The sequence below is a fragment of the Puma concolor genome, chromosome C1, assembly GCF_028749965.1.
Source record: "Puma concolor isolate L17-30 chromosome C1, mPumCon1.1.hap2, whole genome shotgun sequence".
In the NCBI taxonomy this organism is placed as follows: domain Eukaryota; kingdom Metazoa; phylum Chordata; class Mammalia; order Carnivora; family Felidae; genus Puma; species Puma concolor.
In genome coordinates this window covers 177,605,604-177,677,692 of record NC_141674.1, presented here as the reverse complement: position 1 = coordinate 177,677,692, position 72,089 = coordinate 177,605,604, and the positions used below count along the sequence as shown (strand labels likewise).

The window sequence follows — 72,089 nt, the reverse complement described above, 5'->3', positions numbered from 1 at the left end:
TGTATTAATAGATACAGAAAAAGCATGTGACAAAATCTAACACTAATTAATGATATAAACTCAGTAAATTAGGACTAGGGAAACCTTCCTCAACTTGATAAAGAATACTAAAAAAAAAAAACAAAAACCCAAAAACCCAAAACTAACAACAACAACAACAACAACAACAACAACAACAACAAAACCCAACAGCTAACATCATGCTTAATGGTGAGAAACTTGAAACTTTCCCACTAAGATCAGGTGCAAGGCAAGGATGAGGATGTTCCCTTAAACCATTCCTTTTCAACACTGTACTAGAAGTTCTAGCAAATGCAACATGACAAGAAAAGGAAATATGTACAGATGGGAAAGGGAGAAATAAAACTGCCTTTGTTCACAGATGACATAACTGTCTATGTAGAAGATCTGAAAGAATCAACAAAAAACTCTTGGAACTAATAATCAATTATAGCAAGGTTGCAGTGTCCAAGGTTAATATACAAAAGTCAACTCTTTTCCTATATACCAGCAGAGGACAAGTTGAATTTGAAATGTAACTTCAAATTTATATAATACCATTTATATTAGTATTCAAAAAATGAAGTAATTAGATATAAATGTAACAAAGTATGCACAAGATTTATATGAAGAAAACTACAAGCTATGAAGTGCATTCTTCTCAATTTGATCTGTTATTCAATGCAGTCCCAGTCAAAATCCCAGCTAGTTATTTTGTGATTATCAACGTCCTTAATCTAACGTGTATATGGAGAGGCAATGATCCAGAATAGCCCACACAATATACAAGGAAAACAAAATTGGAGGATTGGCACTACCCAACTTCAAGACTTACTATAAAGCTACATTAAGGGGCGCCTGGGTGGCTCAGTCGGTTGAGCGGCCGACTTCGGCTCAGGTCACAATCTCACAGTCCGTGAGTTCGAGCCCCGCGTCAGGCTCTGTGCTGACAGCTCGGAGCCTGGAGCCTGTTTCGGATTCTGTGTCTCCCTCTCTCTGACCCTCCCCCGTTCATGCTCTGTCTTTCTGTCTCAAAAACAAATAAACGTTAAAAAAAAAAAAGAAGCTACATTAGGACTGTGTGATATTGGTTAAAGAACAGACATATAGACCAGTAGAACAGAATAGAGAGCCAAAAAATAGATGTTAGCTGATTCTTGACAAAGGAGATAGTCTTTTTGACAAATGGTGCTGGAACAATTGGATTTCCACATACAAAAAAGATGAATCTAGACAGACCTTATACCCTTCACAAAATTAACTCAAAACAGATCACAGTCTTAAATGCGAAATGCCAAACTATAAAACTCCTAGAAGATCACATAGGTGAAAACCTAGATGACCTTGGGTATAGTAATGACTACTTAGATATAACACCAAAGGCACAATCCATAAAAAAAAAATTTGACAAATTAGACTTTATTAAAATTAAAAACTCATGCTCTGGGAAAGACGATGCCAAGAGAATGAGAAAGCCATAGTCTGGGAGCAAAATATTTGCAAAAGACATATCTTATAAATGACTGTTATCCAAAATATAAAATAACTCTTAAAAGTCAACCATAAGAAAACAACCTGATTAAAAAATGAGCCAAAAACCTAAACAGACACCTCATCAAAGAAGATATTCAGATGAAAGATAAGCATATGAAAAGATGTTTCACATAATAAGTCATCAGGGAAATTCAAACTAAAACTATGAGAGACCACTGCATTCTTGTTAGAGTGGCTAAAATCTGGAATACTGATAGCACAAAATGTTGGTGAGGATGTGGAATGATAGAACTCTCATTCATTACTACTGGGAATGCAAAATAGTACAGATACTTTGGGAAGTCAGTTTGGTAGTTTCTTACAAAACTAAACATACTTTTACCATATGATCAAGCAATTGAACTCCTTGGTATTTATCCAAAGGAGCTGAAAACTTATGTCTACCCAAAACCTGCACACAGATGTTTATAACAACTTTATTCATAATTGCCAAACGTGGAAGCAACCAAGATATCTTAAGTAGGTGAATAGATAAATAAACTGTGGTATTCCCAGACAATGGCATAGTATTCAGCACTAAAAATAAATGAACTATCAAGCCATAATAAGGCATGGGGATCTTACATACATATTACTAAGTAAAAGGAGACAATCTGAAAAGGCTACATACTGTATGATTCCAACTGTATGACATTCTGGAAAAGAAAAAACTATGGAGACAGTAAAAAGATCAATGGTTGTTGGGTGCTGTGGGGGTGAGGATGGGAGAGATTAAAAAATGTCATCTTAGATTGTCACGTACTCAATTAGCCTACCTGCTGCTGCCATTTCCCAGTATTCAGTTTATGCCATATGGCAACAAGTGGGGCTTCAGTGCATCCTTACACAATTTCTTCAACTAGACTGGTTTAAGAATCTTTAACATCCTCATATCCTAAGAAGTTGAATGAAAGATACAGCAACTATTACAATAATTGACATGACATCGGCAGTATTGGGTGCTTACATAAACTTATACAGAACTTGTTTAGTGAAAAGGATTCTGGCTTTGTAATAAAAATATGAATTAGAATTTAAGTGTATCATTTATTCATCATATGACTTTGAATAAGTTACTTAACTTCTTTTGGCCTATACTAACCATCCTTCTGCCTACTGTATAGTTACAGATACCAGTGAGGTATTCAATGGGCATCGTATTTGGTAAACTGCAGAGGGGTCTGGATAGGTAAATCTCTATTAATAGTACATGTCCTCAGAACAGATGTGTGCACTGACAGAGTGAGGCAGCAATTTGTATGTGGTTGTTCTGGGGCAGGACATCTGGTTAGAATCTTCTCTATTTCACATGAAGCTTGCCTATATGTGATGATGACGGGCCTGCTCTAAAACTATAAACTGCAGTTTCAGATCCCACTGGCCTATAGCAAATAGACCATATGCACCGTTGCAACTTAGGGACAGGGACTGCATCTTACCTTTTCACAGAGTATAAACCCAAAAACTTGTTAAGTGAAATGAATTTTGGGGCACCAGAAATTTCCAGGCACTTTTGGTATAATTAAAACATTGTGGGTCTTTTCAGGTAAATAAAACTTCCCTGGATTTTGTTTTGCTCCAGTAGAAATCCCTAGCTTATTTGCACTCTTCACATACCATAAGAATTAGATCTGTATGTATTTGTCTGGTTAATCGCTCTTATCTGAAATGATAATAAAATTTCTTTTATATCCCTGAGAGAGCCAAATGGTTACACAACAGACCAGGTCCCTAAGTTAGGCCACAGTGTGCAGATAAACCGATGGCAGTGCTATCTATCTCCATATGAAGATAAGGTATGAAGCCCAGACGTTGGCAACACCTCTAGGTCATAAAATCTAAGATACATGGGGCCATATGGCCCTTAGAGATATTTTATTCACTCAGACTGATTACATTTCTAAGAAGAGTATTTCAGGAAGGCAGGAGACAGCTGCATTCTACACTTTTCATCACCACTCACCTATTGAGCATCCAGATATTTGTGTAAGACATTTGACTTTGCTCTCTTTTTGATACCCTTGGAGGGGGTGAGGCTAGTATACTTATTATTCACTGGAAGGTAATTGACATGAACTCTGTCTCTGATCCAGAATACCTGATGTGCATATTCAGCATGAAATAATAAAGATAAATATTTAAAACCCAGTGGTTTTGGGGGCGCCTGGGTGGCGCAGTCGGTTAAGCGTCCGACTTCAGCCAGGTCACGATCTCGCGGTCCGTGAGTTCGAGCCCCGCGTCAGGCTCTGGGCTGATGGCTCAGAGCCTGGAGCCTGTTTCCGATTCTGTGTCTCCCTCTCTCTGCCCCTCCCCCGTTCATGCTCTGTCTCTCTCTGTCCCAAAAATAAATAAACATTGGGAAAAAAAAATTAAAAAAAAAAAAAACCCAGTGGTTTTGGCATAATTATAAAATAATACTGAATTTCTAGTGCAGGGGAATGATGGACAAGATGTGGCCTGAACTGTATATGTCTCATCCAGCCCCACACCTAGTTTAGGAAAAAACTTTGAGTATGGGGCAGAGCCTGCAGTGAGGGAGAATTGAAAGGGTAGGAGATTACAGCACAGCTGGGACCTGGGGAGGGCCAGAGATCTCCACTCCCACAAGGCACGTGGTAACAAGTTAAAGAGGACACAGGAGTGAGGGGTCACAAAACTTGAAGATGAGGTTTCTTTGGTAACTTATCTGCTGCTCTTCTAGGAGCTACACCCCTGGGTAGGGGTAGAGGAGTTCCAGAGGCCAGAGGGAAATTTGGGTGTGTGTCCCCTCAGGTCTAGGGAGGCTCCGCCCCCCAGCAGCAATAGGTCCTCCAGAGAAGAACTATCTTAGGAAGAGCCAGGAGGATGCCCAGGATTTGCACACCATCTAAGGCTATGACAAGTTTGAGAAGAGGTAAGAAGACCAAAGGGCCTCCATAGGGTGGAGATGGGGCAGAGGTAGCGACCATTTGACCACAGCACAGCTAGCTAGGAGAGGCAGAGGCCCCAGCGCCGACCCAGCCTGGTCAGAGGGAGGACCCTCCAGAGGCGTGCTGTGTTAGCTGGCTGTGGGAACTGCAGTGGATAAGGGTGCTGGTCCATTTGGCTCTAGGAGCCTCAAATGTATCTCAAACCTCCATTCTGTGACTTACTAGCACTGTGACCCCAAGCAACTCACCTAACCTTTCTGGGCCTCAGTCCTACCTGCAAAAGAGAGATAACAAGACTACATTTGAATGTGTAACTGAATCCTAAGGTGAGGATTAGATGGCACATGGTGAGCCCTAAATAAATGGTAGGTATTATTCTCATTGTTTAGTCATTATTGTACCTGTGGGGCCCTTAAGAAAATTGGAATTATTTCTGCAATGAGTTGTTTCATGTCTGACTGTCCCTCCACCCCCTTTCCCCAAACATGGACACACATCTAGATGTAAAAACCCAGAGAGCAGGACCAGGGCCAGTGTCATTGTGGCATGGGCAGAGATAGTTGTCAAATCTTGCTTCTTTCTTAAGTTTATAAGGAATTCTGCACACCATAGAAGGCTTCCCTAGTCTATTAACATATTCAACAATGTATTATTGCTATCAAAATATTGCCATCTTTAAAAAAAGTATCCCTGCTTTATTCAAGTGGAAATTGTCCTTAAAGAGAGGGTAAGATTGGCTCAGGGTCACACAGCTGGTGAGTCACGGACTTCAGCCAAAGGCCTCTGTTTCCAGAGTCTATTCTCCCAAACATTATATTACATGGCTATACAAATAGATTTAAAGTGACATTTTTTTCTCATTACAGTAATTCAATTGAGAACAGATATAATGCTTCATGTATGAATCATACATGAATCATACCAATTTTGATTAGTCAAAATCCATCATGACTAAACACCTTTTAAAATTATTTTTACTATCTTAATTGCAAAAGATATTATATAGTACTCTTGCAGTCAAGGACTATCAGAGCTGGAAGTCACCTCAGAGATGACAGTCTCCTTCCACTTTACTGATGAGGAAATGGATGCCATGGAAGTTTAAGTGAGTTTTTCAAGCAATTCAGTAGAGCCACTATGACTGAGTCAGGGGTTGAGCTATACTTTCTTTGCGCTCCAAGAGCATCCTGGCAGTAGATTCCATAACATCCTGAATTGGAAATATGGACCCCTAGTAACTGGCATACAGATTGCTCATGCTAGAGTTCTTCCAAAAGATGTAGAGATATTCAAGGTGACTTAATTTCCCATTAAAAGAGGCCTTTGAAAGTGTTAGGAGACAAAGGCAAAATATGGAATAGCAATTATTCTTGGTTCAAGATACTCCCTATTATTGGACATACCAATTAAAGTTATATTTTCTGGGTAGTTTGATCTCTATAGCCAGTCATACATCTCTCTGCTCTTTTATTTAAGGGACCTGAACATATTGGTATATTTTGTAGTGTTCAATGTAATGTTCAACGTTTTCTTTAGGTTGTCTTATAAAGTCACTAGGATATTTTCTACCAAGATTATGAATTGGGGGGATGAGAGGAGTGTTACACATTGGATACCCTGGAGGGTAGAGTGAAATAGATTTAGGTATATTAAGTTAGCAGGAATTCCTGCTTTGGAGAATTCCAAAAATCTCCCTCCTTATAGGGGAGACAGTGTAGAAAGGCAGAACAGATTATGTCACATAGTGGGAACCATTTGAGCAGGAGTGCTTACTGCCTTGAATGCAGGAGGCAAGGAAATGGTAAAGATCTTAGCATTCAACTTGGAGGACAAAAACTGGTTCAAAGGCAATAGAATAGAAAGGCGAGATAAACACAAAGGAGGATAAAGGAGCAGAGAGTAAGAGGATAAGCAAGGAGGGGTGTTATCAAAGTTGAAGCTAGATAAATTGCTTGAGAGGAGGTTGTAGCTGGGAAAGTTGAGGGTAGTTAATAGTTTTGGAGGAAAGAAGGAAGTCATCAAGAGGCATATCAGGTGAGGAATCTGGGCAGTTCTGATGACAAACTGTCATCAGATAGCTAAACAGGTTGCAAAGCACTTAGTCCTGCAGCAATAGAGATAGCAGAAGTAGAATTTTTATAAAATTTTTTGAAATTAAAAAAAATTTTATTTGGAAAACCTTCAGCCTATAGAAAATTTGCAAGAGAGCATTAAATATCCATGTACCCTTTACTTAGATTTACCAGTGGTTAACATTTTGCTACATTTGCTACTATCATCTCTATGCATCCTTATTTATTTATTATTTTTAATTTTTTAATGTTTATTTATTTATTTTGCGAGGGGAGGGGCAGAGAGAGAGGGAGACAGAATCCCAAGCAGGACCCGCATTGTCAGCATGGAGCCCGATGCAGGGCTCGAACCCACGAACTGTGAGATCATGACCTGAGCCGAAATCAAGAGTCGGGCAGTTAACTGACTGAGCCATCTATGCATCTTTATTTAACAAAACATTTATATTACCTGTGAATTTTTAATGGTTTATATCACACTTCACACCTAAATATTTCATCATATATTTTCCGAGAATAAGGGTACAACTACATTCACTTATCACCTTCAAGAAGTTTAACATTGATATAATCCTATATCTAAAATTTGTATATATGCAAATTTCCCCAGGTGTCTCCAAAATGTCCTTGATGGCTTTTTCCTCTCCTCCAATCCAGTATCCAACCAAGGATAACACATTGCAATCAGTTGTTATGTCTATTGTCTTCTTTAGTCTATAATAGTTCCCTAACTTTATTTTCATTCAAAAATGCCATTTTTTTACTCCACATCAGTTGGATTGCAAAATGTCCCTCAATTTGCACTTGTCTGTTTTCTCATGGTTGAATTTAGATTAAATATTTTTTTGCAGCAGTACCATATAAATGGTACTATGGACAATAAACTATATGGTAAGTCACAATGCACCAAAGTCCTATAAGCCTACTGCTGATTCTACTTTTCATCTTGAATATGTGTTTTGGGAAGAGCAAAAGGGATATGCTAAAAGCAGATCTAGACCTCCATGACATAAATTGGATTCATGTCAAAATTCGTCCTCACTCTGTGCTACATATAGGTCAGGAATCGGAGGAGTGGTTTCTATTACTGATATTCAAATCTTTTCCATTTTAGAGCTTATACTTTGTATTTTCCTTTGTCTTAAAGGAACCAATTTATAAAACAGATACAATATGTTTGTATTGTATCAAACAATATGTTTCTATTATATCAGATAAACATCAAGAATTAGCCTCAGGATAGATCTGAGTCTTGCTGTGATTCATCTTTAAGTGAAAGTGAAATCCTTCCACTTTCAAGGCAATACATTTTAGCTAGAGTGGCTAAATCTGCCAACTAGTTTGCTTAACGTTTATGTAAAAACTTATATTTTTGTGAAGAGCTTTATCATACATGATTGTATTTAATGCTCATAATGATCCTATGAGGCTGGGAAATGAGTGGAGCCTCAGGAGATTCGGATGGTCCTAATTTCCAGTGAGACTCCCATCTTTGCTTGTTGAGACCGGTTTGCAGCAACACACACACTACCTTCCCCTCTGCCTGCCTGAGAAAGGTTTTTGTTTCACAATTGGTTACTGGAAAGATCAGATTACCAGAGAAATAAGGTTAACCGAGATCTTTCAATCCACAATTTTTGTAGAAAAAGGCCAGTTCTAAAACAAAAATCTCACTTTAATTTGTTGTTTTAATTGCATGCTACTTGATAAGTGAAGATATTCATTTGCTCATTCAGTTTTCAAACTTTCATTTGGAGCTCACTTTGCTAGATCTAGGTTGACAAGTCGGATATGATACCTGTTAGGATACATGAATATTTGCATGTCCTTTATTCAGGTCTGTATCCGAAAAGATTTAATATCACTTACAGAAATACATGTGGCGTAACACAAAACAAAATAAGAAGAGAAAAAGTAAGTAAACACAGTTGGGGGTGAAAGGAAAAGAATGCCAACAAGATTCATAGGTAATACCATGTAAGCTGTGGGATTTTGTTTTAAAGGTTGAAGGAACTTCATGTAAGCATGTTCCTATCAAGGGGAAAGGAGAAAGTGAAAATTAGAAGAGTAAGGGGTAATGATCGCTGAAGTAAAGTCCCAAGCAGACTGGAAAGAATGGGATAAAACCAAGAGGGTGGGAGTGAGAATTAGTCCCTCATCAACTCAAAGGATGTGCTGGTATACAAGGATGAAGCAGCAATGGTTTTTGTCAGTGTGGAACACAAAGTAAGCCAACCCCTTCTCTTGGTACCGAGGAATGTGGGGAGTGGAGAGCAGCCTCAAATATCCAGTGCAGCCCTATATTCTAAGATTGAAAAACCCAATCTGTATTCAAGTTTCTTGAATTTCTAGCTACCCCATTGACAGACTAAAATTCATGGACTGTGTTGCCTATGTTGCAGAATATATAACTCCTCATTGATTTCTGGGAGTACTTGGAGCCTGGGAAATAGATTTGATTAGATAGGACAAAAACTGTAAGCCTACCTTTTCATCATCTTTACCTTATGGTCTCCTTCATTCAACAAATATAGGTGCTGCTTGTGTGTCATACAGTCTGCTTCCTCATTCCATTTTTTGCTTTTGTTCAGTTTCTGTGGAAATTACTAATGAGGATCTCTAATTCTGTTTATCCAAAGGATACAGGAGTGCTGATTCATAGGGGTACATGTATCCCAATGTTTATAGCAGCACTTTCAACAATAGCCAAATTATGGAAAGAGCCCAAATGTCCATCAATGGATGATGAATGGATAAAGAAATTGTGGTTTATACACACAATGGAATACTACTTGGCAATGAGAAAGAATGAAATCCTGCCATTTGCAACAAAGTGGTTGGAACTGGAGGGTATTATTCTAAGTGAAATAAGTCAGTCAGAGAAAGACGGATATGTTTTCATTCATATGTGGAACTTGAGAAACTTAACAGAAGACCATGGAGGAAGAGAAGGGGAAAAAAATAGTTTCAAACAGAGAGGGAGGCAAACCCTTGAGACTCTTTAATACAGAGTACAAACTGAGGGTTGATTGAGGGGGGGCGCAGGGAAGAGGGGAAAATGGGTGATGGGCATTGAGGAGGGCACTTGTTGGGATGAGCACTGGGTATTGTATGTAAGCAATGAATCATGGGAATCTACTCCCAAAGCTAGGAGCACACTGTATACACTGTATATTAGCTAATTTGACAATAAATTATATTTAAAAATATAAAAATTATATATATATATATATATATTTAAAAAAAGGAGTTCTAATTCTAATCTGTTCTCTTGGATAAGGTCTGTAGAGATTCAGGTCGAGTGCATCTCAAGCCTAAGTAGGTACAGGATCTTCTTTCTTATTCAGAAATGAAATAATCTTTTAAGCTGCTTGTTTGCTCTTGTCTCTAGCACCAAAGGAGGCTGTAATTAAATCAGCAAAGCCACACACACACACACACACACACACACACACACATATATATATATATATATATATATATTTTTTTTTTTTTTTTTGAGTAGGACTAAAAGAATTCTGGATATGTTTGAGAGCATAATTTGAGGGGGGGGGAAGCCTTAGAGGACCATCTAATGAAACACAGCCCTCTTAGTTTACAGGTAAAAAATTAGGTCCTCAAATAAACTTAATACAAGCACATACCTAGAAAGAGGCAGGGCTGGAACTAGTAGTCTTCTGACTCCTAGACCAATGATCTTTCTGGCATGAGATACTGCTCACCAGATAAAGATTGGCTAGTGGACTCATATTTCAGAACTGCAAACAGGCATTTCTGAGGAAACAAGAAGTTTAAATTTACCTTCCTATGTGAGCTAGAATATAATATCAATATTTACATTTAAAGTGACTGTTTTCAGAGCACTTATATTCGTCCTTCCGTTAAAGTAGGCAACCACTGTGTAGCAAGGATTATCAAAACTCCACACAACAATGGGAGGAACTGGTGCACTTTCATGTCTGATTATTTCATTTTGTGAACTAAGTGCTCTGATCTCTCAAGGAGTTTCCAAGGCAGAGGTATGTTATGCCTGAAGATGCAAAACTAAGATAGCTATAGCTCTATATATTTATATACAGATACCACAAACTTTGTAAGATCAGATTCTTGGCATTTGGGGGGCATGCGGTGGGAATGGGTGCTGTAATATACCACTCTGGCTCTTAGTTTTGTGGTCACAGAGTATCAGAGCTGGAAGAGATAATTTTATTTAATTATGCAATTTAGATGAAGGAACTGTGATTCAGAGAATATGTGGTTTGCTCGTGGTTTTAGAAAAGCAAAAGCAATTTTAACAGTTCAGCCATTGATTGCATCTCTCTGGTCTATTCTACTCTACTCACATTATCCCCTCTGTGGTATACTACTATCAACTTCTAGTTACTTTCACTTCACTTTTATTTCTCCTTAATCTCAATGATAAGCAATCTACCTGGGATCCTAAGTCCTTTCTGGGTCTTATCTTTTACTCTTTCATTTAGGATTGTGTGATGTTACAGTATCTTGACTTTGGTGTTGTTAAGACAATTTTGCCATTTTCATGGCTGCCAAGAAATGCAGCTAACAGAAGAAAGCACAATTTTCAGAAGTTATAGTTCAGATAAAGCAGCCTCATAGAAAAATCAGTGCCTTAGTTAATTTTAACCAAATGGTTATGCTTAACATAATAGGTTTCTTTCTGTTAAAGACTCCATTATAGTCATAGTACAAAGAACTGGAATTATTTAAGACACATTAGTACAACATTATAACGTATTTTATAGTTTCTTTACTGGTTGCTAGTCTATGAGAAGGAAAACAACAACAAAGAGGAACATCGTTCCAGCACAATAACAATGAGCTTATTCTAGGGGGCTCAGTTGGTCAAGTATCCGACCTAGGCTCGGGTCATGGTCTCATGGTTTGTGTGCTGAAGCCCCGTGTCAGGCTCTGTGCTGACAGCTCAGAGCCTGGAGCCTGCTTCAGATTCTGTCTCTATCTCTCTCTGCCTCTCCCATGCTCACGCTCCATCTCTGTCTCTCTCTCAAAAGTAAGCAAACATTTAAAAAAATAAAAAAAAAAAATTAAAAAAAAAAAAGAAAAGGGGCGCCTGGGTGGCACAGTCGGTTAAGCGCCCGACTTCAGCCAGGTCACGATCTCGCGGTCCGTGAGTTCGAGCCCCGCATCAGGCTCTGGGCTGATGGCTCAGGGCCTGGAGCCTGTTTCCGATTCTGTGTCTCCCTCTCTCTCTGCCCCTCCCCCGTTCATGCTCTGTCTCTCTCTGTCCCCCCCCCCCCAAAAATAAATAAACGTTGAAAAAAAAAATTAAAAAAAAAATCAAAAAACAATGAGCTTATTCTAATTAATATGTAGGTGTTCAGTTAGCTTAGACTTTTCGTTAAAAATTTGCATATAATCAAGTACCTTGTGTGATACAATATCTAAATTTTATATACTTTTCCTATATTTGGAACATAATAGCACTAGTCAGATAATCAAAACCATTTGTATAGGGAGGGAGTGCTTCATTTTACAGATGAGGAAGCTAAAGTTCAGATTAAAGGACTTCAGCCAGGTCACAAAGCAAGCTAGCTAGTTCTTGTCTGGGGCTAGGACAGTCTAAATCTGAGCTCTCTATTCTGTTGGTTTCTTATCACAATTCCTCCAAAGTTACAGATTCATTTGTAATGCTAACTAGCTGTCTTAAGTGTCTGGGACACAATGTACTGTTCTAGAAAGAGCACAGGATTTGGGATTTGATGGGGAAGGGTTTGTGTCTTTACTCCACTTCTTGAGAGGCCAGTGATTTAGATACAACTTACTTCCTGTCTTTGGAGTCAGTTTCCTCATTTGTCAAATTGGGGTGACTACCTGACATATGGAGTTGTCGTGGAGAAAGTGTGATGTGTGTGAAATGCGTGGCATGTAGTAAGTGGTTAACATGTTGTCCATCCCACAGTGGGGTGTAGACTGTGTACTTCCTGCTCTCATGAAAGCACCAAGTAATGGGTTCATGCTGGACAGATAAATTAGATACAATGAGGGAGGAGAGAATGTGAATAATCTTTATATCAGTTCACTTTATCAGTTCACTAGTTTTCTGTGTGTGGGGAAAAAAACCCTAAGGGCCAGAACTATAAATCTGCTGGGTAGGTCCAGATTTTAATGACTAGAGTGGCCATTTTCCTTTTATTTGTAGAAATGCCTTGGAAAAATAAACTTTTTTTTTAATATTAGAGGAGGATTAATTAGAATAATTATTCACAACAGTGTTGTCATGTTTTAGTGTTAGAGTGATCAACTTTTTAGAAAAAGTAATGAAATCCACACTTACAAACCAACTATTCAGATTGTATAATCATTATTTTTAAAATACATGTTCCAAATTTACTTTATTTGATTTGAAACTCTGGAATCTTTTATATATAACTGCAAAAATAAGTATTTCTTAAACTTGGAAGTACCATGTTAGTGTCTGAATATAGCAAAATAATAAATTTATTTGTAACTATGCCAATATGTCCCATTCCCTAGGCTGGAGAGCAGGCTGGGAATCCTGGAATCCTGGTCATATTTACCCCAGCTTGCTTTGGGCAGGTTCTAGAGATAAGCAAAGTCAAGGTTATTGTCTCTCCCAGTTTGTAAAGCAGGGTGTCACTATGAGAGAAGAGGCCATTGTGTCTACAAAAGGCAGTCCATAAGAATAGAGAGCTCTGACATTATTTGAGTAAAGTTCAAGTCTAAGGGTGTCCCTGCAAACAATGGAGATTTTGGTGGTACACAATTAAAAGAGGGCTTGTAAGTAGCTCCATGAGTGCAATAAACTAAAACATAAACCAAATAGTTTACGAGAATCAGGAAAAGAGACAGCTAAAAAGAATCCTCCTGGGATCAGAATAAACCTCAAAATCTGACCTCAAAATTAACCCTGCAAATGGACCTAAATTCAATGGACTAGATTATGGAAGAATGAATGCTCCACAGAATGTAAATAATATAAAATAGATTTGTGAGTCTTGTGATTCTTCAAAAAGTTAAACACAGGCTTACCGAGTAACCTAGCAATTCCACCCTTGGGTATATACCCAGGTGAAATGAAAAAAATGAAAAATGAAAAATGAAAAAAATGAAAAAAATGCTATGGCATGAATGCTAAGTGGAAGAAATCAGCCAAGAAAGACCACATATATGATAGGATTCCATTTATATGAAATGTCCAGATATACAAGTCTATAAACACAGAAGTATTAATGGTTGCCAAGGGTGTGGGGTCGGGTAGGTTGGGAGAAATGGGAAGTGATTGCTAATGTACCGAGTTTTGGGATGATGAAAATGTTCTGAAATTGTGGTGATGGTGTACAACCCTGTGAATATTCTAAAAAACTCCCGAATGTACACTTTAAATAAGTTGTATAGTGTATGAGTTATATCTCAATCTAGCTGTTAGTTAAAAAAACTGTATAGGCCTTACTTGGATACTGATTCAAACACACTAAAAAGCCATTTATAGCAATTCTGTTAACATTCTTCGAAATGTGCTCTTATAATTTGTCTACTTGACTGTTCTGACGACACATAATGCTACATTAGTTTCAAGGGAATAACATGGTGATGTGACAACTCTATACATTACCTTATGCTCACCATAAGCAATCATCTGTCACCATACAAACCTTACAGTATCAGTGATTATATTCCCTAAGTGGCACCTTTTATCCTCATCATGACTTATTCTATAACTAAAAGCATGTATCTCCCACTCCCCTTCACCCATTTCACCCATTCCCCCAACCTCCTTCCCTCTGGCAACAATATGTATATTCTTGCCTCCTTTGTTATAGATTAATTGGCCATATAAGCATGGGTTTTTTTTTCTGGGCTCTCTACTCTGTTCCATTGATCTATGTGTCTTATTTTTGTGCCAGTTCCATATTGTTTTATTACAGCTTTGTAGTATATCTTGAAATCTGGGAATGTGATACCTCCATGTGTTCTTTTTCAAGATTGTTTTGGCTATTTGGGGTCTCTTGAGCTTCCATATAAATCTTATCATTTAGTCAAATTCTGTGAAAAATGCTGTTGGTACTTTGATAGGGACTGAATTAAATCTGTAGATTGCTTTGGATAACGTGCACATTTTAATATTCTGCTATTCCATGTGCATGGAATGTCTTTCCATTTATTTGTGTTGTCTTCAATCTCTTTCATAAGTGTTTTATAGTTTTCAGAGTACAGGTCTTTCACCTCCTTGGTTAGTTTATTCCTAGGAATTTTATTATTTTTGGTGCAACTGTAAATGGGATTGTTTTCTCAAGTTCTTTCTGCTACTTTATTGGTAGTGTATAAAACACAGCTGATATATGTGTATTTTTTATCCTGCAACATTACTAAATTCATTTATTATTTCTAAAAGTTTTGTGGTGGAGTCTTTAGGTTCTATGCATAGTACTGTGTCATCTGCAAATAGTGATAGTTTAACCTCTTCCTTACCCATTGGAATGCCTTTTCTTTTTCTTGTCTGGTTGCTGTGGCTAGGACTTCTAATACAATGTTGAATAAAAGTGGTGAGAGTGGACATCCTTGTCTTATTCCTGTTCTTAGGAAAAAAGCTGTTTTTCACTAGAGTATGATCTTCACTGTTTTCCATATATGGCCTTAATTATGTTTAGGTATGTTCCCTCCATACCCACTTTGTTGAGATATTTCATGAATGGATGTTGAATTTTGTCAAATACTTTTTCTGCAACTATGGAGATATTTTTATCCTTCATTTTGATAATGTGGTGTATCCCATTGATTGATTTGTGAATACTGAATTTTCCTTACATTGGCCATAAACTCAATTGTGGTGAATACTCTTAATGCATTTTATTTATTTTTTTTTTTATTTTTTTTTTCAACGTTTTTTATTTATTTTTGGGACAGAGAGAGACAGAGCATGAACAGGGGAGGGGCAGAGAGAGAGGGAGACACAGAATCGGAAACAGGCTCCAGGCTCCGAGCCATCAGCCCAGAGCCTGACGCGGGGCTCGAACTCACGGACCGCGAGATCGTGACCTGGCTGAAGTCGGACGCTTAACCGACTGCGCCACCCAGGCGCCCCTCTTAATGCATTTTAAATCAAGTTTGCTAATATTTTGTTGAGAATTTCTGCAGCTATGTTCATCAGAGATGTTGGCGTGTAGCTTTCTTTTTGTAATGTCTTTGTCTGGTTTTGGTATCAGGATAATGATGACCTTGGAGAATTATTCTGGAATCTTTCTTTCCTCTTCTCTTTGGAATGGTTTGAGAATAGACGTTAACTGCTCTTTAAATGCTTGGTAAATTCATTTTGGAACGCTGGACTTTTTTGGAAGCTTTCTGGTTACAAATTCAATTTGTAACTAGTAATTAGGTTTCAGGTTTTCTATTTCTTCCTGATTCAATTTTGGAAAATTGGTTCTAGGAATTCATTTCTTCTAGATTGTCTGATTTATTGGCATATAACTTTTCACAGTAGTCTCTTATAATCCTTTGTATTTTTGTGGTGTTGGTGGTTATCTTTTTTGTTTCTGATTTTGTGTCCTCTTTTTTTCTTGAGGAGTCTGGTTAAAGGTTTATCAATTTTATATTCTGAATCAGCTCTTGGTTTCACTGGTATTTTCTATTTTGTTGTATTTCATGTATTTCTGCTTTGATCATTATTTCCTGTTTTCTACTACACTTTGTTTTTCTACTTCCTTTAGGTATAAGGATAGATTGAGATTTTTTTTTTTGAGGTAGGTCTGTATTGCTGTAAATTTCCCTTCGAACTTTCACTGTGTCCCAAGGATTTTGGACAGTTGTTTTCATTTTCACTTGCCTCCCTTGTACTTTCTGATTTCCTCATTAATCCATTGGTTATTTAGAAACGTGTTTAGCTTCCATGTTTGTTTTTATTTTTTTTTTTTGGCGGGGGGAGGATTTTTAGTTTACCATTGTGGTTGGAAAAGGTGTGTTACAGGACTCCAAACTTAAATTGATTAAAGTGTTGTTTTGTGGCCTAACATGTGAACTATCCTGGAGAATGTTCTAAGTGCACTTGAAAATAATATGTTCTGGGGCGCCTGGGTGGCTCAGTTAAGCGTCCGACTTCCGCTCAGGTCATGATCTCGCGGTCTGTGAGTTCAAGCCCCGTGTCAGGCTCTGTGCTGACTGCTCAGAGCCTGGAGCCTGTTTCAGAGTCTGTGTCTCCCTCTCTCTCTGACCCTCCCCCATTCATGTTCTGTCTCTGTCTCAAAAATACACGTTAAAAAAAAAAATTAAAAAATAATGTTCTGATGTTTTTGGATGGTATGTTCTGTACGTATCTGTTATATCCATTTGGTCTAACATGTTCAAAGACACCATTTCCTTATTGATTTTCTGCCTGGATGAACTATCCATTGATGTAACTGGGGTGTTAATATTCCCTACTTTTATTGCTGTCAATTTCTCCATTTATGTCTGTTATTTGCTTTATGTATTTAGTTGCTCCAGTGTTGGGTGCATATTTACAAGTGTTGTATCTTTTGTTGGATTGATCCTTTTATCATTAGGTAATGTTCTTGTCTCTTGTCATAGTCTTTGTTTTAAAGTCTACTTTGTCCGATATAAATATTGCTACCCCAGTTTTATTTTTTTATTTCCATTTGCATGAAGTATTTTTCTACCTATTCACTTTTGGTCTGTGTATATCCTTAGGTTTGATAGAAGTCTCTTGCAGGTAACACATAAATATGTCCCCCCACCCCAACCCTGTATTTGGATTGACAAATTTAGACCATTTAAAGTAATTAATAGGTATGTACTTATTGTCATTGTTGTTTTCTGGTTTTCTTAGTACTTCTTCCTTTCTTCTCCTGCTTGTTTCCTTGTGATTGATGATTTTTAGTGTTATGGTTGGCGTTCTACTTTTTTGTGTCTATTACAGGTTTTGGGTTTGTGGTTACTATGAGGTTCATCTATAACATCCTAAATATATAGCAGTCTACATTAAGTTGATAATCACTTAAGTTTGAACACATTCTAGAAGAACATTTTTACTCCATGTTTTATGTATATTTTATATCTTTATTCCTGATTTTCCTATTTCTAATTATGTTCTTTTTCACTTAAAGGAGTCCCTTTAACATTTAAAAAAATATTTATTTTGAGAGAGTGCATGTGTGAGCAGGAGAGGGGCAGAGAGAATCCCAAGCAGACTCCATGCTCAGCGCAGAGCCTGACCTTATGGCTGTGAGATCATGACCTGAACCCAAATCAAGAGTCACTTAGCTATGCAGGCACCCCTTAACATTTAAGGCCTGTTTAGTGGTGATGAATTCCTTGAACTTTTACTAGAATTTTGTTTTTTACACCTCTCCTATTTTGAATAGCCTCCCTAGGTAGAGTATACTTGGTTATAGGTTTTTTTCCCTTTCAGCACAATTATGGCATGCCACTCCCTTCTGAGCTGCAGTTTCTGAAAAATCAGCTTTTATCCTTATGGGGTTTCCCTTGTACTTAACTATTTGCTTCTCTCTCACTGCTTTTAAAATTCTGTTTTAATCTTTCACATTTTAATTATGTGTCTTGGTATGGACCTCTTTGGATTCATGTTACTTGGAACTCTTTGTGCTTCCTGAACCAGACTTCTTCAGGTTAGGGAGTTTTCAGCTATTGTTTCTTCAAATAAGTTTTCTCTTTCTCTTTTCTTCTGGGGCCCCAAGAATGTGAATGTTTTTGGTTTGATGTTGTCCAACATGTTCCTTAACCTATCCTCATTTTGTAATTTTTTTTTCCTGTTTAGCTTGAGTGCTTTCCATTAGCCTGTCTTCCAGATGGCTGATCTGTTCTGCATTTGCTAATCTGTTAATTCCATCTATTTTTCATTTTAGTTAATGCATTCAAATCGAATTGGTTTTCTGGATTTTCTCTTTGTTGAAGTTCTGAGTTCTTCCACTCTTCTCTCCAGTCTGGTGAGCATCTTTATGATCATTACTTCAAATTCTATCAGATTATTGCCTATCACTATTTCACTTCTCTGAGGTTTCATCTTGTTCTTTCATTTGGATCATATTCCACTGTCTCATTTTGCTTCATTTTGTGTTTGTTTCTATGAATTAAGTGGATCAGCTACTTCTAAACTTGAAGCAATGGTCCTGTGTATGGTCATCTTTTGTGTAAACTGTGAATGCCTGTTGACTTTGGCATGGGCTGGGGATGCCCTGGTGGGATGGCTGGGCCTGGAGTGTTCCAAGTACTTTGTACCTGTGTCACCTTGGCAAGATGCCTGCAGCTACAGGAGTACTGACCAGGGGTATTCAGTATCACACTGGGGCCACCTTGGTGGGATAACTGGAGGTGATGGGGGCTATGGATCTGGGACTCATTAAAGTGCTAAGCTGGTTAGGGTGCTCTGACCTTGCTCCCATCCATGCTATCAATATGGAGGGAGAATATAAACCATGACACTCACCAAGCCCTCACTTGGAGTGAGGGCAGCAGCTCTCCTACTGGTTGACAGAGTTCTAGGGCTGAACACTTTCTATTCTAGTTGCTCTTTTAAACCATGGCTTTTTTCCTGTGCTCCAGGGCAGACAAAACTGTTTGCATGCAATTCCTCAGTACTATTCCTCCACTGCAGTTTGCAGTGTGGGGAGTAGGTGTTCTCTCCATTACTGTGTCTCTGTCTCTTTGGCTGTTGTGTATGTGGTTTATCTTTTGTTGTGCAGAAGCTGTTCAGTTAGTCCTCAGGAGTTGCACCAGGAATATGTATAGATTTGGTGTGTCTGTGTAGAAGTGGAGTTCCGGGTCATCCTATGTCATGGTCTTGGACTGGAGAGCTGTGTATTTTACTGTTTTTGTGTGTTAATTTTTTAATGTCAATTTAACAGGGATAGACTGGGAAAACTCCAAATGATAAATGGTTAGGAAGTAGCCACTTCAGTACTTTAATATAAAACAGAGACTTGCATTCTCCTCTATCAGCAGTGGGACTTTTGGTTAAAAAGTAGTTGTTCTTAGGGCACCTGGGTGGCTCAGTTGGCTAAGCGTCTGACTTCAGGTCATGATTTCACAGTTTGTGAATTTGAGCCCCACGTCAGGCTCTGTGCTGACAGCTCAGAGCCTGGGGCCTGCTTTGGATTCTGTGTTTTCCTCTATCTCTCGCAAGAATAAACACTAAAAAAAAAACAAAACAGAAAAAAGGTAGTTGTTCTTTGACTCAGTACACATAGCCAAAACACTGACAAAGTAATATCAGCTCTTATTTTCCAAGGCTTTCCTAAAAATTGTGAGTAGATAAGCTTTTAGTCAAAAGGCTCAGAGCCAAATGATTTGAATTTAGAATTTTTCAGATTGTAGGCAGCCCATATTATTTAATACCCTTAGTGGGGTCTGTGGAACACCACATAATCAAATAATTGCTCCACATTTCTCTATGAGAAATAAATACACCAAAAGGTATGAAGCAGGACTACAGAAACATCACATCTGTTCAGGTCCTATTTGATTATCAAATGAGTTTTGATGTTAAATTTAACAATAGTATCATCAACAAAATCTTTTGATTTTCGACTATTTATATCTCCAAATTGCAAATAAGGGGACAAATGCTATAATCACCTGTGAGAAAACTAGCTTTTTTTAAGGCTGATGTTACTCAAAATAAAAAGGAGATGGTGTCTATGTGAATGCACCCAGGAACATTAAGAATGATGCAAAGACAGCTTTGAATTACCAGTTATTTAAAAAGTAAATCCTGTTCATATTTAATATTTTAAGAAGAGAAATAACATTAGATGTTTTTGGAGTATCAATGTACAATAAAAAAACACAAAGTGCAAGAACCTTCCCCCACCTCCAAGGCTCAAAGGACAGTTATCCAGCTGTAGTCTACTTTCCTAAATTTTCTTAGTTCTTTTTCTTCAGATTTTGACAACTGATGTAGAAGGTCTTCTCCCAAGTCTGTGTTATTTGTATCCTGGATCTTTTCAGTAAAATCATTTTCTTTATCTGAATCATCACTTTCTTTTCCTTCTTCCATATCTACATCTTCAGGAATTTCTTCACCACTTTCATTACAACAGAATAAAACAAACAATTTAAACATTTTTCTAACTAAACAATAAGTTTCTAATTTAAGACACCTATGTAGAAATATAACCATACAGGGAAAGTAAAAGAAAAACCTTATTAAGTACACTTTAAAAATGATGGGTTAGGGCGCCTGGGTGGCTCAGTTAGTTAAGCATCTGACTCTTGGGCTTAGGTCATGATCTCACGGTTCATGAGACTGAGCACCATGTTGGGTTCTACACTGACAGCACATAGCCTGCTCGGGGTTCTCTCTCTCTATGCCTCCCCTGCTCTCTTTCAAACAAACATGAAATTTTTTTTTAATAAATTACGGGTTATTATAAAAAACAGGTGTGTAATTTTTAATCATAGATCAAATCCTTAAACCGTACACACATGAGGTCTTCCTGAAAATTATTTTCAATGTATTTTATTTACTTGGCTTAATCGTCATATATCCTTTAACTACATGTTAAAGCTTAAATAAAGAGAAATACAGTTGACCCTTGGACAACATGGGTTTGGACTGCAGATCCATTTACACATGGATTTTTTTTTTTTAATCAGTACAATACTGCAAATGTATTCTCTCTTATGATTTTCCTAATTTCTTTTCTCTGGCTTATCTTACTGTAAGAATACAGTATACAACACATAAAATGTGTGTTAATTGACTGTTATTGGTAAGACTTCCAAGCACCAGTAGGCATTAGTAGTTAAGTTTTATAGGAGTCAAAAGTTACAAACAGATTTTTGACTGTGCAGGTCAGTGTCCTAACCCACACATGTTGAAGCCTCAAAGTGAAAGAACATTCTAATAAAGGCTAACATAACCATTTTGTTTCCCAAAACAATATCTAAACATATTTTAAAAACTGCTTTACCTCTTGGTCTCCTTAGACAGCAGCAATGAGCTTACAAACTTGGAGCACAGGAAGGAAGCAGATGGCAATACATGGGCTGGAGTATGAAGAAGCTAGAGTAAAAAAAACAAGAAAAACAGAGTTTCATTTAAAATGATTTAATGCCACCAGCTGAATGTAACAGGGTTTCTCCACAGAAAAACCAAACCAAAAAAAAAAAATTTATTCCCGCCTTCCTATACTTAAGCGAACAATAATCTCTCCCCTCCTGTCAGGTCAGACCACAATAATCTGGAATTGCAAATTTATGTTATTTGGTTTAGGTATTAAAACTACACAGTATACAAATAATTATTCAAAAATTATGTTATAAACTGTATAAAAACTATAAGGTGCTTTAATGTATTTAATCTGTTTCATGTTGTGAATCACTTACCTCACTAATCGCAGGTATATTTTCTGTTAAGGGTAGTTGTACCAGTTCACTCTCGAAAGCTTCATTTATTTTTTCATCCTGCTGTTCCCTGTGCTTTCCCAATATGAAATAAAATGGGGTTGTTGGAAGACTTTCTTCTGCTAGTAGCTATAAAGATTTAAGACAAAGGGAAATTTCTTCAATAAAAAGAATTGCCTTTGACTCCATAAAAAAGTACTACAGAGTCGTAAAATGTCAAGGATGGAAAGAACTTTAAAAACTATCTAGCATGATTCTTACACTTTATAGGTAAAGCAACTGAGGTCTAGCAGCCCACTTACTATGGGAAAAGCTAACAGTGGACACTTGACAGAACAAAATACATACCACTGCTTCTCCCCCAATGACAAATGACAGCAAATGGGTTTTCAAAAGGACATAAACCCACAGGAGAAAGAAAATGGGTAAATAACATGTTGGAAGGTGGAAAGCAGGTTCAAGAGTGATAAGTAACTTAGTAGACCTGAGAAAGAATCCTAAGCTGGCTGGGAAGCATTCTGATTTATATTGTGGAATGCTGCAAAGGCCCAGGAATTGGTGCTAACAAATAACCAGGGAGCCAGGCTGAATGTCTGCCTAGAGAGGACTCAGATTCCTAGATCTTCTTTTGAGCCCCAGCAGAGGGCTGGAAGTACATTCCTGGGAGAGTGGAACAAAAGTGTGACTTTAAACTGAACTGCCTGGTGGGGGCTGGTGGCAGTGTCGTCACAGCTGCAGGCAGTTGTACTTCACAGAACGTGCTTCCAGGTTGATATCCTCTAGGCAAGAACTTAGAAGAATTTTATCTGGGCAATCATAAAAAGACCTAAAAATAATGACTTTGGAGACTTTCTCAAAAATAGCCAGATGGCGGAGGCCAGCAGAGAAGTTCTACTTCGGCAAAGACCTTCCAAATGACTTTTTTGATCACTTTTAAATAAAAACAGCCAAGAAATCATCAGACTCTGATGAAAACCTCTGAAATGAAAGACACCAAAACAGATGGAAAACACACATATGAAGGATGTGGGAGTATGCGAAAGAGAAAAAAGCAGATAAGATGATAAAGATGAAGCAATCTCCCTGAAAGTAGAAAGAAAACAGGTAAAAAAATAAGAATATTAAAGCACCATTCGAGAAGGTCCAGCACTAAGTAACAAATAGACAAATTGAAGGCAAAGAAGGAATTCTTTCTTAGTCATTTCTTGGATTAAAACTCTTGAAGGGGCGGGGAACCTGAGTGGCTCTGTTGGTTAAGAATCTGACTTTGCTCAGGTCATGATCTCAAGGTTCAGGAGTTTGAGTTCTGCATCAAACTGCACGAACAGTGCAGATCCAGCTTTGGATCTCTTGTCTCCCTCTCTCTCCAAGGTTCTCTCTCTCTCTCTCAAAAATAAAAAACATCAAAAAAAACAGAACTCTCCACGGGGTTCCACATTTTACTTGGAGGAAAAGCCAAAGTCTCTTATTCATCAAGCCCTACTTTGCCCTACATAAAATGGCAAGCTGTACCCCACACCCATTTCCTCTTTTCCTCTATCCATAATTATCACTTTTTTTAATGGCGGCGGGGAGAGGTAGAGAGAGAGAAAGAGACTCTTAAGTAGGCTCCATGTTCAGAGGAGAGCCTGATGTGGGGCTCGATCCCACGACCCTGGGACCATAAGCTGAGCTGGAATCAAGAGGTGGACACCAAACTGACTGAGCCACCCCAGCACCCTCTTACCACTTCTTAAAGTACTACATATTTTACTTATTTCATGCTTGTTGTATCTTGCTGCTAGAGTGTAAACACCATTAAGTTTAGAGACTTGAGTGTTTTGCTTACTGGTGTACTCCAATCATCTAGAACAGTTCCTGGCCTACAGATATTCAACAATAAATTGTTGAACAAATTCAAGGAGTTTTCAGAGGAAAACAAAGCTAGTTTACAGACAAAGGAATAGGAATAAGAATGGTATTAGACTTCCAGTAACACCCAAAGCTATAAAATAGGACAATACCGCCAAAGCTCTAAGAGAAAATGATTTTCAACCATTACTTTATAACTCAACCAACCACTCAAGTGGGAGAGAACAGAAACATTCCCAAACATCCAAGGTCTTAAATTTGCCTCCCACGCACTAACAGAATGTGCTTCATCAAAGAAAAGGGGTGACCAAAGGGGAAAGCTATAAGATCTACTAGAGGTAAAATGATTCCCCAAATGATGGTGAATGTAGATCCTATGACAACTACTGTGTAGCAAGTTTATAAGTTTATAGAGCAATCAGTCCAGACTGAAGCAAATCACAGGCTCCTGGGAAATACTCAAGATTTGAAAGAATACTTAATATATCTGAAAATTCTGAGAGACTATTTATACAACTTGAGCAAATAGAAAACTATACAAATAAGAAGATAATCATTAACCCTAGAGAAAACAAAGTTGCAAATAAAAGAAAAATAATCTGTTGGTTACTACATGACTCAGCTGTGAACTGCTATTGGTTATAATGAATACTGACCTGATATGTCTATACTGAGAAAACTGGGGAACAGGAAAGGTGTGTATGTTATGTACACGAGGGAAGTGGTGGTGTGAAAAAGAGTAACAACTTGATCAGTTAAGAGATAATAACTTAATCTGAAAAATAAAGAATTAGTAACATAGACATGTTTCTTAGAGATAGAGAGGCAAATAAAAACTCCAGCTAGAAGAGTAGAAAGTGATGATCTTTGTGGGTGATGGCAGTGATGTTAACAAGTTTTCCTGAGAGTCTTGTATAGCTATTTGACTCTTTAAATCACAAGCATATATTTTTGATATTTCTAAAACGTAGTTTTAATTTGTAAAGTAAATATAATCTCAAAAGAGGCCAAGTAGCTTACAAGTATATGTTTAATTCCACATTAGGGCAGGTGAAACATTCTTCTCATAGCTGAATTCAAACAGATAAGGTTATCTGTGTAGGGAGGCAATGTAGTCTGCACCATTAGTGGCTAAAACATACCTGTTTGCTTGTTGGTGTGAGTTTCTCTTCTGGAGACTTTGTACTGAATGTCAATAAACTCTGAAAAGAGATTAATGATGCAAAAGCTAAATAAAAATTTGTTGTAGAGTTAAAAAATGAGGTCAATATTTCATCTTGATATGTTTATCTGCCCAAATAGAAAACTTCAAACATATTTAGTGACAAACTGCTGTGACAGTTAAGATTGTTCTGAGAAATCTTATTTAAGAACTGACTAGTAATGAAATAGAATTCAACTGATGGATCAACCAGAAGCCACACTTGTATTTAAAAAATATATATATCAACCACACTAATAGCTACCATTCAAAGGATTTTAGTTGTCTTCTGCCTTTCCACAGTCATGGAGATAATACAGACACTACTTAGAAGAATCTCAAAGGTACGGGGTAAAGTGGTGCTAATATACTTACACTAATAAGACTGCTGTGTGAAGCATAATGGATTCCTTCTTTTGGGAAGTAATCTTTTAATGAAACTGTTCCACCAGTTATGGGCTATTACTCTCAAATATCAAATCAGATGAAAATTATATATATAAAGTGGTTCCCTTTTTGAGGTGGGATGGTTACCTGTGATTTTGTTAGGAAGTAAAACTGGGATCTGTTCAGCCATTGGTAAGCTTCTGAGGTGAATGATTCAGGGACATCTCGTGGAACAAACACTCCCCACTGGACTTCCTCTCTGGAGATATTCTTTTGAATATACAATGGCCTTGGCTCACTAGGTTTAAATACAAACACTAGAGGGAAAAAACAAACAGACAATAACATTTTGCCGGCAAAGGTCAGTTCCAGCCTCAGGTTGGCAGATCACACTAATCCTGGGACTTACCCCATTGAGTAAATGGCCCAGGTCATGATTATTTTAGGCTCTGATTCAACAAGTATCTACTGGGTGCCTGCTACGTGCCAAGAAGGTTAGGAATGAGGATATGAAGATAAAAAAAGAGGAAGAAGAATCCCTGTTCCAGAGACCAGGTCCTACTGCAGAAGGCAGACACCAAGATATTATTGCACTATTTTGTTGTAGGTACTAGAATAGGGATCTGTAGAAGTGTTTCAAGAGGATAGAGGAAGAATGATTAAAGCTTCCTGAAATGCTTCAGAGGGGCAAAATCAAGAAACTTTAACTCAAGAAAGGGCAATAGCACACCTCAGGCCAAATGGCCTAAAACAAACATTGGATTTAAAGGCAAGTCTAACTCAAATTATATTAAAGACACTAAAAAGAAAATTTTGGTAAGAGATTTACTCGTGTTATCAAAGTATGGTGTGTACTTACAGTCTGAACCCACTGAAGACCGAGAGATTGCAGCAATATTCTCTGAATTAGGATCAGGTTCCATAACTCTAACATTTAATTTTGCACTCCATTCCACTGGGGAAGGGGGGGAGCAGAAAAAGAGCAATTTACTTCTGAGATTTACCAAAAGCTTTTTTTAAGCCTGTTATTTAAAGTACATACTCAATTTTTACTGGGACAATCAATTCTATTATTCTTAAGAAGAGGGATTTTATATTTCCAAATAACACATGGAAATAAACTGAAAATGTCTGTGGAAGGCTGCACTAAAGCTAGGGGCAGGAAGTGGAAAAACAAAGTACTCCTTCCACATACTATGACATGGTTATTATTTCAGTGCTTTACCATAGCTGCTAAACGTGGGCAAAATGTTAACCAGAATCACTGTAGAGAATATAAAAAGAGACTATCACATATGCTCATTACTAAGCAACCACCATGCCTTCCAAACATACTCAACTGAGTAAAATACCAATGAATGAAATGAGTAAAAATAAGTAAGTCCACACTTACTAGGAGGCTTGTGAAAGGGTACAAATTAAAGCTGTCAGGGATACTGTCAGGGATAATGCACATTACAAATTAGCAGAAACATTCCTCAAATTGTTATGAGGACAGATATCATGGAAGGCAACAGAAAATTATACATAGTAGAGAAAGGCCAGGATAATGGAAATCAATTTATGGCCAACTAGGCAGTTTATAAATAATGTATGTCTATTATAGGCCTAGCCCTCCAAAATTTGGTGATATCACATGACATGTGACAAATTATATACTCTCTGGATAGAGACACGAAGATACGACCCAGAAGTCCTAAAATGCCGAAGTTTGATGGCCACTTATTATATGCTTTGCCAAATCACTTTATAGTAAAACAAGATCTTACATGCACAACTGAGCAGATTCCAACAGCAAAGAATGCCATTTTCAGTAGCACCAAGAAGATACTTTGAACAAGTCAATCTCCCAAAGCAAAGGTGCCTATATTAAAACCACAAGGAAGTTATCTGTCAGTTCCAGCACACCGAGTTTGGGATTGCAGACTTCTAGTATAATTTTACACAATGCAGAATTTTAGATAGACACATATTTTTGTTTACAACTATCCTGCAGAAAAAAGGGGCTAAAGAGAGCAAAAGGAAAGGTTTACTTAGCTCTTTTGTTTCTTTACAAACAGGTTTATGATCAATTTTTTTCTCTAATATGCTGCACAGTATAATTGACACATACTATAGACAACATGTGAAATGTACAAAGGTATTTAACAAAACCCTTTTTTATGCTTGTTTAACGTAGAGGAAGAAACAATATGAATTCTGAAGGACGTTTTACAAAGCAAAATATGTTGGGAATTAAAAACTATTTTGTTAGCCATCTGCAAGTCTGTCCTCAAATGCCAGTTGCCTGAAGTAAAATCGCAGATAACTGATGCTTTTTCTTCTGCCCTTCTTAGATGCAACAAAGTTTCAGTACGACATTGTTTTTATGGGAAAACAGAAGATAAGCATTGTTTGGATCCACTGAGGGTTATCAGCTTCCATTATGTAGCACAACCATGAAAAGTATTTATTATAAAGAAAAAATTTCTGTAGGTCAAGAGTTAAATGTTAATCTGGATTTCAGAAAGGGGTAAAATCACAGCAAATGGTTCACATACCCAGAATTTTTAGCTTCCCACCACTTTGGTTTGCTGCTGACTCTCACTGACCCACAGACTACCTTTAGCAGAAGCATAAATTACCAATAATGTTTATGTGGAAAGACCCATTTAAATTAAAGAAAAAAAAATGATATACTCCCCAAATTATTTACCTTATTTTCCCAGCTCGTTGACAGAATGTACATTTAAGTTCCCATGTCTCTGAATCCCATATTGTAACTATTTCCTCAAAACTGACTGCTAGTAAAGAGCCATCTTCAGAGAAACAACAGTTAGTTGCTTGGTATTTGTGATAACTACCCACAAAGTCACAAGTCCAGCCAACGGCTTTTTCTGTGAAAACATAGATCATATAATTCAGAAATGGTATAAATGCTAGATAATACTTTAAGGTAGTTATAAGCAATAAGGATTACAAAAGAAGCACAACAAAAAACCACCTCCCTGAAACTTTAGAAATGCTACAAAGCATTGATTGGTTTGAAATTTATGCCCATTCCTGGAGATCCTGACCTCCCTCTAGTGGAACAGTGAAGGAACTGCCTTTTTTTTTTTTTTTTTAACTGTACCCTAACAAAAACAATCGGCACTTAATTAATCAAGACCCACAGCATTAAATAAGGTAGAAAATGTTCTTCCAGAATGGATACAATTTATGAAAGAGAAATATTTTAAAACATTTTTTAAATTATGCATTGATATACCTTATTTAATTAACTTACTGTATATATCAGAATCATCTGTTAATATCCATACTTTGAAGTGACCATCTTTACTAGATGTAACCAAGGTGGGGTTTTCAAGTTTTTCTGCATTACAGAAACAGACAGCTGTGATGTGGTCTTCATGTGGCATGTTAACCTTTGTATTAAGAACAAACCTAACAGAAAGGAAATCAATTTATTTTTACATCAGAACAATATGATATATACTGTCATGTAAGAATTTCTTATGGTACATCTTATAAGAGCATCTTTAGGAATGGGCAACTGACAATTATCATCTAGACAGACAACTGAGTGTTCTATCTCTAATGGCCTCAAGATATAAAGATTTCTAACACATTATCTTTGTCTTCATGTAACTTACACAATATAGAGATGATTATGTATACAGTCAACTTATGGTGAGAGCCTACTGTATTAACTCTGCAAGAAAACTGTACAGAACTCAGATGCCTTACTATCTACCTTTGAGAGAATAAGCAAAAAATGGAACGGCTATGAAAGCCCCTATTTGTGGCAAGAAAATACAGAAAGAGAACTACCTATTCAAACTTCCCTGGTCAGTATTCAGTATTTACAGTCATAGAAAATACTTTTTCAAAGCCTGTTTCCAGCTTGACAGGGTGCTGCTATGAATGAAAGATAATCTGTGCTAGCACAGTGTACTTAAAAGAACATCAGGAGAAAACTGTCTTGTGATTTTTTAAAAGTCCATGTTATAAGAAGCATGACTAGTGACAATCTATTAATCCCTCCGGGCCTGTTTCCTCACCTGTAAAATGTAGAAAATAAGTTTATCTTAGAGTCTTTCTGTGAAGATCGGTAGGACAAAAGCACTAAGCCTAATTCTTGGCACACATCAAGGACTTGATAAATGGCTACTATAATCAACGTATGAAACTAGTGAACCCATCTAATCAAAACACGCACGTTATACTACAATACACTTCTGCTGCCTACCACTGCCATTATTTCCGAAGAAGGTAGCATAATGTTAATGAAAGAGCAAAGGAACTAAGAAATTTGGGTTCTAATTTTGGATCTGCTTGAAATTAGGTACTATGTCCTTGCGGTGTCACTTTTTCATGTTTCTTCATTTATGCATTGAGAGGACATTCAAACTTGGAGGACACCAATACTTTCTCAAAGCAGAAAGCTTAAAAGCTTTATTTGGAGAATAACATCTCTCTCATTTCTCTAAATCTAAAATTTATCAAAATGAAACATTTTAAAGACAAATGAAACCATAAAATAAAAAGTCAAATATCTTCCATTCTGAAATAGCCACATAGGTAGTATTACCCTTGTGTTTTCTTATTATACATCCACAGTTTCATTTGCAATTCAAGCTCTGTTTCCTTTTCCTGACGTTGTTCCACTGTTGCAAGCCAGTTACCATAGCAGCCAAATGCAGCCTTTGTTAGCTCGATTTGGATCAGACCATAATCATTGATATATTCTTGCTGTATAATATCTAACTGAAGGGTTAAAAAAAGAATCCAAAATGTTTATTAATGTAAACACATACATGTTCAAGTTTTCAAGGAATTACAGATAATTTCCAGAATCTATAGTAACAGGTTTTTAAAGGAAAAAAAGGAAATATTTATTAGTTATGGATACCAAAACTGCCATTATTAAGGACATTATATAGCACCAGTTCAATAGCATTATTATTATTCTCCAATGACCTTAAACTTTAGTGATGACTGACCCATTCACATGGTACAACAGAACCTTTAGTTGATAATGCTTGTCTCTTGTTTCTATAAACAAAGAGCTTTACATAAAACCCCAAGGTTAAATTCTGTATCATTAAAAATGAGAAGAGCAAAAATAAAACCTACAATTTTTAGGAAGTGAAGAAAGACAGCAACGTTATAAGTAGACAGAATTTTATGTATGGTTGTTTCTTTTATCCCATTCCCTTGTCTATTTACTAAATATGGATCAAGTAACTATTATTTCCAGGCACTGTACTGGAAATGTACAAAGAAATAAATTTCCTTTCTTTAAAGGGTTTAAAGGCAGGGGAGTGATACAGATCAAGTGTATAGCCATTATGTTAAATCTATAAAGGGTACCGTGGGGCACAAAGAAGTAGGGAGTCTGGATTGTGTTTATCAGGATTAATAAGCATCCCTTTTTACACCAAAAATTTTATGACACTTTACCACAGAGACATATTTGTATTTACAACCCTCATATTCTTATTTCTTTATTCTTGTGACTCAAAGGCACAGATGTGTGTGACAGATAGTTAGAATGCAGTCTGAAACAAAAATACAGAGCCAGCATAAGAGCTGACTTACATGCAGATTTAATTTGCAACCATGGCCTCATTAGAATCATGCTGTAAACAATTCAACTAAGTAACCACAGATAGTACTGATAATGTTCAAGTAAACAAAGGCACAGAGTCTTTTTTTAGAAGCTACTAAATAAGTTACTTGACCCTAGTGATGCTGTTGGAAACTTTCATTAGATTTAAGGCTAATTAATGGATCAAAATCTTACATTGTACAACTGCTTATCATGCTGGAGAGAATAAAACTGCAAATGGCCAGGTTTTCCATTTAAAACCAAAGCTTTAGTTCTGGGATCAACCATCAAACCGGTGAAGATATTACTATCTGCAAAAGAAGTGACAAATAACAGTTAAACTCATACAAATATTCACACTTCTAAAATGTGCAGACCCATTGGGTTTTACAATACCTTTCACTAGGCCTTGAATTACTGCGGAAGCCTCAAGGTTTCTGTGAATGACTATTATTTCTGTGGATAAATAAAATAAATAAATAAAAAATCATAGATTGGTCAGAACTTCAAGGAAAAAAAAATCAATTGAATTTATGTCATTCTAAAATACACCAGAATACGAAACAACTGGTAAGTTCAATTTACTCAGAGTATTATTAGAAAGTCAAGAATTTATTTTGTGATTTAGCTAAAATACTAGAGTTGGGGAGAAGGAGTTTTTCTGGAGGCTTTAAGTTTTATCAGTTGTGCATATGAATATATCAAGTGTTAATTCAGAAACTTACCCTAAAAGACACAATTTACCTTGAAACGAGTCACGGCACTAATAGATTGTTCACAGTTATGTTTTTTGAAGGGAAAGGACGCAGTGAGCTCTGAGATCTACATTTAGGCTCCGTAGTAAGAGAATGCGCAAAAAGTTTTTGGAGGCGTACGAGACCGCGCCACCCCCGTCAGAACGCACAGGACTCTTAACGCAGAGTGGCCACATGAGCATTTTTTGAAAATGTCATTACATCTGTGAAAGCACAGATGCTCACTTTCTATGCCCACACCATCTCACATGTAAAGGTTTCGAATTAGCGGTACAACAAGAACCAAATACACCTAGCTCTACATTTTCATAAAAATGATCCTGAAAATGTTGGATTCTGGTGGCAGAGTCAAAAAGGGGGTAGAGAAAACAGGAAGAATGGAAGAAAAAAATCCTCGTTAAATCCTATGCTACTCTTAATTAGATCTCTTATTTTCCATCCCTAGAGTTATAATTTAGGCATTATACAACCCCATCTCCTCACAACAAATTCAGACTTACTATTATCAGAGTGAGAAGTACAGAACAAATCCCCTGCTGGTGAGACTGAAATGTGTTCAATAGTAGCTCCTAAACGGGGGAGGAACTCCTTATTCTTCTCTGTTGCATCGCGCCACTCTACAAGGACAGATTCACGACCACCACTCAGCAGACTGGTGCCTTCTCATCCACCCACAGAAATGAAAAGCGAAGTGTTTGGGGGGAAAAAATCGAAAGAAAAATATAATCAACGTTTAAAATTTCCTTACCATGTTAGAGAAATACACTATTTTTAAAGATATGCAAACAAGTGTCTTCCTAGCTTTTAATAAACTTAAGATAACACACTTAATAATCATTGATCCTAGGATTTTCCTTTCCAACAATATCTGACTCGTTTGTTGCTGACCAGTTCTTCTGCCAATGAGAAAAAATAAATGAAACAAACATCATCTAGGGCCAGATAGCTTCAATGACAAAATTTTCCAAACATTTAGGAAATAAACCAATTTTATGTTCTTCCAGGTAATAAAAAAGAGAACATTTCTCGACTTGTTTACAAGAACAGCATAACCCTTTACTAAAACTAATAAATTTTAAGAAAATTACAAGCCAATTTCATGACCGATGAAAATTCCCCAACAAAAATATCAGCAAGCTGAATCCAAGGATATGTTAAGAGGATAATATATTGCAAAGTTGAGTTTATTGTAAAAATGTGAGATTATTTTAACACTTGAGAAATAAATGTAATCAATTCCTACTATGGGATAAAGAGAATAATCATGAGTATCTTAATAGATGTAGAAAAAGTAAATAAACTTCTACACCCATGATAAAATTTCTCAGCAACTTCAGTGCTCACACACAGCGTGACTGGGTGCAAAGCACCAGCCCAGTTTATACTGTTCATATTTGCCTGAACTTATAACCTGTTCTCAAAGCAACTAGAGGTTGTAGCTCATTTACACAGGCAACTAATTTTCTTTTTCTATTAATTCTCTTATACATATACAGGATCAATGCTGACATTTTACTGACAACCATATACCATTTTAACTATTCTTAGAAATAGTCACGTGGCTTATAATATAGAAACAAGAATTCAACTCTCTAATAAGCCTAGGTTAGCTGCCTACATCAAAGCCTTGGTGCAGGGTAGGGTGCCCTGTATTCTTTTCTTCCCTTTGAGTGCCAACTAGCCGAACTACTCCTTCTTCCCCAAGACCCATCTGAAAAGGCTAATCCTAAATGTTCCAAGGCTTAAGTAAAGCCACCACAGATAGCTGTGACTGCTAACTGCTGTGAGAGGTGGCAGACAAGATGAACAAGGTAACAAAATAAAGAAAAGTCGGTGACAATAAGTATCAACCGGTCTTGGCCCAGATTAGGGTAGAGGCCACAGCAAAGAAAATAGAAGTGAGGATGAAGGGCAGAAGAAATGACACTGCCTGGAACATGACATACATATGCACACACACATTCCACCCTAGTAGATCGCCTCATTCACATTCACAATTTTAAATAATTCAGACCTTGTGTTCCATTTTAGCTACATGAGAGTTTGTGTAAATGAGCTACAACTCATCCAATATTTGAAAACGTAAATTTTTGAATGAGACATAGGTCCAAATCCCACTTACCACCTGTGTGACCTTAGGCAAGTTAGTTCTCAACTACAAATCTCACTTCCTTTATGTGCAAAAGGAGAAAGACAATGCCTATGTCATGGCTTTAAGAATTAAATGAGGTAGTGCATGTAAAGCACTAGCATAATCATTTGCTCTGATAAACTACAGCTATTCTTATGAACAAGCACTTAACCTTGCAGACATACATTTTAAAAATTTTTTTTTTTTTTCAACGTTTATTTATTTTTGGGACAGAGAGAGACAGAGCATGAACGGGAGAGGGGCAGAGAGAGAGGGAGACACAGAATCGGAAACAGGCTCTAGGCTCTGAGCCATCAGCCCAGAGCCCGACGCGGGGCTCGAACTCACAGACCGCGAGATCGTGACCTGGCTGAAGTCGGACGCTTAACCGACTGCGCCACCCAGGCGCCCCTGCAGACATACATTTGAAACAATTAATATGATTTAAATAGGTTCTTTCGTTAACAAGGACTTTATCATAGGTATACACTTTGATACTCTGATGGGCTCTGAAACCTGTGCTGAAAAAAGCTCAAACCACAGGGGTGAGAGAGTGTTTACGATTCCTCTGGTGCAGGCAATTCTACACCTTTCAAACTATAAATGCAGTGAATACTGATCCACATACTTCAAAAGATTATTTTAATTATTTTGCACTTACCTGTCACTGAAAAAGCCAAATCCATAACCATATCATGGTGCCAATGTAAACATGTGTATGTGTATTTTTTATCATCATCAAAATTCCTCCTATTGGAGAAAACCAAAATTGTTATTTTCACCAAAGGCATTAAGTCAGGAAAGTAATGGCATGCCAAATATAATGCACATAATATATGCCAAAAATAATAAATTATATTATTAAACTTGTAGGTCTCAATGTGTAAAAATTACATTTTCTCTAACCAGAGTCACTTCTACAAACAATAGATCATCATGGTGTCCTATTAGGTATATGCTCTTGTTAGTCTTTCCTTTTCACTCAAAGCTTGATAAAAAAGTTCTCCTCAATAAAGCAATCAGAGACAAAATGGAATTAACTCCTCCTACAAGCTCAAGGTTACAAATTTTAAAATAGTAAGTCTATGCAATGAAGAGCACAGTAATACAAGAAAGAGGGTACCAGCAAAGCCTAATCTCTATCACCAGTAATGGCTTTTCGGTATTATCCTTTTTCCTGAACCCAGGGATAGCTCTGTTGTGCAGGACTAATATATACATTCACCATACTCTTCACTGAGTCAACTGACCAAAGACGAATTTTGCCATCCTTGTGACCAGTTGCTATGCAATCTTCCTTTGGGTGACATGCTACACATGTGAAATTGTTCTTAGCATGTTTCTTATTTCTTGATGATGATAAAGTAAACCTAGAAGAAAAAAAAGTGTCCCTTATTAAAGTTTCTTGGTAAGTGGTGATGTAGTTAAAAAAAAAAAGGGGGGGGGGGGGTTGGGGGGAGTTTGTCCCTTATCAACCAAACTGGAGAATTCTCAAAACTCACTGAATACAAATACAGGATTAAAAAAAATATATACCGTGTCTAAGAACCACGAATTTGCAAACACTTACGCAGTATAAACTTCACATGACTAATATTCTACCATAACTTGGCTACAGAGGCCACTGACTTTGAAATAAAGCCAAGATAGTCTTCTCAGTGGCTTTTGCTCGAGCCAAGTTTGTTCAAATTTCTTGTCAATTGAAGCTAAGTTTTAACATTAGGTATGAACAAGCCTAATAAATTATATTTGTGACAACTGGCTAATGTATCCCAAGGTATCAGGATCCTTATTATACTGCAAAGAAAAACAAATGTTAATCCTGACAGGGTAAAAGGGAAGAGGGGAGTGTCACTTGAGGAGTCACCATGCGTGCTTCACGCTAGTCTCCTTAAATATGTTATTTTATTGGGGCGCCTGGGTGGCGCAGTCGGTTAAGTGTCCGACTTCAGCCAGGTCATGATCTCGCGGTCCGTGAGTTCCAGCCCCGCATCGGGCTCTGGGCTGATGGCTCAGAGCCTGGAGCCTGTTTCCGATTCTGTGTCTCCCTCTCTCTCTGCCCCTCTCCCGTTCATGCTCTGTCTCTCTCTGTCCCAAAAATAAATAAACGTTGAAAAAAAAAAAATATGTTATTTTATTCATCTTTACAACTCTGTTAGATAGGTATTATGCCTATTTTAAATATATGCTAATTTGAGGTACAGTGAGACTGCAGAAACTAAATTTGACTCATTTTTTTTTTTATTTTTTTTAACATTTATTTATTTTTGGGACAGAGAGAGAGCATGAACGGGGGAGGGGCAGAGAGAGAGTGGGAGACACAGAATCGGAAGCAGGCTCCAGGTTCCGAGCCATCAGCCCAGAGCCTGACGCGGGGCTCGAACTCACAGACCACGAGATCGTGACCTGAGCTGAAGTCAGATGCTTAACCGACTGAGCCACCCAGGCGCCCCTGACTCATTTTAAACCCAGGGATCTCAAAGCCTATATTTACTCCAAAGCCCCAAAACTGGCCAATAAGCATCACCACCTGGGGTAGCCTTTTCCAACTACATCCAATTTTGACATCGTGTATGAACACCAGAATCTAAGAGGACAAGGAGTTTTGGCTGGACAAAGCTCCCTAGGTGTTTGTGACTAATGATTGATTCTCTCAACCACATGCATTGTTGTGTTAAAAACTCTACTTCTAAATCTAGTGCTTTCACAATCACTTGCAACAGGAAACTAGACACAACTCTGGATCACAGGTATGAAGATGAAATAAAATTGCAACAAATTTGAGTAAATAAAATGATCAAAAAGGAATTCTTACCTTGATGTTGTTTTCTTTTTGAAAAAATAAACAGACAAGTAAAAGTCCCGTACTGCAGCAACATATTCCCCCTGGTATTTCAAAGAGAAGATAACATTCACAAAAATAGGCAACACTCTTTAAGAAGAAACGTTCTCATCACAAAAGTTAACACAATTAACAATTTTTTTTTTTTTTTTTTTTTTTGCAGATTGAGTATATCAATATAAAATGATATAGGTAGCTATGGAAAGGATACTCCTGTTAGAATAATCATAGAAAATTAAAAGACAAACTTAGGTACTATATCTGAAAACTAAACTCTCTAGCTTTAAGAATAATGACTTGAGGGGCGCCTGGGTGGCGCAGTCGGTTGAGCGTCCGACTTCAGCCAGGTCATGATCTCGCGCTCCGTGAGTTCGAGCCCCGTGTCGGGCTCTGGGCTGATGGCTCAGAGCCTGGAGCCTGCTTCCGATTCTGTGTCTCCCTCTCTCTCTGCCCCTCCCCCGTTCATGCTCTCTCTCTGTCCCCAAAATAAATAAACGTTGAAAAAAAAAAATTAAAAAAAAAAAAAAGAAGAATGACTTGAAATTTTCCCATTAAGGCATAATTTACACACAATACAATGCAATGTCTGACATGTATATATCCATGTAACCACCACCACCACCACAATCAAGAAATCAAGATTTAGAACATTTTCTTCACCTCAAAAATACTTCCTTGCTCCTCTTTTTAGTCATTTCCCAATGGTGCTGCCCCTGCCAGCCACCAGGGATTTCTATCACCACAGTTTACCTCTCTGTCTGTTCCAGAACATCATATAAACAGAATGGTGCAGTATATACTTTTGTGTCTGAACTCTAGTTCAAAACCACCCTTTTGAGATTCATTCATGCTCTTTTCTGTGTCATTCGTTTCTATTATTATGAAGCAGAATTCCAATAAATTAATACATATCACAAATTATTTATTCTCTTGATGAACATTAGGGTTTCCACTTTGGAGCTACTATGAATACTAATCATTCTTGTACAGGTCATTTTATGGTCATGTTCTCATTTCTCTACCAAGGAGTGTAACTTCTGGCTCATGGTAAGGACAGATGTTTATCTTTGTTCCATATATTCCCAATGCTCAGTACTGTCAGTCTTTAACATTACGGCGTTTTCTCTACCATAAGAAATTAAACCTTTTCAGAACAATGCCAAAATAATGCTATAAACTTAGATTATAGAAACATGCCACCACAATGTCATCTAGGGGTTTTTGGTGGTACTTGATTTTAAAATAAAAAAGTGGTTAGTAATAGGGAAAGGTGAAATAAATCATGGTATAAACATAACAGAGTTATTATTTCTGACGAACATTTAAGTATACATTCATGCTGCAATGTCAGGTGAAAAAAAGGTAGTCTTCCGATCCTAACTCAGTTTGAGAAAAATTATTTTATGAATGTTTAGGAAAAAGTCTAGAAAGACATTCCCCAAATATCACTGGTAAGATTTAATTTCTCCACTTTATTTTTAACTTGCAAATTTTCTATACTGGGCACACTGATTATGGACAGGAAGACATAATTTTCTAAAGACACAGTCCAAAATGAAAGGATTTGAGTAGCTTTTACATGAGGCAGGCTAAGAAAGAATACAAATGCCAAAATATTGGTATTTTTTGAACAATTAGAGGATTTACAAGAGCAATAGGTATACACAACATTAAGGATCCTAAAAACTCTATACCAAAAATACATGCTAAAGCAACGGAACAAACTTCTTTGCTAACAAAAATACTGTAACTCAAGGCAACACTCAATCACTGGAATATAAAATGCTCAGAGCAAACATTGCTGAAAAGAGATTTTATGTACAAAATAGGAAACTAAAATTTTACCTCATTTCCAAAGGCAATGCACTTGGGTGACTGGTTTATATAGTCCAAAACAAAGGAGAGCTCCTTCGCTTCTATCTCCTGGCTTGATGATTTTGGCAGTTTCACTGAAACCAGCTGAAATACATCTAGCCAAAGGAAGCTATATTAATATAAAGCTTCTCTAGAGAAAATGAACATGTGCACTTATTCACAAGAAACTGTTAATTAGTATTCTAGATACATTTGATGCCAAGATAATAATTCTAGGCCATCTTGAACAAAATGTACCTTCACCCTGGACTGTTCATTTGAATATACAAGTTCTGAAGGGCAGTCTAATTTCACAGCTCGTATACATACATGCTCTCTCTAAATAGAAATACAAAACTATTTAGCTTACTGGTGCATTCTGTCTTCCAAAGTATTAGGCCGACCTTTACAATGGATATAGTATATCACTGAACTGAGCAGCCAAAGGCAACAAACCAGCCGAGAGCTTTCAGAAATGCGATGTGCTTGCCACATATTTATAGGATAAATCTCTTCTAGAATATTGACATGCTGTTCTCTTTATATCCCATTTTTAAAAAACTCACAAGGAAAAATAGCTATATTTTACTATGTATGCTATTTCCTTATCCTCTCAGACATTATAATGAATATGAAATTCTGTAACACATCAATTTACCATTTTCCAGCCTGTTTAGTATTTGCTTTGAACTCTTGATTCTTCTAGCCTTCTCAGTCATCACAAACTTCACATCCCCAAACCCTGTACATTTGATTTTTTTAACTTAGTCTTCCCCTCTGCCGACTGCAGGAAGTGGCACCACCATTTACCAAGTTGCTTAGACTAAAAATCCTTGAGTTATCTTTGAATTCTCTCTCATATCCCATATTCAAACCATTAGTAAATCTTGTTGGCTGTCTCTTCCAAAGATACCCAGAACTCAATCATTTCTTATCATCTAACTGGTAAGAGGTACCTCTTAACTGTACCCTGCACTTCTATCCTTGTCCCCCTTTAGTCTATTCTCAATAAGCCAGTGAATCTACTACAATTAACAACATTTCACTTTTCTGCTCAAAACTCTTCAATGGCTTTTTATCTACTCAGAATAAAAACCAAAGTCCTTTCAATGGCATACAAGGCTGTATATTATCTATTCTTCCTTGGATTACTCCAATCCAACCTCCCTCCTAGTCCTCAAACATGTCAGAAATGCTGTAGAATATGCTTCTCCAATATGACCATGCGGCTTATTCTTCTCAGAACCTTCCCTGACCACTTATTTAACTAGGTATTTCTCCAATGTTGCCTATTCCCCTCCCCTGCTATATTTTTCTCTAAAACATCTTTCACCTTCTTATATCTTATGACTGATTTGTCTGCTAGATCAGACTAGCAGATGCCTTTTGGAGTAAACCAAATGCTATAATCTAATTGGAATTCTGTTTATGGTGGGATTAATGTTACTCTCCAGTACTTGGCCCGTATCATGAGGACTCAGAATATGAAAATCTAGTTAGCTGTTAGATAAAATTGTGAGCCGGGCTTGAACTAGCATTTCATAGAATAGATTTAAATTAATATTCGTCATTTGTTTCATCTTTGTTCCACAATGCAAAACCAGTCTCTGTTAGGAAATTGTATAAATCATATTGAAGTGTGCTTCTGGTTTAAAAATAAATTATTTACACGTCATCTTTTATAGTATCATTTTTTGACTATATGTAATTTATTCATTTAATGTCTAACTGAAAACCTACTATGTGCCACATTCTATTCTGTTGGAGAGAATAAAACAGACCATCTCAACAGAATGCCAAGGTCTTTACTTTAGATCAGTATTCTACCCTGGTTTGCACACTGGACTTAAACTAGGGAATTTTCAAGTAAACATGCCCCACCACAGAGAATCTTAAAATTTTAAATTCTTTGTAGTGATTCTAATGCACAGCCAGTGTTAAGAACTGCTGATTTCACTGATACGGATAACAAGTTTTGCTACAACTATTAGCAACTACTCTTGCAATTGACAATCACAGTGTTAGTATACAGAGTGGTTACCAACTGTGAGTGATGAGTATAAACACCCGGGGAAACATAAAAATGTAGATTTCTAGACTAAATCTCACAACTAGTGAATCAATGGTCAGTTAGGGAGATTAGGAACCTACATTTTTAGTAAGGATGTGAATACACCTTAAGAATCCACACACTTTTCTATAAGACAGAGCTTAAATACTGAAGAGTTTTATCTAAAATAGTCAACTAGGAGACTTAATTATTTTAAGAAATGTTGCCATTCCCAGAACATTTTTTGGAATACTTTAGAGGTTGTTTATGGGCTAAACATAACTAAACTTACTGCTTTTATTCTTTCACATTTTGACAGATAAATATTAATCATTAACAGTCTTCATTCACTAAATGATTTTTAGCTTAAAAACAGATTTAACTTTCACAGTTTTAATAAAAGTCCATGATAGAAAACAATCTGCCAATTTCTCCCAGCCAAAACAACACACAAAACCAATTCTCCCCTCAAAAAACCCTCCAAAAACAACAAAAATACACCGTGGAAAGGATTCACTTAGCTAATGAGCCATGAGCCTGTGTAGCAGACTGCTCAGTAATTACCTTAAAGCTGCTTTCATCTTTGAATTCTGTATACAGCTATACTTTAAAGAGAACACCAGAGGTGCAGCAATCTTCTTGAATTCTGATATTAGAAAAATTCTTTGGATATATCCCTCATGTCAATGTTCTGATGTATCAAATTCTCTGCTATAGGGTAATTATTTGTGACCACTAAAGATATTCCAGAAATTCATAAAATGCTCTGAAACATGGAAATTTCAATGAAATAATGTTCCAATGATAATAAAAATGTAATTAATAATTTAATCACACTATTAGCTCTTAATATCAAACTGTTTTCTATATCATTTCTGAACAGATTCAGGGTCAAAGGGGTGTTCAATAATGGGTAAAATTATAGAGATACTTAAGAATGACAGATTAAGTTCAGTAGAAAGATAAACTCTAGTCCATCTCTGCAACACAGCTTTGAACTCTGAGCTCTGCAGTCTATTATTACAACTATATGAGGCTTCCCCAAAATAAATGCAATAACAACAGAAGGAACTGAAATGCCAGCTCCAAAAACTGTTAACTTCAGACTAAAACCAAGATGTTAACTTTTGAAAAACTATGGAAACAGTAAACCCATGCTATATAAAACAAAATAAGTTAATTATACTATACCTGGCTTTTCTTTATTTATTATAACAAAGACAGAATCCTCAGCACTGGGTAGAGTAAAGAGAGCATGAAGTTTAAGCCCTACTACGAAAGTCTGAAAGATAAAAAGCACCATATTATTTATCACCTGTCCTCCCCACCCCCCAAACTTAGGTTCCATAAAGAGCAGGGATTTTTTTTTTTTTAACCCATTTTGCTCACTGCTGTATCCCAACGTCAGAAGAGTATGTGCTGTATAGAATATACTCAATATGTATTTGTTGAATACATTTTCAATTAATACATATAGATCCACATATGTCTTTTAAATGGTACTATGGTATTCTAATGAATGAATATAAAATTTTAACTGACCTCAAGATCATATTAAATTTCTTTCTTCTGTAAATAATGCTGTAATAACTACACATACATGTCGTTATTTCAACAAGAAATTCCTAACAAGTGAGATTGCTGGAGTAAAGTTATTTTTTCATTACCAGTTGTACTCTAATTATGTACAAAAGTATCTGTTTCTCTGCACTTTACCTATTACTAGTGTGTTTTTTTTTTTTTTTTTTTGCAGTCTCCAATTTGGAACTGATAGGGAAAAATGCTGTGTCATTTTTTATTTATGAGATTAAACACCTCTCCACATTTACTGGCTATTTGTTATTTTTTTTCCTGGGAGTTACATAGTCTTACCCTATGCCAATTTTTTTCCCACTGAGTTATTAGTTTTTCCTTATTGATTTTGGGAATTTTCTGTATTTTAGGGATAATATCTCTTGTAAATATTTTCTTCCAATTATATTACTCATCTTTTCATCGAAAGTTTAAAATTTTCAGTCAAATTTCTTTTATGGTGTGACTTTTACAACTTGTTTAAAAGGCTCTTAGGCCTTCTAAAAAAAAAACAATGTGTCTGTCATTACATTATGTTGCCATTCCTTTCCAAAGGATAAAAATGGAAGATCAATCCACGTACCTTTATTAAAATGCCATCTACATAGTCCCACAGTTTAACTGTGCCATCAAAGGAACAAGAATACAACTAAAAGGGTAAAAATAGTACAGAATTTATTACAAAATACAACTTCATTAAGATATTAAACAAATAATTAAGCAATACAGATGGCATTTTCTGTTCATTAAATCCTTAGCTTTAAAGAGGTAGAGTCACTTACTCCTATTTTTTTTTTTTAAATAGAAAACCTAATCAGAGCTCTGTGAAGGAATTTCAAGTTTTAATTAAAATGAGGGGGAAAAAGTCAATCCTTTATCTTCAAGAAGATGGTAAGTTCTTTAGCTACGAAAATACTTAAGAGCTTGTCTAGAGCCCAGTCCTCTCTTATTAGCAAAACCACTTTCATCTTACATACATTAAAGGACTGCTTCTCAAATGATCTGAGAATGTCCTCTTTAAAAAAAAAAAAAAATCCAACACACTAAAGACCAATACTTTTGTAAAATACAATTAAGTTATCATGCACTCGAATGCTGTGGCAATGTCACAGTGCTCTACAGTTCTGGGCCATTCAATTTCCACATTTATCTCACTGCAGAATGGTAACCAACCATTTGTGGCACTGATTTGTGCACCACACTTTGGTAGCACCAGAAGGCCTTAATAGCATGTATGTTTAGCTTTGTCCCAGTGGACTTAATTTTACTAAGGCCACACTGGATTACTTGTCGCCATTACGGTGAAAATACATCACTTAGAACATTTATAAAGAATTTTAAGTTTTCTGAAAGCGGCAATTTTAAGATTTCTGCCAATGAGGACATGGAATCAGAGAACAGAAAATGGTATCATCTATTCAAGTAAAAGAATTATGTCATGTAGAAAATATACATCAAAATTACTACATATAAAGAAAGGATCATGAAAAAGGATTAGTAAAACATAACAACCAACCATACAATCACTGTCAAAACACAATGGTTAACACACAAATCCTATGACTCTGAAGTCCAGAGAATCTGCACTCCCCATCACCTTAACCAAACCTTTCAATAAAAGCATTCTCTAACTTTATTAACTTTCACTCACGTGAATAGATCTTTTATGCAATGATACATGGTTTTTGTTTGGCTACAAAACGTAGTCATACTGACTTCACAAATTCCAGTTTTAATGAAAGGATACTGCTGCTATGAAAAACATTCAAGTGCTACACATAACAATGAACTGTTCTGTTAAACCCTCAGAGGAGAGCAAGGAAAGTAAACTGTGCTTGCACTCTGCAGAAAAGCTACTTAACTTTGACTTTCATGTAGTAGCTCATTTAATTTTGGAAAGAAAAGATCCCTGTTACATTAGGCCCGACTTCTTTGTGATAACAACACAGTGAATGGCGATACAAATAAACCCATTCTTGTATCAAGCAATAACTTCCATGTTGGCAGTAAGTAATCTAGAAAAATGGAACTTGATCAAAAACCAGAGCAAGAGAGGGGTGCCTGGGTAGCTCAGTCAGTTAAGCATCCAACTCTTGATTTCAGCTCAGGTCATGATCTCATCATTTGAGAGATTGAGCCCTGCATCGAGCTCTACACTGACAGTGTGGATCCTGCTTGGGATTCTCTCTCTCCCTCTCCCTCTCACTGCCCCTTCCCCATTCATGCTCTTTCTCTCTCTCTCTAAAATAAATAATTAAAAAAACAAAACAAACTAGACCATGAGTCAACCATTTTTGAGATGTCTTTAGTGGTTGCTGAAATTTAAGAACAGAATTAAAATGACATTATTTCTGAATTCTGAGCTGCTTTGTGGGGTGAGTGGGAAGGTCTGGACTAAATTAGATTCCCAAGTTTGCCCTGAAATTAACTGGTCCATCCACTGACTAATCCTTCTTGCCCAGCACTGGCCTTAAGATAACATCTGCACCAACACTAAAGAGCCTCATCTGCAAAGGAAAAGATCTAAAACATCAATACCTCTTAGCCAGCATTTTGAAAAATGGGTTCCAGAAACCAAAGGGGTTAAGGACACTTAAGCTTGAGAAACACCAAACAGTATGCACCCTTTTTGGATATTTGTAATGCATATAAAAGGATTTGAGAAGATCTACAACCAAGAAATTATCTAACTGTGCCTAACCTTCAATTTCAGTAACTCACACAGCCAAGAATGTTTTCTTTCAAGCAACATCTATTAGCATTCTCTGGAATAAATGGTTTTACAGAATACAGCATGGGCAATGTAGATCTAGGCTGTGACCCTATTTTAATAACTAAAAATGTTAAAAAGTACCCTGAATCAAAAAAATCAACATATAGGTTTCTGCTGCTACCTGAAAGTAGAGTATTTCTATGAAATCTTTCATAGAAAGGTGGAAATGGTGTAAAACAAGCAATTACCATTAATTTATACAAACAATTTTGAGCATTCCCACATCCAAAGAATAACCTCTCTTAAGCTTTTCTGATACCTTGGGATTCATCTTGCTAATGGATGTACAACATATATTGAGATAAAGCACAGATGATCATAGCTTAAAGCTATGGTAGCTTGATGCTGAGCAGTTCCTGGGGAAGGAGCCTGGTGGGGCCACTCTCACTGCCAGGGGTGCGTGCTGCCTCTACATCACCCTGCTGCAAAATAAACACGGAATGCTATTTTTGATTTTCATCTTTTTTTGGTTTGTTTTTTTTTTATAAAAACGAAGTGGCACAATACGAACTTTTGAAAAGGGATGCATGTATTTTTCTAATTGTAACTTGGTAAGTTTCCCAGCTAAAATCAAATCATAATTTTCTGGTAACAACAAAGCCAATATTACATTTAATTATAAATCATTTGACACCTGTAGATGATTGTTGGGGTTGAGTTGGATTCCAGTCACCAGATTTCTGTGCCCTTGCAATATGTGTACACATTCTTCTGTAGCTGTGCTATGAACTTTAACAAAGTCACCAGAGACACAGAAGATATACCTGGAAATAATAAAAAAATAAATTTCATGTATTCTGTATACAGCATAATCTTTTTTTTATAGTTCATGAAAAATCTTTTTCACTTGCAACAGAGGTTTCTTTTAAAACCAACAGTTTCAAAAAAAATAAAATAAAACCAACAGTTTCAAGAACTACATACTAAAAATTGTGTGCTATGTTCTCACTTACCACGCACCATTACTCTAACAGCATCTTCCCATGTCCCCCCTGCTCTTCATTGTTCACTGGGGACACCACCTTACAAACGCTAAGTCAAAGCTCTCTCTAGTTGGCAAGGCCTCTTGTATAGCAAAGTACAAAGACTTTGTGACAGTTCTTTCACTTGTTGCTGAAATGTTAGTTTTGTTTTTGTCTTTCTGGATTTGTGGCTTTCTTCAAAATAGGAGAGGCTACTAAATTACTAAAAGTAGTTAAGTGGGGGCAATATTTGACAATTTTCATTACAGATATAACCACAGAACAGAGCTCGTAGTATAGTAGTACAAACCTTCTAGTCTCTACAAAATAAAAAATGTTCTGTGCCTATTACGTAGAACATTATACATGTCTAATAGGGTGTTTCTCCATGCAGTACAGAAGGTACAAACCACAGAATCCCCAGGCCAGATCTCTTCTCTGTGTTCCCAAAGCAACCTTACATGACTTGATCCTACTACTTTTCACACTGTGTTGCCATTACTTGTTTACAAATGTATCCCCCTTCCTTATTAGGCCATAAGCTCCCATTGGGCAAATGCCTTAATTTATCTTTGATTCCCAATGTGCAATCCAGTTTGTTGAACAGAACCCACTCAATTCTCAGAGATTTTGTAAACTATCTGGATAAAATGAACCAATAAAAAAAATTACAAGATAACAAAAGAGTAAATCTTCTAATGCTGACCAGGATCACGACTACCCTATTTTATCAATTCTAAGACACCTGCTTTTTCACATGTTCACCTCTCTGAAATCAGGACGCATTATTCTAAGTGCCAGGAGGCAATCATGAAATGACTTGTTTCATTGTCTAAAAGATTAAGCAAGTTCAAGCAACAAAACATCTGAGACATATGGTTACCCCTCTGGCTGGAGCCTCCTCTTCATTCCCATGAGTACCTTAATTCAGAGTCTTAACATCTCCAGCCTGGACCTAAGGGCTTCTTACAGTCTCCAGGTGTGGCCCTTCAATTCATCTTTCCCACTCACACCAGATTAACTTTGCAAATTTGACATTACTTCTTTAAAGATAAAATTAAATTACAGTTTGTCAATGTTTTCCCACTGCCTTTGGGATATGATCTAAACTCCTAAGGCCTTTGGTGATTTGACCTGATCTAAGTGGAGCTACTTTGTCATTTTAAAACTGTCCTCTAGTCAAGTGGTTTACAACTCCACTACCCTCCCACTCCCCACAGACACACCCCATTATACCAAAAGGTTGGCTAGGCATTCCCTGAGATGGTGGTGGGTGAAGGGTACTATGTGCCAGGAAAACTCCCTGATTCTGATATGCTTCCCCAAGAAAAGGAATTTCCTCTCTCCTTGCTCCTCCACAGAGAATGGCTTTAAATTTGAAAGCAAGCCCCCAAAAGAAACACTCTCTCCCTGCTTTTGTATACATTGCTGTCTACACAGAATACTCTTTCTTTCTGACTACTTCCTTAAGACAGATTCAGCACACGTGAAGCCTTCCTGCATTTTCTCATTCTAGAGCAGTACCACTCTTAATGTGCTTATACAAGATGGTAGGCTTAGCGCTATAAGAGCACTGACCACACAGCATATTGAAGCCTTCCCCTACTAGACTGTAAGCTCTTTGAGGGGAGGAAAGGTGTGTTTACTTATTATAAATAACAACAGAAATACAGTAGGTAGAAAAAGGACACAGTTTTAAGAAGTCAAACAAATGGGTTTGAATGCCAGCTTTACCACATATGGGCTGAATGCTGGGAGAATTTAATTCTCTAAAACATCACTGTTCTCTGCTGTAAAAGGCAGGTAATGGTTTCTCACAGGGTTATTATGAGGACTAAAGGAAACAACACATGCAAATGCACCCTTAGCACACACAGTATGCTTAGCACACTCAAATGCTTTCATAAAATCAGAATACCTAAAACCCTGCAGACAGAAATGCATGTAAAGCATAGACCACAATGCCTGCCACATATGATTCAATCAACTTTACTGAAATGAAGAAGTTAGGGATGCTTTCAAACAGGAACCAGAATTTAAATGAGGCTCCAAAGGATGCATAATTTAAGAGCTGGGAACGAAAAAGAATACCAACATAAACATAAGCTGGGAAATAATTAACACAGTACCTACAAGAGATAGGAAATGACCTAACAAAGTGTATATGATGGGTTATGTCAGGAAATAATTGGGTAAGGAGAGTCAAGCTAGATCAGGGAAAGTCATGAAAGCCAGAGAAAAGAGCTGTAGATAAGGAAGGCAACAGAAGATTAATAGGGTTCTGAGCAAGACTAGGAATAAGGGTGAGAGTTATGATAGTAACACTTAAGGAAAATTATTACAGCAATATACAGAATGGTCTGCAAAAGAGTATTTAGAGTTGGACACTAGCTTTGTGGGAATTTAGGAATGTAAAATACAAGAATGACCTACTTTTTAAATTTTCTATACCTTAGCAACCTAATGCTTAGCACCATGTAACTGTAGGAGCTAAAAGGATGTAATATAAACAGTGCTGGACTGGGAGTCAGTAATAACTGATACAGGAATACAAGCTACTCTCACGTATACCCACCTCTCGACTTGCCTCTTAAAACAACCCCCTCAAGTAGGCAGAACAGAGTTTTTGTCTTAGTTCCAAGAGGACCCCATGAACAAGAGGAAACAGATAAAACTCCACGATTCTAGTCTTATTTACTATCTCAGCTTTCTTGATGACCTCCTTGAAGCAAAATACAAAATTACCTTATTCCTTTTTGTATAAATTAGCCAACACCTGTAGTACCTTTTAGATAACATCCAAAACCTTGATGAGTTCATTATGACCCTGTTCATTTGCTAGAGAGCTGATTTTAATTACTACTTTTTATATAGACACAAACAAAACCCAAACACTCCACATCTAAATCTTCACCAAATTCCCCAAACTTCAGTACTGATTTTCTACCTACTTATTAGGTCCACCTGGTCATTTCATAGGTACTTTAAACTCAACAGGTCCCAAAGTGAACTCGCTATCTCGTTAATCCTAAGTGCTGATTCACTCCAAAATTGTCTATTCTCTTCAATATTATCTTGGTTTAGGCCAAAGTAATTTCTGGTCTGAATGCCTGCATTAGCCTTTTAAGCCATGGTCTGCACTCTTCCAGATTCTTCTCCCACCACTTCCCTATACTTTATGCTACAAACTATACTGACTTTACACACATCACCCTACCTACTCCTCCCACCCTACCCCAGCAACTTCAAGCTGCGCACTTCGCCTGGATGCCTTCCCCCAATATCAGTGGTGGAACAAACTCCTATTAGTCTTGCAAGGTCCCACTACTGAAGGGAAACTTTCACTATATAACTCCCTCCTCTATGCCATCTGTGTACCTCAAGTATGCTAAGTCAACCTACCTCTGATCTTGCCACTCTCCACCACTTATTACTTAGTTTTATGCATAGTCTTCGGGTTAACATTCTTGAAGAAACACAATCATGTTACCTTCCACCGCCCTCCATCTAGGGAATAAAAAAAATAGTCTCTTTGGACCAAACAGCCAAGAACTGGCTTCACGTTCCTTTTTCAACCTCACTAGCTCTCTTCATATACTAGTCATATGAGCTAACTGTACCACAGTCTGTTCAATATATTTAGGTTTCTACTCTTCTTGCTTATACTGTGCCCACTATCTGGAATGCCATCCATCCATATCCTCTAGTCAAAATACCATTCACCTATTTAGGCCTAGCCTAAATGTCATTTCCTCAGCAACCTGTCCATCCTCACCAGTCTGAAGTACTCTCTCTTTAGTAACTCCCAAGGAACCATAGTATGCAACATCTGTTACTAATTTTTTTCCTCACTAGACTGTAAAATCTTGAAAATAGGATCAATATTAAAATTATCTTAATTTTTATCATGTCAGCTTGTTACAAATAATACGTAGCTGACAAATACTTAAAAACGAATTGTAGGACTTGGTAAATGAAACACTGCATCTCATCCTAAGTTGTAGAAGCACTACACTGGAAAAAGAAACTGGATTCCTAGCTGTAAGCAGAACTTTGACACCTTGAAATCTCAGTTTCTTCCTGATTTATAAAATGAATATCAACAAAGCTCTCGTTCATGTAAAGACCAAGGATTCTTCTTTTTTTTTCTTGCCTCTACTGCTATTTATGAAAACTCCTTCAGTCATGCACGCATTCAACAACTATCATACACCCATAAGCAAGACACTGTGGGGGATACAAACTTTCATAAGATATTACCGTTACTCTTCTAAGATAGAAAGGGGTAATTAACTAAGGGTCACTCTGTCCTTAAATGATTTGAAAACCTCTTTCTACGAGATGTCATTTGTAAATTATACTGACAATAGAGCAATGACAGCTGACACACACTGAGCCATTAAGTACCAGGCTTGTTTTACCTGATTTATATGTATTAAAGCACTTAACCCTCTCAACAACCCTAGGAATTGGATTACAAAAATATTATTCCTGTTTTAGGATGAGACTACTGAGGCAAAGATAAAGAACTTGCAAAGGTCACACAATGTAAGAACCGGGTTTTGAACCCACGGAGTAATTTGGTTTCCAGCTATACTGAACTCCCGAGAATAGACACCAGGGCTTTCATACGTAATCATTCCGCACAGACTCTAACATCAGTATCACGCATAATTGCAATAAGGTTGCCAAAATACATCTTTAGGGGAAAGAAGAGTGTGGAGAAAATGGAAATCTTTGATCTTTCAGTAATTCAAAGTCACGACTCTTTCCGAAAAAACACTCCTCGCAGTACTGCAAGGGCAGTGATGTACAGATCTTTGCCCGGACTTTCTCGCCGCCCCACGGCGGAGCTGATTCCAGGCACGTGGGCCCGCCCCCGGTCCCTCAACCACCTGCAGGTAAACTGTCCTGTAAAGAAGCCTCAGCCTGCAGTGCCACGGGACTAAGTGGTTTCTCACTCCTCTAAGCAGCACTCAGGCAACGGTTCCCTTACGCGTGGCCTGGGGACTCCCGCACGCGCCCCCTTCCCAGAGCCCAGAACCGCCGGTTGGCGAGTCCCGACTGGCCTGACAGTTCTTTCCTTCCTCTCCCCGGGGACTCACGTCCCTCAGCCCGGCTGACAGTGCGCGGTGGCCCCATACTTAGAATCCGCAGAGAACACAGCTCTCCTAAAGTTCAACTCGCTGCCGCCGCAACGAACCACGCGGACACTCTCCTCCTCCACCATCTTCGCGCAGACGCAGGAACTCACGACCGCCCGCAAGCCCCGAACTTCCTTGACGGAGGCCGGGCGCTAGGGCACGAGTCTCAGCCCACAAAAGGCGTGCACGGGCTTCTCTAGGCCCCAGTCTCTATGGTAGGACCCAGCGCCTGTGCCGCCATCTTTTTTGGGGGCAACTTTAAATTACAACACAGGTAGGAAAGGTGAGACAATGAATTTATATTAGACATCTTTGAACTCTTAGTACAAATAAGTTTCTCTCTGGCCTGTTAATTTGATTCTACCTACAACTTCGTTCGCCAGAAGGGAAGGGTGGCCTATTGTGTATCACGTGACCTCCAGACGGCCTCCCTTTCCCACTCACCAAGGCCTTTCCTTTCTCGGTAGTGATTCGGGCGCTGCGAGATGACGCCAACGTATTCGTGCCACCTGGTTTCAACGCTCAGCTTAGTTCTTGGGTGGAAAGGTAGCTTTCTACTATTTGCATAGCTGTTTGTCCCTTTCATTAGCCGTCATTTTCTCCTTTTCCGCCGAGCGTAGCATAGGTCTCTACAAAATCTCCGCAACTCCGAAGGCCTTGCCTTTTCCTTTGGACACCTGGCTCCTGCTCCGGAATTCTGGTGCATCCGTTTTTCTGTTCGGTGGAGCTGCTCGCACCGATCTGACATTCCCTCCCACTCCGTCCCAAGTTCCGACGCCGCTGCTCCCTGTTTGGCTACGGGTTTTTTTCTTTCTTTCTTTCTTTTTTTTTTTTTTTTGTGCCTGTTTCTTTGGTTTTAGCTTTTCCATTAGTCCACCTTGCCTGTAGGTTAGGAGGCCCCGAACTCGGAGCATGGTTAGGCCTCTGTCACCATTCCTTTTTATAACGCTATGTACATCCTCTTCGTGGTCCAGGTCTATTAGGTGTACACTTACCTTTATTCACTCATTAAGTACACATTTATCAATCCCCTTGCCGGCACTGTACCACTACTAAGTGAAGAGCCACTGACAGCTTATTTTTATTTATTTTTTTACATGTCTTTTTTAAAAAATGTCTTATTTTATTTTTGAGAGAGAGAGAGATTGTGAGCGGGGGAGGGACAGAGAGAGAGAGAGGGAGACACAGAATTTGAAGCAGGTTCCAGGCTCTGCACTGTCAGCGCAGAGCGAGGCATGGGGCTCAAACCCAGAGATATGACCCGAGCCAAAGTCATTCAACCGACTGAGCCACCCAGGTGCCCCTGACAGCTTAATTTTAGCAGGAACAGGTCTGCCCTGTACGTGTTACCTCTTGATAGGTTACAATTTATCAGTTTTCTGGAGACAAATAATAATTATTGTGAGGGACGGTGCAAAACAGATGGGACCCCTGTCCTGTTAACCTTCCACGGGAGGGACAATAAAATTGTTTTACAAATTAATGACAGATTGTGTGCTAAAGAAAATAAGACTTTAATATGAGAGAAAATGGTTTTCTCTGAGGAGGTGTAGGTTTAACCTGATGAATATGTTTGTTAAAGTTATGCAGGTTAAAAAATACTTTAAAAATTCATTGTTAATACAGTTTTGCTGTAAAATAGTTCAGTACAGAAATATGATTAGGATCACTCCCACCCACGAATATCTCTCCACTGCTAAAAGTTTGGTGTGTATGCTTCTTGATATTTTTCTAGGTATCCATATACTTTCACATTATTCTTCAGTACAAGGCACTACATAATTCTTTTTTCCCCTCTCTCTAGGCTTTTCACTGCATACAGATTTTATCTCCTTTTTAGTGACTGCATAGTATTCCACAGAGTAAACGTGCCATCATTGATTAAGGCATTTCCCCAAAGGTGGATAGTCATTTCCATTTTGTAAAGTGGCAAATAGTGCTATAGAGAACATGAATTTGTGACAGCATTGCTATAGGAGATATTCCTAGACTAAGTATTGTAGGATTGAAGGATATCTACATTTTTATTTTGAAGGAATATTTTGTGGAACTGAGATATGTGTTATTGGGGAAGCTAGGGGGAATAACTAATGGCAGCCAAAAAAGGGGAGACATTTAACTTTGTAGTCTCAAGTTGGGGGGGTACATAAGGAGAGAGTTATAAGATAGTATGTTTTCTTAAGAACTCATGAGGGAAAAGGACTGATGAAATGGTAGGCAATTTTATTTGGTGTTAGGCAATTAGCAACAATTGAAAGGTAGCCAGGGCTAGGTAATCCATTATTTGAAATTTAGATTGTAATGTGGGGTTTTATCTTTTACTCATTGCTTTATTGGGTGGTTGTTTTCTTTCTGTTGAGTTTTGAGATTATTTATTTTGGATACACTTTCCTTGTCAAATATGTGAATTGTGAGTATTTTCTTCTGAACTATGGCTTGTCTTTTCATTCTGTTAATAGCATCTCTCATGGTACTAAAGTTTTAAATTTGCATGAAGTGCAGTTTATCAGTTTTTTTTCTTTTCTGGATCATACTTTTATTGTTGGACCTAAGACCTTCTTACCTATTCCACACTCATGATGATTTTCTCTTATGTTTTATACAAGGAATTTTATGTTTTATAGTTAATATTTAGGTCTGTGATCCATTCTGAATTAATTTACATTTGATTCTTTTTTACAGCCTCTATTTTTTCCATGAAAATTTCTATCTTTCCATTTCTTTTAAGAGCATATTGCCTACTTTTTTGGAGTATTGTTATAATTACTGAATTAAAGTCTTTTCTAATAATTTCAACATTTGGGTCATCTTGGTGTTGGTGCCTGTTAATTGCCTTTCCTTTAAGAGTTATTGAGATTTTTCTGGTTTTGGTTTTGTGTGTTGAATAATTTCATATTTTATCTCAGACGTAATGTTAAGAGATCCTGGATCCTATTAAAATCCTTCAAGCCTTGGCCATGTTAATTCTGCGTAGTCTCATGCATGCACAGCTCAGAAGTGAGCCCAGTATTAATGATTTAAAAGTTACCTCTCTCCAACTCTTGCTTCTGTGATATTCTATATTTTTGGGCTTCCTTGATTTTCCTTCTTGGTGTTCTGATTAGAAAGCACAGCCTTTTTCCTCCCACCTTATTGCATACTTTTCCACAGTGAGGCCTTGTACTGAGGCTAGGTGGTGAGGGCAAAGGATATGTGGGGCCATATGGCCATCTCCCTCTCTCCACCATTGTCATTGCTGCTGAGTAACTGTACCTTTATTATTGGATCTCATCTGGGGTGGATCCAGGAGAATTAAAAGAGCTCCATCTCATAGGGGACATTACTCCCAAATGTGGGTAGGAGAAAGAGCTGCTTCATTTCTTGTTACTTGCTACTAGGTCTTCCTTGGAGTCCTCATCTTCCTACCCTACCGCTTGTGTTTACCTTGCAGAGGCAGCTGTTAGTTTATTTTGTATTTTGTTTAGAATTTTTAGCTGTAGTTAGTGGGAGAGATAGAGTAGAGTACCCTAATTCCAGTTTGACAGGAGCTGAAATTCTCTAGGTTAACTTCTTAATAGAATTACTCTGATTCTTGTACATAGAGACTGGTGAGATGTTGCAGGGAGTATGGCCGGAGTCGCAAAAGATGAGTCTGCAAACAAAGTGCAGTTAAGTGAAGGTCCTCATACTCGAGTCAGAATGAGGCCGGCCCGACCCTAGAATGAAGCTTCTTTTTATTAGGATAATTGCTAAAGACTACGTGCATAAAGTCAGCTAAGCAAGTGTGTTGGTCAATCTAATGGTTTAGCTTTTCAAGGTTGAATTTTGAGTTAATTGGTTTCTATAACACTAGGAAGGGTCAGGTGTGAAGGAGGATCTGGCCTTGGACACTGTTAACGGCTCTAGGCGTTCCTTGTAAGCCAGCTGCAGTGCTATGTAAACATGTCCTAAGGCCTTGCACCTTCTCCAGCCCTTCCCATGTGAAGTCTTTTCCTTTGATGCTTCTCTCCTGCATCTCCCACAGTATGGAAAGAAGGTTTGAAGCTTGAAGCCCTACTAGGAGTGTCTTGAAATAGTGCAGTTGAGAGATAATGGTGGCTTAGACTCGGGCAGTAAGAGTGGTGAGAAATGTTTGCGTTCTGGGTATATTTTGAAGGTAAAACAAATAGTGTTTTCTGATGGATGAAATGTTGTATGTAAGACTATGGGAGAACAGATGACTCCAGAGGTTAGAACTGAGAATTTTGAATATTGAGATCACCATGTTCTGTGAAGGAAAGACTGTGAGAGAACAGATTTTTTTTTTTTTTTTTTTTTTTTTTGCCGGGGTGGGGGGCGGGGGGGGGTGTGGAACTAGGTATGAGTTTTTTATAAGACATTGAAATGGAGATGTTGAGTAGGCAGCTGAATATCCCGTTGGAATTTAGTGCAGAGATATAGATTTGGGAGTCATTTGGATATAGGTTATATGGAGGGGCAATGAGGATGGCTGAGGTCACCAGTGGAGTGTGTGTAGGTAGAAAATGGAAGAGGTCCAAGGACTGAGTCTGAGGTACTTTAATATTTAGGGATCAGGAAGATGAAGAGGAAATGAAAAAGATTGGGTAGTTTAAGAACAAAACCAGGGAGGTATGATGCCATGAAAGCCAAATGAAGAAAGAGGTAGAACTGATTTTTTTGTCAACTGTGACTGATAGGTTAAATAGCTAGAAGACAAAGAATTGACTGTTGCACTTAGCAATATGGAAATCACTGGGGGTGTTGATAAGAGTAGTCTTGATGGGAGTGCTGGGAATGAAAATCTGATTTGAGTGGGTTCAGGAGAGAATAGAGAAGTGAAATTAAAGATAGTAGGACTTCTAGGAGTTTTGGTGTACAGAGAAAGGAAGAAACATGATAATAGCTAGAGGGAAAGTGAGGTCAAGAGACACTTTTTTTTTCTCTTTGTTTCTAAGGTAAAGATATAGCAGATAGTAGGCTGATAGAAAAGACATAGGAGAAAGAGAAACTGACAATCAAAGAAAGTAAACAAATAATTGCAGGAACACTTCTTAAATAGGTGAGAAAGGATGGAATCTAGTGTTTAAGTAGAGGGATTGGCCTTTGCCAGGAGCACTGACACTTCAACCATAGAAATGAAAAGAAATAAAGGTGAAGGTAGATGGGAAGATGTATTTATGGGAGAATTTGAAATTTTTCTTTTGTTTGCTTTCTATTTTTTCAGTGAAACAGCAAATAAGACAATCAATTGAGATAAGGATTGGGAAGGAGTTGTTGGAGGTTTGAGGAGAGAGAAGATATGGAATAACCATTTAGGATGGCATTCAACCAACTGTGGCCTGTAGGCCAAATGTGGCTTGTCATCTCTCTTGAAAATAAAGTTTTGGGAACACAGGTGTGCCTCCTTGTTAATATATTGTCTATGGCTGCTCTTGCACTACAGTTTCAAAGGTGAGTAGTTGTGACAGAAATTGTATGTCATGAAAAACCTAAAGTATTTACTGTTTGGTCCTTTCCAGAAGAGTGATGCTGACTCTCGGTTTAGGAGGAAGGAAGGGAGAATGGGGGTGTCTATGAAGACTAGAAACATAGATAATATTCTGTTTTTTTTTTTACAGAATTAAGATATAATTCAACTGGGGAGTTTGACTGTAAAAGACAACTTTTGTTGTTATACTGATAATTTTTTTTTCTCAGAATATCAAAATGACATCTCAAAATTTGAAGATTCTAATTTAACTCTCAGATCTCAATTTAAGAGACAAAGCAATAGGGAAAAACTTCATAAAGCTAAAATAATTGCACATTTTAATGACAGCTATGCAAAATAAGCTCTTCAGTAGACTCTGAAGCCCTATCCCCATAAAAATGAACTTACACAAAACTCTATACTTAAGTACCTGGCGTTAATACTTTATGCCTGTTATATCCCCAAGGGATAGTCTAGCTATTCATACTAATCTCTTACTAAATTCTCATTACTATATATAAGCTATACATAAGAAGTACCTGGAGTGCTTTAGAAAATAATGAAACCTCCATAGATTCTGATGAAATTGGTCTTCAGTGTCACCTGGACATCAGAGTTGGTTTTGTTTTTTTTTTTACGTGTGGTGAAATACACACAGTATAAAGTTTTTATTAGTGACATTTAGTATATTCACAATGTTACAGAACTATCACTGTATCAAGAATGTTTTTGTCACTCCAAAAGGAAACTTTTTACCTTTAAGTCACTTCTTATTCCCCCTCAATTGCTAGTGTATAGAAATAAAATGGATTTTTGTGTGTTGATATTGTATCCTGCAACTTTGCTGAATTCATTTATAGATCTAATAGTTTTTTGTTGTGTATTCTTTAGGATTTTTTTAAATGTATTATATCATGTCATCTTTTCTAGTTTGCATGCTTTTTGTTTCTTTTTCTCACCTGATTGATCTGACTAGAACTTCTAATACAATGCTGAATAGCAGTGGTGAAAGTGGGTATGCTTGTCTTATTCCTGATCTGAGGGGGAAGGTTTTCAGTCTTTCTCTATTGAGCATCTTGTTAGCTGTGGGTTTTTCATAAATTCCTTTTATCTTATTGAGGAAATTCCCTTCTATTTCTAGTTTGCTGAGTGTTTATGACTACATTAATGAGGAATATTGGCCTATAGTTTTCTTTTCTGTGGTGTTTTTGGCTCTGGAATTAGAGTAATGTTGGCCCAATAGAATGAGTTAGGAATTGTTTCCTTATCTTCTATTTTTTTCGGGGCAGCTATGAAGGGTTTGTTTTAATTTTTTTAAATATTTGGTAGAATTCAACAGTAAAATAACTTGACCCTGGACTTTTCTTTGTTGGGAAGTTTGTGATTGCTGATTCAGTCTCTACTTGTTATAGGTCTATTGAAATATTCTATTTATTTTTCTGTTAGTTTTGGTAATTCATAACTTTGCAGGAATTTCCTCATTTCATCTAGGTTACCTAGTTTATTTGCTTATAATTGTTCATACCATTCTAATTTTTTTTTTATTTCTGTAAGACTGGTGGTAATGTCCCCACTTTTATTTCTGATCTTAGTTATTTGCATCATCTCTCTCTCTCTCTCTCTCTCTCTCTTTTTTTAGTCTGCCTAAACATTTGTCAATGAAACATTTTGTTGATCTTTCTAAAGAACCTAATTTTGGTTTCATTGATTTTTCTCTCTATTCTATTTTATCTTTATTATAACTTTTATTACTTTTCCCAACTGTCTTTGACTTTAGCTTTCTTTTCTTTTCTTTTCTTTTCTTTTCTTTTCTTTTCTTTTCTTTTCTTTTCTTTTCTTTTCTTTTCTTTTCTTTTCTTTTCTAGTTCCTTAAGGTGTAAAGTTAGGTTATTGATTTGAGAACTTTCTTTTTGGGCATTAGGGTTATAGAAGCTTCCCAGTTGATCCTAATGCTAAAAGACAGAAGTACTGCCGTGTTTGGAGACAGTCTAGACCTTACTTACTGGTTATTTACCTTGAGTGTCTGTTAGAAACATCTGAAGATAGATCTAAATTTGAATTGGAAGCATCATTATGGGCTTACAACTTATTTTGTTTTTAAAAACATATTTTGGGGGCGCCTGGGTGGCGCAGTCGGTTAAGTGTCCGACTTCAGCTCAGGTCACGATCTTGCGGTCCGTGAGTTCGAGCCCCGCGTCAGGCTCTGGGCTGATGGCTCAGAGCCTGGAGCCTGCTTCCCATTCTGTGTCTCCTTCTCTCTCTGCCCCTCCCCCCTTCATGCTCTGTCTCTCTCTGTCTCAAAAATAAATAAACCTTTAAAAAAAAAATAAAAACATATTTTGTTGGGGTGGGCACCTGATTTCGTCTCAGGACATGATCTCATGGGTTCATGAGGTCAAGCCCTGCATTGGGCTCTGTGCTGACAGAGCAGAGCCTGTTTGGGATTCTGTCTTTGCCCCTCCCCTCCCCTCTCTCTCAAAAATAAATAAACTTTAAAAAATGCATTTTGTTACTAAGCCTGGATGTGGCTTATAACTTCCATTTTCTACCAAAAGGAAACAAAGCTCCTTGAAGAAATGGCTGACAGAGATGTACAAGATTTCTTATCATACCAGAAAGCAAGAGAGCTATCAAACACTACTGAGGTTGAGTTAAATGGACTCAGGAACAACTTGAAGAGGGTCTCACTGAGTTGGGACAATTTGAGTATCAAAAATAATAATTGCAATGGATTGAAACATGTTATGGTTGAAGTCATGAGTTCATAATAATACAAACAAAACAAAGTCATTGGTCATCTTTGGAGGGTATTAGGAAATAAAGTTATTACTTCAAAGAACTTACTGAAAAAAAGAAAGTAAGAGTCAAGCGTTTATAATCAGGGATAAAATGGTGCAGTTAGAGTTTCTCTAGTAGAGGAGCTTTTATTCAATAATAATAGTTTTATAAAACTAATGCTACAATGATCAGTAGATATTTCACAGTGGACAATAAACTTCAGAGCATTTTTAAATTTGGTTAAACTCTTACTTGAGAATCAGACTATGTATTTACCAAGGCAATAATACTAAGTCAAGCGGTAGGAGAGTATTGGCTGTATTTTGCAGCCTTAAGCAAGGTTCTGTAAGAAAAAGATTAACGCAGATAAAATTTAGGTCAACTGAATGCTGAGAGGGAAAGACATGGAAAAGCTGGATTCATTACTCTAAGTGGTTAATGACAGAAGACAGCAGAAAGGCAGAAAATTAATATTTATCAGAGTTAGATTGGGCCAAACGACAAAGATAGTACTACAGGTCTTTCTCCAACCCCTCCCTTTGAGACTGTGAGAGAAACCAGTTGCTTAAATTAGATTATGGGTAGTAACTCTGTATCTGAAACCATTGAAATATTTCATGAAGTTTAAGAAACATTTTCAGATCTCTGATTGAGATATGTCTTACAGTCAATGGAATCTTATAATTGATGACATCTTAATTCACTTTCAGGAACAAGTCATAATGTAATTGTCATTGTCTCTCTAGGCTGGGTCTTACTTGTTATTTCTGGTCACATGACTGAATACCTACAAACTCTTGATATTTCAGTCAACAGACCCTTTAGGGACATTTCTTATTCAGTGACAAGTTTCTAGAATTAGTCAAGTCTTTCAAAAGGTATAGCTATAACAATTTTTTTGTTTTGTTTTATTAAGAACTCTTAAGTAGCCTTGAGGTTTATCTGACACACACATCCTAGGCACTGCGTTTCTCAGAAAGCCCCTATACTTGTAAACTTCTCCCTTATTCCTTTATGCTTGGTTTATACTTGATTCAAGTTTCTTGACCTGAGTGAGGTTCGAACTAATTCTTATAGTCTCTGGTTCTGCGTATGGTAAGATCTACCTTGTTCATTGTTCTCCATTGCTACATCTGAGGTGGGCATTTAGCAGACTGCTCTTTAGACGGGCTATATATTTTCTGTGGCTTATTTCATGTTGGTATACATTCATTCAGAGACCCAGGGATTAATTAGGGATTGGGTTGTTGTAAGTAGTTTTAGACCAAACTTAGAGTTTCTTTGAACAAACTCCATAAAAATTGACGTCATTTAGTTAATTTGCTCTTCATCAATTCCATGGTAAAATATTGACACACTGAAGATAAATTGTCACATGTATAATAGTATTTCAAAAGTCTGTTCTCATATTACTACTATGTAACAAATTACCCCAGAACATAGTGGCATAAAACAAACGGTTTAATTTTGCTCACAGATTTGGTGGGTGGCGAATTCAGGAAAGGGTTGACTAGGCACTTTTCACTTGGTGTCTGTTATGCAGCTGTAATCTTACATTGCTGGGCTGCAGTCTTTTGAAGGGTTGATTTTACTGGACATCCAAAATGACTTACTCATAGTTGGCAAGTTGATGGTGGCTGTCAGCTGCAAACTTAGCTGGGGTTATCAATCTAGATAACCTAGCCTCTCCAATGTGCAGTGTCAGGGGTAGTTGAAATTTTTACATGATGGCTGACATCCTGCAGAGAGAATCTCAAGGAAATCATCAATAGCTTCATGACTTTTTATGACCTAGTATCAGAAGTCCTAAGGATCCCCACTGCTGTGTCAAAGTAGTCATAATTCAGCATGTAAGGAGCTTAGAAGTCATTACTCTCATCCTCACAGTAAGAAAAAGCTGAACAAACCAAAAATCAGCAACTCTTCTTAGATCCTTCAAAGAATTGAGGTTACAGGAAAAAGTACTGCCCCTGCTCTCAAAACTGAATATAGGTAGATAGAGAGAATCATGACATATTAGAACAGATGCCCAAGAGCAGTAATCACTGCTGGAGCCAGTACTAGAAAAAAAATGTGAACGGTAATTGACAAATTATTGGAGGATCAGTGTGGACAAGTTTAAGAGTTAAAAAAAAAACACACACACACATGGGAGCGTAGTCTTAGAAATACCTCACACTTTCATGTGTTTTGCCTTCAGGAACTCTACCAGATTCTTACAGTGAAGATGGGAGACGAAAAGTCCCTCATGTGTCCAGGACACTTTTTTAAAATAGGCCCAGAGCATTCTCTCCTTCTTGACAAGTCCTGCCCTTGATAGCTATCTTACCAGAGCCTAACTGATTGGGATTTTACTGGATTCCCACTGACCAGGGGGAACGCAACTACTCAACTCTATTCTCTCTAGCCTTCTTGTCTCACTTAAGATGGAAAAATCTGAGAAGCACTCCTGAAGGTTACAATGTAGGGGAATAGATTCACTAAAAGACTGGGATCTGATCATATCACTGTAGAAACTTCCCCTCCCTCACACTTTACCACCACATCAATAGCTCTCCTGTATAATAAATTGGGTATATAACTGAAGTAACTGCATGACTCAGATCCTGTATAAGGATAAATCTCTAGGGAAGTCTGAAGACAAAGAGAAACCCAAATACAGGAAGGGAGACAAAAATAAGAATACCATAGGATATGTTAGCCTCTGACACCTAAAGCTAAATAACAGCTAAAGCTACCAAAGCCATAAATACGGCTTAACTAAAGCTACTACAAACAATAACTACAGCCAAACTCCTAGCTAGATAAACACAAAACCTTTTTAAGCCTATTTACCTCAGTTTCTTTTACCCAGTGCATCATGTCTTTCAACAAAATTATGAAGCATATTAAAAGACAAAAACTAGTTTGAAGGAATGGTGGAAGCATTAAAAACAGACACAGAGATGGCAGAGATGTTGGAATTATCAGACTGGAAATTAAAACAACTATATGCTAAGGGCTGTAATGGAAAAAGTGGATAACATGCAAGGACACATATGTAGTGTAAACAGAGAGCTAGAAACTCTGAGAAAGAATCAGAAGGAAATTCTAGCAATAAAAAAAATACTGTAATAGAAGTTGAAGAATGATATGATCATTAATAGATTGGACACTGCTGAAGAAAGAATCAGTGAGCTTGAAGAAATGTCAGTAGAAATTTCCAATGATGAAATGTAAAAAGAAAAAATAATGCAAAGATAGAATAGAATATCTAAGAACTGTGATGCAGTTACGAAAGGTATAACTGTGTGTATAATGGTAATACCAGAAGGAGAAGAAAGAGCCATAGAAAAAGAAGAACTATTTGGAGTAATAATGATTGAGAAGTTTTCAGAATTAATGATAGACACCAAATAAGAGATCCAGGGAGCTGGAAGGATACCAGACTGGATAAGTACCAAAAATTTATGCCTAAACATATCATATTCAAACTGTGGAAAATTAAGGACAGAGAGAAGATATTGAAAGAAGCCAAAGGGGAAAAAAATGCACACCACATTAGCTATAGAACAAAGGATAAGAATTACATTGGGCTTCTCTTGAGAAATGATGAAAGCAAGAAGAGAGTGGAGTGGAATATATAAAATGTTGAAAGCAAAAATCACTAGCTTAGAGTTCCTATTCAGTAAAATTATCTTTCAAAAGTGAAGAAGAAAGACTTTCTCAGACAAAAACTGAGGAAATTTATCTCCAATAGACTTGTCCTGCAAGAAATGTTAAAAGAAGTTCTTTAGAAAGTAGGACAATGAGATAGACTCAGCTCTAAATAAAGAAAAGGAGTGTTAGAGGAGGAATAAATTAAGGAAATAGAAAATCTTTCATTTTTCTTATTAACAGACAACAGTTCAACATAGTAATAGCAACAATTATTGGATGATTATAACATATGAATAAATGAACTAAATGACAACAATGTCATGAGGGTGGAAAGGGCAGGAGGTATTAGGGATATTCTGTTTTAAAGTATTTGTACTACCTGTGAACTGGTATTGTGTTATTTGAAGGTGGACATGTATTAGTCGTAAATGTATATTGCAAACTCAAGGACAGCCACTAAAATAGTCATATATATATATATGTATATACATACACATATATAGAATTGATACGCTAAGACAGTTAAAATGTTTAATTGAAACGAGAAGGCAGAAAATGGAAGAAAAAGAAACAGAACAAGGGAAACATAGAAAACTGAAAAATTTATGGTAGCTATTAATTCAGCTATAACAATAATCACTTTAAACATCAATGGTCTTAAATACACCAATTAAAAACAGAATATCAGAGTGGATTAAAAAAAGAAGACCCACCTATATGTTTTCTATAAGAGATTTATTTTATTTTATTTATTTTTATTTTTTTAAAATTTTTTTTTTCAACGTTTTTTATTTATTTTTGGGACAGAGAGAAACAGAGCATGAACGGGGGAGGGGCAGAGAGAGAGGGAGACACAGCATCGGAAACAGGCTCCAGGCTCCGAGCCATCAGCCCAGAGCCTGACGCGGGGCTCGAACTCACGGACCGCGAGATCGTGACCTGGCTGAAGTCGGACGCTTAACCGACTGCGCCACCCAGGCGCCCCTATAAGAGATTTATTTTAAATGTAAAGACACAGATTAAAAGTAAAGAAAGATACACTATGCTAACACCTTTTTGAAGAAAGCTGGAGGAACTATATTAATTTCAGACAAAGCAGACTTCAGAGCAAGGAAAATTACAAGCAAGAAAGGGGCATTACATCATGATAAATGGGTCAATTCTCCCAGAAGACAACAGTCTTTAATGTGTATGTGCCTAACACCAGAGCATCAAAATATGTGAGGCAAAAACTGTTAGAACTTCAAGGAAATAGATTGAATCCATTATTAGAGTTGGAGACTTGAAAGCAGTCACAAGGCTGCCTAGTTTCAACTAAAGGGGAAGTTGACTGACTTTTCAAAGGAAGAAGCCGTACCATCATATTGTAGAAAAGACAGGAGACATAATAGTCATCTCTATAAAATACAGTCCTCAAGCATATATATTCACACAAAGGAAGTGTCCTCTTTTCCAGGTTTTCCTTCCCTTTATGGAATGTTTTGGTCTCACTAGTTTGTGTGTTCTTGGTGAGGTTACTTTTTGTCAAGGTACATATAGGTGTTGGGATTCCTATGACTGGAGCCTCTGCCAGCAATATAGCTGCTCTATCGATGTTTGCCTGTGTCTCCAACCAGTAGGGAACAGTCTTCTCCTATGCTTTCAGTCATCCCTAAGAGCATTATATGAACCTGCAGCAATGTATCCTTTCGTTTTACTACACAAGCACTTTTGGAGGATGAATAGGCATGCAGATAAGAACAGTTTGAAACAGTACTGGAAACCAATGATCTCCTGACTCTCAGGTCCTAAAATATTTATTAGTCCTGGGGATCTTTTCTCTCAGGGGTGCAATTGAATCTCCTTGTAATGTGGCCTTTTTTTTTGTTCTATACCCCTTCTTTTTAGTCATTCCATCAGATGAGTATCTATATCTCAATCAATTTGTATGTAGATAGGGATAAATTTCTTTCCTATGGGTCTTAAGAGTCCCATGCACATTGAGATATATCTGGGCAATCAATATGTCCCCTGAGCATTTTTGGACCGGAGATTTAGGAGGTGGGTGTGGTGCAGGAGAGAGGAGGGTGCCTAATTCCACTAACACTCTCTGGCCTGTGGTTTCCTTGTTTGAGAGGAGCTTCAGATCAAATCTGTCAATCCCAGTTAAGTACATTAAAGGACCCATTGTGAGGAGTGTGGGCAAAGGATTAATAAAACCTTGACTTCTTCTACCGTAGTAATGTGACCTTTAGTTAACTTTCTATCTCTGTCCTACTGGAAACCATATAAAGATAGGATATCAATTATATTACAGGCAATATTACTTGTGGTAAAATGACCCCTGATTAATAAATTGCATCTGGTTAAGGAGGAACCATAAATGAACCATACATACCTGATGAGGACGCTTTATGCTCCTCTGAGTGTGTTCAATCTTGTAATTGAGCATGTCCCTCCTGTGAACTCTGAAGTAATGCGTATGGGTTTGGTGCAAGAAATATTGTCTCTTGTGGGACATTTGGCTTTTAAGCAGGGAAGCTTCTTGCCAGATGAGATGAGGATGAGATAAATAATAAAGGTAAATTGCAGTTATAATTTTTAAATCTCATACCCCCAGGCATCATCTTTTTTTTATTTTTTTTTTAAATTTTTTTTATTTTATTTTTGAGACAGGGAGAGACAGAGCATGAACAGGGGAGGGTCAGAGAGAGGGAGACACAGAATCTGAAACAGGCTCCAGGCTCTGAGCTGTCAGCACAGAGCCTGACGCGGGGCTTGAACTCACGGACCGCGAGATCATGACCTGAGCCGAAGTCGGCCGCTTAACCAACTGAGCCACCCAGGTGCCCCAGGCATCATCTTATAAGTGACCCTCTTTGGAAACTACTGCCTCAGAGATATCCCTTTAAGACACAGACAATTGGAGAGGGTATCTGAACTAAGGAGTCAATCAGATTCTCCCACATAGGAATTTGGGATACAAAAGTTGAAACTGAAGGCCACAGGGATTTGGATTCTGAAGCTGCAAGTTATAGTGAGGTCATTTGTGTGTAGAAGAGATATCAGAGAAGAATATCTTAATTTGGTCTATGGGCCTACTATAAGGTTAGAGACGAGTTGTTTTTATATTTAAGTGAAGTATATTAGTACTTTCAAAACATGACAAGAAATAGAATACCTATTGCCAAACTTAGTATTCTTTTACATTTTTAATTTTAATTTTTAAGCTTTTTTTAAATGTTTATTTTTTTGGGGGAAGGGGCAGACAGAGGTGGGGACAGAGGATCTGAAGCAGGCTCTGTGCTGACAGCAGAGACCTTGATGTGGGGCTCAAACACGCGAACCATGAAATCATGACCTGACTGGAAGCTGGATGCTTAACCAGTTGAGCCTCCCAGGTGTCCCTATTTTTAAGTTTTGATTTAAATTCCAGTTAGTTGGTATACAGTGTAATATAAGTTTCAGGTGTACAATATAGTGTTTTAATACTTCCACACATCACTTGGTGCTCATCAAAGTGCACTCCATAATCACCATCACTTATTTAACCCATTCCCCGACCCACCTTCCTTCTGGTAACCATCAGTTTGTTCTCTATAGCTAAGAGTCTGTTTTTTGGCTTGCTCTCTCTCTCTCTTTTCTCTCTTTGCTTCCAAATTTTTATTTAAATTCTAGTTAGTCAACATATTGTATAATATTGGGTCCAAGAGTAGAATGTAGTGATTCATCACCTACACATGATACCCAGTGTTCATCATAACAAGTACCTTCCTTAATGCCCATCACCCATTTAACCCACCCTCCTCCCCCCAGCCTCCTTCCACCAACCCTGTTTGTTCTCTGTCGTTAAGAGTCTGTTATGGTCTGCTTCTCTCTCTTTTTTTCCCCCTTCTCATATGTCCATCTGTTTTGTTGCCTAAATTCCACATGAATGAAATCATATGGTATTTGATTGACTTATTTCGCTTAGCATAATACACTCTAGTTCCATTCTTGTCATTGCAAATGGCAAGATCTCATACTTTTTTTATGGCTGGGTAATATTCATATATATATATATATATACATACATACACACACATGTATATGTGTATACATACATATATATACACATACATATATACATATATATACGTTCATACACACCACATCTTCTTTATCCATTTATCTATTGATGAATACTTAGATTGCTTCCTTGTCTTGGCTATTATAAATAATGCTGCAATAAACATAAGGGTGCATATATCTTTTTGAATTAGCATTTTCATTTTCTTTGGGTAAATGCCCAATAGCAAAATTACTGGATCATTTATATATTTTGGGGGAACCTCCATACTGATTTTCACAGTGGCTGTACTAATTTACATTCCCACCAACAGTGCTCAAGGGTTCCTTTTTCTCCACATTCTTGCCAATACTTGTTATTTCTTATCTTTTTGTTAATAGCCATTCTGAGAGGTGTTAGATGACATCTCATTGTGGTTTTGATTTGCCTGTGATGATTGGTGATGTTGAGTATCTTTTCATGTTTCTGTTGGCCATCTGTATGTCTTTGGAAAAATATTCATACCCTTAACTCATTTTTTAATCAGATTGCTTTTTTTTTTTTAAGTATTGAGTTGTATAACCTCTTTATATATTTTGGATATTAACCCCTGATTGGATATATCATTTGAATATATCTTCTGCAATTCAGTAGGTTGCCTTTTTGTTTTGTTGATGGTTTCATTTGCTGTGCAAAACCTTTTTATTTTGGTGTAGTCCCAATAGTTAATTTTTGCTTTTGTTTCCCTTGACCTAGAAGATATATTTAGAAAAATGTTGCTACAGGCAGTGTCAAAGAAATTACCGCCTGCATTCTTTTCCAGGATTTTTATGGTTTCAGGTCTCACATTTAGGTCTTTAATCCATTTTGAGTTTATTTTTTGTATGGTATTAGAAAATGGTCCACTTTCATTCTTTTGCATATATCTGTCCAGTTTTCCCAGCACCATTTATTGAAGAGACTGTCTTTTCTTCATTATATATTCTTTCCTCGTTTGTCAAATTGACTATATAAGTGTGGATTTATTTCTGGGGTCTCTGTTCTGTTTCATTTGTCTGTATGTTTATTTTTGTGCCAGTACCATACTGCTTTGATTACTCCTGCTTTATAGTATATTTTGAAATCTGGGATTGTGATACAGTTTTATTCTTCTTTCTCAAGATTGCTTTGGCTATTTGGGTCTTTTGTGGTTCCATACAAATTTTAGTATTGTTTGTTGTAGTACTGTGAAATATGTGGTTGGTATTTTGATAAGGGATGGAATAAATCTGTGGATTACTTTGGATAGTATGGACAGTTTAACTATACTCTTCTAATCCATGAGTATGAAATGTTTCCCCATTTGTTTATGTTGTCTTCAGTTTCTTTCACCAATGATTGATAGTTTTCAGAGGTTTGTCAGTGTTTTTTGATGTTAACAGATGTGTGCTTTTTTGTGATCAAGACAATATACTGTTCTGCCAGGTATCATAATTCAGTGCTTCCTTCATTGTGAGAAAATAGTTCCTACTTATTGGTTGATGATAAATTAGTATGTAAATTATCTGTGAACCGACCCTATGTTCCTAAAACTTTGATAATATTTGCATACCAGCGGTTTGAGCTGATGATGAAGACTTCAGAACTAGGTATAAAAGTTATTATTTACAAACTTCAAACTATGACTGCAAAGATACAGATATACCACATGGTGGCAGCAAAGGAACATCATTAATTTTACAGGTTTTGTATTCTACTTCAGTCTATGAGAAATTATAATTGTCCTATTAGCACAGGAAAAAGATTTTTAATGCCTAATAAGACTAGGGAAATGTTATTGAATAAGCATTTCTTAATTTTAAAAAATTCAAAAAGCTCTTTGTATCTTTTTCTTTATTTACAAAAACATCTCTTTAAAATCTAACATGCCATGTTGTTTTAGAATCAAATTCCTTTACTTTCTTATCCCTCTCTATTATAAAATTTTCATGAGCATCAGGGACTGTTCTTTGACCTTTAGGTTTTGAGACTGGAGTCATTGGTGACTCCCAGGATATTAGACTGTGTAGAATGTGGACCTATACAAATTCCAGCTGTTGATGGTACATGTAGTTCTTTTGCAGACAGGCTTCTTAGGCATGTTGCCTAAGTTTAATTCCATGTATAAAGTCATTCTCAAAGTATGTAAACTGAAACAGATGTTAGTACTCTGAGAATGCATTTGGTGCACGAAGGAATAGTTTCCTTGCCTCTTATTCTACCCCTACTTTATTTTGAAAGCTCTTTTGAATAGAAAAGGGCCTCTAGGGAATCATGTAGTGTCTTTGACCCCATTAGTGTGTAGAAATTCATCCTGGGAAACAGTTGCCCCAAATAAATGTTAGAATCTGCTTTAAAGTCCTTTTTTAATAACTGTATGATTCTATTTCCTTCTCTGTAAGCTTTGTTTAACTCTTCTTTAATTAGGAAGCTATTCACTCTAACAGTACAAACCAAACTGGATCTTACTGATACTGTGATTTAAATAATAAGTCTAAACTGTGATTTTCCTAAAGATTAGCAGTAATAAAGGCAGATGTTTTGCAACACCTATGTACCTTATTACTATGTTTTGAGATATTAATGTACCATATTTGAAAGTCTTCCCAAACTGAATTATGTTGATAATAGTTCATAGAGTTCAAGTCACACACTTGGTGATTCCAAAAATTTCCAGAAAAACAAACAAACAAACAAACAAAAAACAAAAAAAAAACCCAAAAGTAGAGTTACTGGAAGTAGTATCTGACTTTTCTTTACTTTCTTTGTATCTTATTTCCTTCCTCTTCCCCTTTCTCCTTTTCTTTTTTCAAAGATATTTGTTAAGGGCCTACCCCAGGTACCATGCTAGCCTTAAAGACAGATCCTGGTGTTAAAGAAAGACGCACAATTAAAAGTCTCTGGCAGCACAGAAGAGCCAACCCACAATTCTGGGGAACTAAAGAAGACTTTACAGAGGAGATAATATTGGAGCTAGGCATTGAATGATGGAGGAGAATTTCTCTTAGCTGTGAAAGGGAAGGCAGATTTTCTAGGCAGCAGAATGATATGAGCATTATAGGGTGGGTTTGTGGAACCTGGACTCTGTTACGGTTTTCTTCAGATACTGGGGTGGGGGATGTGGTAATTAGGTAATGAGAATGGAAAGACAGGGTGAGGCCAGAATTAGGTCGAATGGTTTGGAAATTTAAATGTAAAATCTTTTTTTAAATTAAAAACTAGTGATTATAGTTTTAAATTTTTGATACATAATTTATAATATGTTCTTGATTCATAATAATGTTTTGATTTATGTTACTTCAGGGTGGTAGTATGTGACCTTTTTCTGTATAGTAAAAGTTTAGATAGATATCATAATGAGCCGATGTTCTTAAAGTTAGTGAGTTACCTTCTACACGCATCAGTAAAATACATCAATTGAGTAAAATTTATGCAATTCCATGTAATTCACATAATTTTGTTACATAAACCCAGAAGTCTCCTTGAATTTGTCTTTATATTTAATCATTCAAGTTCATGATATTTAGCTACTAGATTAAGAAGCAAAGTTTAAGTGAAAAATTATGCAGATGTATAATTATAATGCTGTATTGGTAATTAATATTGGTAATTTGGCCTTTATTAATGGGCAACTTAGCTAAAAGATAGCTCTTGTATATGTTACATATAACAGGAGTCATTTAATTTATGTATTAAATGTAACAAACAGTGTTTTCCTCACAAAGAATGGACAATATTTTCCTTAGAAAGTAAAACCCAAGTTCAAAGTATATGTGGAGAAATTCATGTTCAAAAAATAAATTCCATGTTGTTTACTCTAGTTTTTAGGATCACTGATGAAAGGGTTTCATTAGCTGTAGGTTTTTTTGATAATCCTATTTTATAAAAATAAGTTAAATTTTTCTACTTTTGATTTTAGTATTTGTTTTATTCTCAAATCATACATCTTTTGGTCCTGCTACCATGGTCTTATTTACATGGAAATGACTGATGCTATTTGTTGGGGCAAATGTGGATGTTTAAAAAAATGTTGTTGGATGTTTCAGAGTATTTTATATATCCCATCTTTCTATTGGATCAGAATAAAACATACTTCTAAATGAAGAAAAAAGCATTCATATTGCTTTCTTCCATTTAATGCTGACATTTAACTCCTTTATTTTTTCAGCCTGAATTATAATTCCAAAACAAACAAATTCTTAGTACTTAGCTTTCCATTTTAAAGTTCTCAGCAAAGTGCAGTTAGGGAGTGGATAGAAAACTAACATGATATTCTTCAGGTTTTCTGGTCTGCTTGAGTGATTTCATAAATAAATTGTAAAGCTTCAGTAATTTCATTTATGAAAGCCACATGAAAAAAAAATTCACTAATAATTTTGTCACAAATAAATTCAGTCTTATAAAGGGGTGTTATAAAGATTGTGCTTTTTATTTTTTGCATTAAGATAATTCTCTTTTTATTTTTGAATTTTATTTATTTAAATTTAAGTTAGTTAACATATGATGTAGTATTGGTTTCAGGAGTAGAACCCAGTGATTCATTCATCACTTACATATAACACCCAGTGCACATCCCAAGTTCAGTCCTTAATGCCCATCCCCCATTCAACCCATCTCCCCATCCACCTCCCCTCCAGCAACCTTCAGTGTGTTCTCTGTATTTATGGTTTGCCTCCCTCTCTGTTTTTATTTTATTTTTCCTTCCCTTCCCCTATGTTCATCTGTTTTCTTTCTTAAATTCCACATGTGAGTGAAATCATACAGTATCTGTCTTTCTCTGGCTGACTTCTCTTAGCATAACACACTCTAGTTCCATCCATGTTCTGTTTTTCAGATGAAGTAAATCTGAAAAGTAAGGATTTAAGTGGTAATTTCAATCTGAATTTTTCATAATTTCTTAAGGTTTCTCACCTCACCTCCCAGTTAGAAGTAGAATCTAACTCTTATTTCTAGGACTTGTCAGACAACATATTGAGAAGTAAAAAAAAAAAATTCCTCGTTTCTTTGAATTCCTTACACAATGTTGTAGGACAATGCTAATTGAGCAATTAGACTTGCATTTCTGATTGACTAGGGCATATGTCCCAGCATTGAGTGGATTTATGGAAATCAATAAAATGTAAGGGTATTTAAAGTAAGGCTAGTGATAAAAAGATAAATTAGTATGTATGAATCATGGTATTTAAATTTTTATTATA

General features: G+C 37.0%; 1 protein-coding gene across 2 annotated transcripts; it reads right to left on the bottom strand.

The window, feature by feature from the left end:
• Nucleotides 1-20,209: 20,209 nt before the first annotated feature.
• WDR75 (WD repeat domain 75) lies at nucleotides 20,210-51,134 on the bottom strand. Of its 2 annotated transcripts, XM_025935172.2 has the most exons (21): nucleotides 50,981-51,134; nucleotides 45,509-45,638; nucleotides 42,685-42,750; nucleotides 41,721-41,811; nucleotides 38,471-38,595; nucleotides 36,599-36,669; nucleotides 35,034-35,153; nucleotides 34,445-34,533; nucleotides 32,153-32,311; nucleotides 31,294-31,353; nucleotides 31,093-31,208; nucleotides 29,878-30,053; nucleotides 28,573-28,730; nucleotides 28,003-28,183; nucleotides 27,077-27,171; nucleotides 26,167-26,262; nucleotides 25,455-25,624; nucleotides 24,862-24,921; nucleotides 21,851-21,997; nucleotides 21,436-21,527; nucleotides 20,210-20,547 (listed from the first exon to the last, which is right to left on the bottom strand). In XM_025935172.2, exons 1-21 carry the CDS (start codon nucleotides 51,064-51,066, stop codon nucleotides 20,343-20,345), a joined length of 2,493 nt encoding a protein of 830 aa, XP_025790957.1. In that variant the 5' UTR covers nucleotides 51,067-51,134; the 3' UTR covers nucleotides 20,210-20,342. The 2 variants fall into 2 exon arrangements, with proteins under 2 accessions (XP_025790957.1, XP_086575250.1); XM_086719124.1 differs by lacking the exons at nucleotides 45,509-45,638; nucleotides 50,981-51,134 and adding an exon at nucleotides 45,134-45,275.
• Between the last annotated feature and the right edge of the window lie 20,955 nt (nucleotides 51,135-72,089).

Excerpts from the sequence above, each read along its gene's own strand:
- WDR75 (XM_025935172.2), bottom strand. The coding sequence starts at position 51,066 with ATGGTGGAGGAGGAGAGTGTCCGCGTGGTTCGTTGCGGCGGCAGCGAG. Across the intron at positions 42,751-45,508 it reads ACCCCAACAATCATCTACAG|TTGTATTCTTGTTCCTTTGA; the intron begins GTGTCAAATGAT and ends TTACCCTTTTAG. Across the intron at positions 38,596-41,720 it reads AATAAATAAAGAAAAGCCAG|ATGTATTTCAGCTGGTTTCA; the intron begins GTATAGTATAAT and ends TCCTTTGGCTAG.